This window comes from Sinohyriopsis cumingii, chromosome 3 (assembly GCF_028554795.1).
Source record: "Sinohyriopsis cumingii isolate HCF-2022 chromosome 3, ASM2855479v2, whole genome shotgun sequence".
Taxonomy (NCBI): Eukaryota; Metazoa; Mollusca; class Bivalvia; order Unionida; family Unionidae; genus Sinohyriopsis; species Sinohyriopsis cumingii.
The window spans coordinates 47417038-47489126 of NC_142963.1; the positions used below are offsets into that span (position 1 = coordinate 47417038).

General features: G+C 35.2%; 1 long non-coding RNA gene and 1 pseudogene across 5 annotated transcripts; one reads left to right on the top strand and one right to left on the bottom strand.

Moving 5' to 3' along the window:
- The first annotated feature begins 9044 nt into the window (after positions 1 to 9044).
- On the top strand, positions 9045 to 21808 carry LOC149802801 (uncharacterized). 4 transcript variants are annotated; one of them, XR_016420093.1, is made up of 4 exons: positions 9045 to 9115; positions 15552 to 15701; positions 17806 to 17885; positions 21485 to 21808. It is a non-coding gene; the product is annotated as an uncharacterized LOC149802801 (long non-coding RNA). The 4 variants fall into 4 exon arrangements; XR_016420095.1 differs by having other exon boundaries at positions 9046 to 9078; XR_016420096.1 differs by lacking the exon at positions 9045 to 9115 and adding an exon at positions 9203 to 9242.
- An 11273-nt stretch (positions 21809 to 33081) lies between these two features.
- Positions 33082 to 47361, bottom strand: LOC149802802 (uncharacterized; annotated as a pseudogene). Its single transcript, XR_016420281.1, has 13 exons — positions 47135 to 47361; positions 45618 to 45668; positions 45221 to 45310; positions 41507 to 41591; positions 41106 to 41183; positions 40747 to 40855; positions 40432 to 40466; positions 39791 to 39884; positions 38971 to 39125; positions 37968 to 38138; positions 37071 to 37172; positions 35465 to 36398; positions 33082 to 35335 (listed from the first exon to the last, which is right to left on the bottom strand). The product of XR_016420281.1 is annotated as an uncharacterized LOC149802802 (transcript).
- Positions 47362 to 72089: the final 24728 nt, after the last annotated feature.

A 72089-nucleotide genomic window follows, 5' to 3' on the forward strand; every position in this document is an offset into this window, starting at 1 on the left:
TTGTCGGGGTCGTAATAGTGAGCCTCAGGCAAATGGGTAGAAAGGCATGTTGATTGGCTTCCGTATTGAAAAAGTGTGGAAAGTACCCTTTAGCCATTTCTGTCATTCCAAACGTTTTAGGCATTCGACTCAAAGGCATGGCCAGGTAACTCATCGAATCTTTAAACTGCACTTGTCCCACTTGCATGAAAATGACTTTGGCTCCGTTCAAAGTGACTTTAGGACGTTCGGTGCCATGTTCTGTATATTATCTGAGAAGAAACTGTCCATCGTATCCGAAGAAATTGTGAGCCATCACCGTGGCATGACGATGACAATTACCATAACTTTCGATATCCTCTTGGCTCCACGTCTTGTCGATGGGGTCTAAGACCCATTGAGCGAAATCGGCTAGCGTGTTCGGTCCTCGAAAGATTTTTTCACGTCCTCCAGGAATCTTACTGCAGTGAGGGCAATGGCTGAAAATAGGTTCTTGAATGCACGTCTCACACGCTCGATGAGCCACGCAGAAATTAGGAATGTGAGTGCCGGTCTCTTGCATGCATTCGAAATCGAAAAAGATGAAATTGCTTTCTTCTTGTGACCGTCCTCTTTCTCTGGTTGGGGTTGGTATTTTTGCACGAAGCATTGGTGTTCCAAGTCCACGACGTTGTGACAAATGTGACATTTTTTCTTTCCTCGACATACGTGTGACTTGACATTATTGGTACATAGACCTTGTCCACACGTAGGGTTCTAAATTTTCTAGAGGGACGCTTTTCTGTCTCTCGAATGGAATAGTATTTTTCAGGGCTGACTAAGGGTGGTGAACTTTGTTTGGATTCTGGCTCACTCATGTCCTCTTCAAAATCACTGGCATGAATTTGTGCCAAGACTTCAGCCCTGGTACGAGGCGATAGATCACGTTTCTGCCTCTTACTTTCTTCTTCTTTCTTCTTGAATGAATTGGATCATTTCGTCTTGATAGCAAAACGTCAAATGACTAAAATTTAAATACCATGGGCTACATTATAGTCATGGCAGACCAACCTATATAAAGGGTATGTGTCTTGTCCTTTCACTATTGATTTCACTCTCAAACCGAGCACAACGATGGACGAGACTACACAAATCGAACATTTCATCAGAGCTTTGCGAGGGGTCATCCGAAAATTTTCTTCAGACCAGTCGAGGTACTACTCTCCTTCCTTTCGAGATAAAAGTCAAGATACTTGCTATATCTGTCAGAAGAAAGGGCATTGGTCTTCAGAGTGCCCAGACCGTCAAAAAAGCAAAACAGGGGCTAAAAGAGACAAAAGTCAAGATACCTGTTATCATTGTCAAGAAAAAGGACATTGGTCTCCAGATTGCCCTAAGAAACAACAGGAGCAAGAAGAGGGGAGTGATGGAGAGGAAGAAGAGGAGGAAGAAAACAGACAGGTGAAGAAAAAGAAACAGGAGAAGAAAAGAAGAAGGGAAGAAAGTGAGGAGGAAGAGGAGGAAAAGACTGTGACGGTGAAGAAATTGAAAAAACAGAGAGAGTGAACAATGAGACAGAAGAAGTCTATGAACTTTTTAAAGTGTTATTTTGTGAATTGTGATTGGATTGTAAATATTATAAAAGAATAAATTAGGTATAAAAGGTAAGTGTCTTTGGGTTTTGATTTTAAAATAAGAACCTACACTCAGGCACTCATATACAGACACGTACTATAGGGTAAAATGGGGCTTTTTTGAGTTTGAATGGATGTTGGCAATTGAAAGACTATCTCTTTTCAAGAGACATGGGTGGCCCTGAAAAGGGCCTTTCTTGGTGTAGGGGTGAGGTTAAACAATCAACTTTAACTGCCTTAAGGCTTTGCCACGGCCAAGGCCTACTTCTTAACTGCGTACTGTTGATGATGATGATGATTTGGTTGAAATCACTAAGGGTGGCACGGTAGGTTTAGTCACAGAGTTGGAGTGTTTAGCACGGGAAGGTCGTATTCTCTTCGGTCATAATAAAGAAGTCTGATACATTTGTTTCAGACTTCTTAACTCCGCTAAAATGTCTAACAGTACCGTGACCGTTTGATTTTGACACCCTTGTTTCTTTGCTGCTTCTTCTTCTTCTTCTTGTTTTTTTCTTACCTCTTCTTCCTGCTGCTGTTGCTGTAGGAGAAAAGCTTGTTCTGCTTCCTTTTGCTGTTATATAAATTTCTCCAATTCTTCTTTCTGTCTCTGTCTAAAATTCTCCACGTGCGGTAATGAAGGTGGCGAAGGTTCCGGAACAAATTCTTGCGAGGTAAGAAAATCCACAAAATCCCAATTCACCTCTTCTGAAAGTAAGTCCGCTTTCCCTTGGGTAGTCTCCATGGCTGGTGCACCCCAATTTATCGTTTTCTGAGTTTCCGTCATATTGAAAAACTGTCGCATGGATTGACTGCGCACAGGAGCTAGCGAATCTATATAGGACATGTGACGTCACAGACTGCTCTCTTCGGATTGGACGTGGGCTGACTGAATTTTGTAACGCGTGTTTGGATTGGTCAATGAACTCAATCCGTTTCAATCCTTCCTCTCGCTATAAATAAGCGCAGTTCACTGCATTCCTTCACCTGTTCTCGGCACCCCAAACATGTGGACCGACGTGCAATCATCAACTCTTGTATCTTCCATGATGTTCCGGACGGACATACCGATGTATGTCCGATCCAAGTGGAAAGTTGTCCACAGGACAGACACCAGCCTGTGGATAAGAAGAATATATGTGGAGAGGAAAGGATGCCTAAAAAGGGTTCTCATTTACGGTCCTGCAGTCAGGCGCAGCTTGAGGACAAGAAGAAGACCAATGTGGTGCCCTCTGTGTTAACAATAGGGTATGTTAACATAAACCCAAAGGCCCTTTTCAGGGCCACTCATAGGTCTCGAAAAGATCTTGACTTTCATTGCCTACCCCTTTTTTAAGAAAAAAATGTATGTTGTCTATTGTGTGTGTGTGTGTGTGTGTGTGTGTGTGTGTTCTATCCCTCTCCCCTGTTCCATTTTCATAGACCCATCAGGTCGGGACCGTATTAAAATAGGGTTCCGACCCTGTTTCATTTCCCCTTGACGCTAAACAGGCCCACGATTTATTCCCATGTTCCATTTCCCCTTGACGCTCAACAGACCCACCCTGTTCAATTTCCCTTGACGCTCAACAGGCCCAAGATTATTTTTTTCCCATGTTAAATTCCCTTGACGCTATATAGGCCCACGATTTTTTCCCATATTAAATTTACATAGACGGGGGGGGGGGGTCTGTAATGCTAATTCCCATTGACGCTATATCGCCCCACTTCACTACTTACATTTGCTTCTAGAACTTTCCTTTTTCGTCAAGTTGAATTTTCAATGTTGACTTCTAAATATGGTAAATATATCTTTGAAACTAGTCAAGTTTACACAATTGTTGTTTCTTCTAAGTTTGAGAAATGTTTATATTGTTTGAAAAAGGTCAAAAACAGAGTGGTAAATCCTTCCGTTACGGCCATTAATTTAATGACTAAATCGAAACCCAAACCTATCTGACATTGGCAACAGTGTGTGTGTGTGTGTGTGTGTGTGCAATTTACACATATGTTCGTTCCTAAGCGGGAAATGATCGAGATCAAAGGATATTTTAGTCTGTTCTATATTATATTACGAAGTCATGTATGCTTTTACTGGTATACCGCTATGCTACTTTCATGTACTTTGTATTTGTTTTCTTTATACTGTCGACCGAAAGGCTGTGGGTTCGAAACCGCTCATGAGACACTCCTGGATAAACTATTGTCACGTGTCTTTGGAAAAGGGACATCATTTACACTGACAATATATAATCTACTTGTGTTATTGTGCCGTAAAGTACCAAACCAAACAAAAAATGAAAATAAACAATACTCTCTCTCTCTCTCTCTCTTTTGATTATTTGTTTTTGCTATTCTGATGGAGGAACCCTTGTCATAACATAAACCTAGTCAAGAAACAATTACAATAGTTCCATTTTTCCAGCAAAAGGTATGATGCTACTTAATCGTACATATTAAACCTTTATGACTGATGCGATGGAAATAAATTATTTCTCTATCAATTTGCATAGTCCTTTAATTTTATTGGTCAACATCTTTCGTCATATATATATATATATATATATATATATATATATATATATATATATATATATATATATATATATATATATATATATGTATATATATATACTCTTGACATTTCAGAATATTAGTGGAGGCTTGTGGTTGTTCAGTTAATAGAGGGTCGAACTCGTAGTCCTTTATATTGGAGGTTCAACACTTCCAAGGTAGGCTTTAGTTGACTGCTTCGTTATGTCCTCGACAAAGCACTTAGCCCCCAGTTCCTTTGCATGATACACCTAGTTATAGCTTACAAAATCAGCTAAAACTCACAGATAAAACAAAAAAAGTATGGCACTGTACATATTAGGGGATACCTAACCTGAAGGACAGATCCACTTAACGATCGCATCAAATTCTAGTTTGATGATTGCTAAAATAAAAAGGACCATACACCCAAGCAATCAATTAAGAATGGCGCAATGATGAAAACACAGACCTTTGCAGTCAAGCTAATTGCAAGATTAGAAATAGAATAGACTACTAATAAAAGGAGGGATTTGAGCGATTCATGCAGAATTGACTTTGTTACGGTGATCAAAACGTTATAAATACCATATATATATTCATATATATTTGTATTTGTTTTTCTATATACGTTCAATTTAAATAAACATTACTCATTAATTATCGTATGTTCAATATATTAGTTAGCGAGCATTAGATGAGCAGAAAAGCTGTATTCCGGCAACTTCACAAATATCTTAATATCGCAGTTATTTTATGGCAATCTTTTTGTAACTTGATTAGATCATTGTATAAAATATTTACACATCTGTATACAAGACCGAATATCTGAAAATTCATATTTTCTGCACTTTATCCATGTATAACAACATCATTTTCCTCTTTGAGGAGTAGCAGAAAACGAAATTTATTCAATTCTTCAGATAACTCGAGATCGTGAGAACATTTCTAGAAGATCCAGATTAAAACCAGTACGTGTGATATAGCAAATAACCATTACGTGTGATATAGCAAATTAACCTTTAATGTGAGATAAGGCACACGGGTGGTGGGCAAATAACAATTACGTTAGTCCGAAATAGGTCAAGCATGTCAAATGGTCAAACACTACTAAATAATAGATCTAAAGAAAAAATATCGCTCAGTGCGTTGGAGCCTGTCCTATATAAAATTGTTATATTATGATTAAGCATACTGTTCCATGCTATATTAGCATAGGGATTAACGAGGATTCAGCATAATGAACTTCGGCTCTCTAAATGTTCATGGGTTTCGTTTTCAAGTCATAATGTCAGCTTCGGGATTGAATTACTTATTACACAATACATACCGTCATTTATAAATTCCGAAATCGCATATGAAATGGTTTGCGAAGATCAGCGACAGTAAGATTGGAGGCTTAATATTACTTTAAAATTTGCAGTAAATTAAATGGGAAGGGCTTGAGCTCGGTTATAGATAATTGGTAACACATTTTACAGTCTTTAAAGACCAAAATCCGAATTATATCGGTTGCGACCACGAAGCGGATAGCATATTCTACGCAGGATTTAATATTTGTGATGTAGACATTTCAAACGTTGCCGAATATGAATATCTTTGCTATCCTCGTGGTATACTGACTACTATTAAAAATTACATCCCAATACTGAAAATTATCATCAACACGTGATCAATAAGCTGTTATGTTTTATATGTCAATTAGCATAGCATCTGGTTCCAAAGGTGTAACGATCAACCAAACTAAGATACGGAGCATATTTTCAGAACTGCAGCATTTAGTTGAGACAGAACAGACCGCTACCTGTTATAGTTAGCTTTCACCCTGTAACTACTTACTTAATTTACCACTTGCATATTTTCGTATTTGTATGGTTACTTGTCTACCTGTTTACTTACTTACCGAATCGTATGCCTTTAATTGTGTCTATAAATGTGTAATATATCCCTGATGAAAAAAAATTGCTTGTATAGTGAAAAGCAGTTCATTTGATGGAGCAAATTCATCTTTATTGTGAGATAATGCCATTAAGAGTGGTGGGCAGAAAAAAAGGACGTTAGTCTGAAAGAGGTCATGCATGTCAAACGGTCATACACTACTAAAATATAGAACTATAGAACGAAAATATAGCTGAGCTTGTCCCATATGAAATTGTCACGTTATGATTAAGCATTCTAAATCAAAGCAATTGACTTTAGTCCATTGCTTAATTCTATATTAGGTTTCGGGTTAACGAGGATTCATTATGGATTAACAAGGATTCATTATGGGTTAACAAGGATTCATTTGGGTTAACAAGGATTTATTATGGGTTAACAAGGATTCATTATGATGAATTTGGGTTATCAAAATGTTCATGGTTTTCCATTTCCGGTCAGAATGTTATCGTCGTGATTGAATTACTTATTATACAGTTCTTACCGTCATTTCAAAATTACAAACTCTGATCTGAAGTTGCTTGCGGAGATCATGCGAGAGTATGTTGAGAGGCTTGATATGATTTCAGATATTTTAGTTAGTAGAACGGAAAGCTATCGATTATATATAAAAGATAACACATTTTAGAGTCATTAGATCCCACAATCTCAAACCTGTCAAATGGTATCGAGGAGCGGGTATCATATTCTACACAGGAATTATGATTTGGTATGTAACCACTTCAAACGATGATGAATGAGAAAGCACTCACTGGTTATCCTCGGGGTGAATTGACTATTAATAACAATTGCTGCCCCATACTAGCCTATTAAAATCACCATATGATCAATAAAATTTTACGTTCTGTCAATTAGAGTATCAGGTAGTTCCAAAAGAGTAACGGTCAGTCAGACTACGATACGGAACATTAGTTAACATAACCTACCGCTCCTTGTTATATTTAGTCATTGGCCTTTAAGTACTCACTAAATGTCCTACCAGCGTGCCTTCTTATTTGTATGATTGCTTGTTTACCTGTTTACGTACTGACGAACTCGCATACCGTTTACGTTAATCAGAAATATGTCCTACATCACTGATGAAAAACTAAGTGCTCGTGATCGCCCACACGCAAAATAAAATTTTATAACTAATTTGCTACACATTTTGCTTATAATCTTACCCAGTTATAGAATTAATCTATCAATAGACTTTGATCATAAAGTCTTACCCAAAACAAAATATCAACGAGGATTTTCAAGCTGCTAAGATGGCTTTAGGGCTGCCACATGAACTGTACGGATGCCAAATGGACTTCATGACTGTTATATGGACATAAGCCAGAATATCATATGCCGAGTCCCTGGACTCATCTTTTAATAGTACTGAACAAAAAAAAAATATCCAATGCTTCTTTCAGCACTTACGTTTGTGGTATATCGTACGCGTGAGATATCATCTTGCTAAATACCATTATTGATTTCATTCCCAGCGGTTCATTTCATACTAGAGGTGACTTTATTAAAAGTATTGCTGACGATATCCGCTAAGAAACATTGAGCATTTTTGCTCCATAATGATTGTAAAAAATAGTGTATATATATATATATATATATATATATATATATATATATATATATATATATATATATATATATATATATATATATATATACCTTGAACGCTTTGTCAGATATAAATGCCTAATTACTCGTTTCGAATTCACAATGGGTACGAAGCAAGGTTGGGCTTCGTGCCCTATCATGTCTTCCTTTTTTATTTATGAAGTACACATAGTAAGTTCAAATTCAATAGAGGTGTATCTATCTTATAAGATAGTGCAGCCATTTTTGCAATACTTGACGCTGATGCTAACCGTGCTGATACAGTCGGGCTCTTGCCATCATAAACCAATGTCATTAAATGTTTCTGTCATAAACCTGGTATCATCGACAATCGAGATAAAACAAAGCAGAATTAAATTTGTTTTTAAAATAGGGACGGATTAACTGTGGGTCTTACTGTAAATATGTGGGCGTATTTGTCACCCCAAAATTATGTCCAATGTGTCTAACTACAACTATGTTGGTTTAGTTTTGTACCCAGAAAATTACTACTACGTGGATTTTGAAATATAAAAACGATTGGCTGTTTTAGTGTTTAAGATGTGATAAAGTCAATTGCTTGCAATGGGTCCGAAATTTGGTGAAATGAATTTAGTTCAGATATTGAAATTGTGAAATACAACTTTTGCAAACAGTTTATGTGTTCCTAATCTAGCAGTAATGCGATTGGGTTAGGGAAATGAACCAGAAAGCCACTTTATACCTCTTATTTGTACGATGAATTAACTTTTGGCTAAAGAATTTAAGAGCGCCTTCAACCGGATACCCGAGCCAGTGTTATTTAATTTTGAAATGATTAGATATAGCCAATCGTGCTACCAAAGTTAAAGACGTGTTAGGATTTTTTTCTAATAAAAAGCGATATTAACAATTTACGTGAATGTATTTTCATTATAAAATGAATGAAACCGAACTAGAACCGGAAAAATATATATTACGTGGATTCTCATATTTATTTAGGTTATCCAATGCACGTGCTACAAGTAGCAACAGTTAAACATTGTAACATTGAGATAAAAATTTGATACTGTGACTTATGCCGGAAAATAATATTTATTTGGTAGAAGATGAATTCCATTGCGTTTGTGTTTGTCCAGCTTACGCCCATTTAGGAAATAAATTTATTCATGAAGTTTATTATTGCTATCTGTCTGTAAAAAAAATTGTATCTCTAATGCATTATTACAATATAGTAATTATAAGATGTTTTCTTACTAAATCAATTCGGCGTTTTCTCTGAGATAATTGTGGATAGCTCATACAAATGGCACTTGGGATAATGGAGAAATCCTACCAGTCATTAAATATTCATTTATGCAAATATGCAAATGACTTTGTTGAAACGATGGTTTTCATTGGACATTGTGGTTTATAGAAAATAACATTGACGTTGAGACTTGCGCTGCTGGAAATTTAGTATTATGTTATCAGACCGGTTGTGTATATACTTGAACCGTTACTAATAATGCATTGTACGTTTCATTTCAGCTCTGGTAATTACATTTTATTTTGTTTATTATTACAATTTTTTAAGTTCTATTTGAAATTAGACCGCCATTGGTGGCGTTATCAATTTTCGTGGATTGGTTGAATTGCAAGGTTATTTCGCTAGTAGTTTTATTATTATTATTATTATTATTATTTATTATTATTATTATTATTATTGTTATTATAACCGTATCTATGAATTCTTTGTACGTTTATATTTTTTAATAGACACGTTTTTAAATTAGAACTGAAATTAAACGAAACAGTACGCCTCATACCCATTTATGACCGTTATCAGTTTTCGTGTTTTAGTAATAAGATCGCATTATTTTGTCTACACGGCAGTACTCGTATTAGTATGTATACTGACAGCGTTACTAAGAAATAATTTACATTTTATTTGGGTACTGGCAATTACATTTCTTTCCGATTAAAACACTTCTAAGTTTATTACCCTTATTAATTTTCGAGGACTGGTAAAAAAAATCTTTAAAAAACCCACAGGGGCTCGTATCGTTGTTTACAATGGACCTGTCATGCATGTGCTATATTGTAGTTATTATATAGTACATTAGTCCGAGTTTCCTCTGACCCTTGCCTCCCCATTTTAGATATTTCGACAACATAAATATCGTATAAGTACATGTATGACAGGTCAGTTGTAAGTAACGATACGAGCCCCTGTGGAAAAACCAATATGGTGTGGCCTAGCTTCCGACGATACTGGTTCTGTGGTATCTCGATATTTTTTACCTTTTCGGTATTTGTTTTATCTGTTGCACCACATATTGTGTACTTATATGTACCACATGACCATAGGTTACTAGTTCTAAATCACCAGTTTATTTTGGGAAAATGTCAGGATTGCTGACACGTACACTATTTGATAAATAAACCCATGAATACTACTGTTTCAAAATAATATCCTTAACCTATGTTCTCAGGTAGAATCAATTCTTCTTAAAATTTCTATCACTTTAACAAAATGTTTAGCCAGTTTGTTGTCTGATAATGTTATACAAGAGTTAGATCATATGATTACTGTGATGGTCAATGACTAGGAAATCGAATCTTTGTTAGTAAAAAAGAATCAAAATGTGAAGAATGTTAATGTCGTTTTTTTGGTGGCTTTTGCATTTAACAGGTGTTGACTTGAAAGCTGCATTATATACAATTTATTACTTTTCATTGGAACACCGGTTGTTGTTCAAACAGTCTTAGGTTGATATTTACTTTCATCCTCATATTGATTGTTCATTCTCAGCAACAATCACAGAGCAACTCTAGTCATTGTGGGTGGTTATTTACAAATGCATTTCTTTAATTCTTTCTTATAAGTTTCTCTTGCTGTAGGGCACAGGTGGCATAATGAGTACCATAGAAGCAGCATCCATTTTTCAAGTTGATTACACTTTGTGCAACACAATGATACATTAAATTTCCAACATTAATACAAGTATATGCCATTATCAGATTATATTTTTTGTTGCTGGTCTTACTGCAATATCAGAGTAACTCCCCTTTCACAACTAGGACTTTACATAACGTCTGTTTATTGTTTGTTTCCCACAGCCATCTGATTTATAGTGGAAAATAAATTCATTTTAATACAAATGACAACAACAGACTTAAATTATATCTTGAGGGTCATTGTTTTTATTAACTTACTTGCTGATTGCAGACTTTATGACCTGAAATATCAAAGCACTCATGTATAGTAGACAACGGAAAATCAAAACAAAAGGAAACAAATAATTCGAATTTTAATCATTTTAAATCAAAAACTGAATTGACTGAGTCTCATAAATTTTGTGACATAACTACACAAGTTTTAAGACCCTTTTTGGTCTACTTAAATGATAAATATACATTATACAGCTTCATCACTCAAATGTATGTTACCGTAGTAGTTGTAAAGACTTTGCTGGGTTTATCTACTGGTCCATATCTTCCCATATCCTATACGTACCAAAATCCATCCAAAAATCTCCTAAAACAGACGTTTTACAACCTTTATGGTAATCATATTGATATTTTACAGTCAGCTGATCATTAACATCAGAAGTCTGTTCAGCGGATGCATTAAGTTGAATGATAACTTTGTCAGTGCATATCCATATCTGGTGACAATAACAATCAGTACTGTTCGAGTTTTACGAATAACATGTCCATATAAACGTACATTTGCCTGTATATTACAGTATGTGTTTTAGATTTTTAACATAGCTTTAAAACAATTTAAGTCATATCACTATAATGTCTGCAGTGGCAGCTTATAGTGATGTCTAGCACTGGTTTATCATTCCCCAGACATGCAGCATCATCTTCCACCCAGGCACATTATCCTGACACCAGGCCGACCAGTCCTAACACTAACCTCTTGATACTGAGCACCAAGCAAGGCAGCTGTTATTACCATTTTTTGAAGTCTTTGATATGACTCAGTTGTGGTTTGAATCCACGACCTTCCACATCCGAGCCGGATGCTCTAACCACTAGGCCACCAGAGCGGTCACCTGTATATTATATAATGCATGTACTGGTAAATCTTGTGATAATGATATGATTAGTTAATTCTGTCACTTTATTTTTTCTGTGACACTAATAGGTCGAGCATAAAGTATGTATTCATTGAGTGGAGGTGGGATGTGTTGAAAAAAATTCAAAAAGCAGTAGCCTGTATATGTGGCAGGGTAACAGCTAAGTATGTTCTGCAGCGATAGGGGTCAATATTCCTTGATAACAGTGATGTTTATGAAGACTAGTCAAGTCAGAAACATAACTAGCAGATGAGTTAGATGCAAAGTGGCTGGTATGCCATGTCAGGCAGAGTCAATATCTGATTAGAATTATGAAGTGTGATATGTTGTAGTTTTATTGCACATGGTGCACTTTGCAGAAGACAGTTTTTCCTCTTCATTTTCTGACACGACCAGTTATTTTATCTCATGATTCCGACAGATTATGCATTCCAGACCATGGTGCCTCATGCGAATTTGTGAAGCCATACCTTGCCAGACTGGGACAGTATTGTATTTGGATAGACACATGGATTGCCTTTTAGACACGTATTGTCATTTACTTTTATAAGTGTGAGATTCAGAAGCATGTCTTAAATTAATTACTCATCCTAAGCCATCTTGAAATGTCACATGATCGCACACACCTTACAAAAATTGTCACCTGAGAAAAGAACTGTTATGGTTCATGATTTTGATGATATCACTTGGGATAACGGAGAAATCCTGCCAGTCATTAAATATTCATATATGCAAATATGCAAATGAGTTTGGTACAAACGACGGTTTTCATTCGACATTGTGGTTTTAAAGAAAACAACCTAGTTCCTTTCGCCATTGAGACTTGTTCTGCTCGAAATATAGTATTGTGTTATCTGGCTGGTGGTATATATACTTTAACCATTACTAATAATTCATTTCACGTTTTATTTAAGCGCTGATAATTACATTTTATATTGTTTACTATTACAATATTTAACTACTAATTCAATTGACAACACCATTGTTCGCGTTATCAATTTTCGTGGATTGTCTCAATTTCTCAAATATTATTATTATTATTATTATTATTATATTATATTATTATTGTTTAAAACGTAACTTTGAATTCATTAAACGTTAAAAGTTTATATTTTAATAGATAAGTTTTGAAATTAAAATGGAATTTAAACCATACATTATATACGCCAGACTGTTACCGTTATCAGTTTTCGTGAATTGGTAATACGATCGCATTGTTTTATTGCTATTTAGTACTATTATATATAATGAAACTGTTAGTAAGAATTCATTTACTTTTAGTTTGGTTCTTTCAGTTACATTTCTTCCTACGATATCGCGGGTTTAATATCTCGAAAATTTAAGTTTTTTTGCATAGCACCACCTATCATGTACATATTTTATATGCACTACAGGACCGTAAGATACTAGTTCTTCTTTGCCAGTTGATTTCTGGAAAACGAGTATGTGCGTGTGTGTGTGTTTAACGTAGCTGTAATAATTGTTCAGTCCTATCACTATGATGTCTGCAGTGTGGCAGTTTATAGTGATGTCTAGCACTGGGGCAACATGCTGCAGACATGTAACATCATCTTCCCCCCACCGCTCCGGTGGCCTAGTGTTTAGAGAGTCCATCTCGGATGCGGTAGGTCGTGGGTTCGATCCCCGGTCGAGTCATACCAAAGACTTACAAAAATGGTAATAACAGCTGCCTCGCTTGGCGGTCAGCATTAAGAGGTTAGTGTTAGGAATGGTCAGCCTGGTGTCATGTCAGGATAATGTGACTGCGTGGGACATCATGTTACATGTCTGCGGCATGATGCGCCAGTGCAAGACATCACTATAAACTGTCGCACTTTAGACATCATAGTGATAGGACTGAACAATTATTAAAGCTATGTTAAACACACATACGCACATTTTATCAGTCCAAAGAATGTCTTATTCCAAGCACTTTCATACATTTAGATACTGTGTCATCCGAACTATCAGTTCTAGACTAGGAACTTGAGTACTCTTCTGAATCTCTTTACAGTCTTTGTCAGTTTGCTGTTTAACCCCAAAATACTTATCCAAATTTGCGAATGGTATTTTGTTTAAGTCTCAGCATGTATTGATTCCGAGGTCACATGCACTGCTTATTCTACTTTGCTCAGAAATTAAGACAATAATAAAATATAAATTTATTTATTTGATGTACTCTTATAAATGACCACATTTACATCTCCGGTTCTTTCTGCCTCTGAATTCATTCACAGTAAATATCAATACATTGTCCCACCCAGCCACCAGTTAGAGTCTTTGAAGCTGCCACCCAGCTATTGCATCGTGTTCTTTTTTAATGTACTCTTATAATGGCAACCTGTATATCAATGGGTCTTTCAGCCACTAAATTATGTCAATGTAAATATCAACACAGCTAATGAATCAACACATTTACCCACTAAGCAGGTGGCTGAAGCATGACAGGCAAGTCTTTGATTGTTGCCGCCCACCTATTACATCCAAGATAAAACATTGGCGTCCAAATACGCGTGATTAAGCATTTCCGAGACCTCTGAAATAACATGTCCATATAAATTTACATTTAACATTATTATATAATGATTTATATAAAGCTTGTGATACTGACCTGTCTAATTCATTCTGTCATATATGTTTTTTCCCTTAAACTAATGGGTCATCCATAAAGTATGTATACATGGAGTGAGGGTGAAGTGTTTTGAAAAAGCATTAGCAGCAGGGTGACTGTTAATAAGCATTTTCTGCAGCTGCAGTTGTCAAAATCCCTTGATAACTGATGTTTATTTAGAGATGTTGAGCCAGTCAAGTCAGAATCATAACCAGCAGATCAGTTAGATGCAAAGTGGCTCCTATGCCAAGTCAAGCAGAGCCAGTTACTACTTAAAGTTATGAAGTGTGATTACCTTGTAGTGTTCTTGCCCATGGTGCACATTGTGGAAGACATATTTATTCTTCATTTTCTGACAGGACCGGTTGGGATATCTCATGATCTGACATATTATGCAATCCAAACCCTGATGCCTCATGAGAATTTGTGAAGCGGTACCTTGCCATTTTTTGACAACATATTGCATTTGGATGAACCAAGAGGCACATTGATTACCTTTTTGACACATATTGTCCAATTACTTTTATAATAGTGAGATTCAAAAGCATGTATGTGTTGTGTTTGGAATTTATCACCATTTACAGTTCAGCATGAAATGTCACATGATTATACACAGCTTACAATAGTTCTCACTCATGAAAAGAACTGTTGATGTTCATGCTTTCGATGATGTCAAAGCTGGTGATAAAAATTGAAATCGTTCTTTTTGTCATTCCAAGTGATGACAAGCCTGAAAATATTCCAGTAATCCAGTTCGATTGGTTGAAATCATAAATTTAGTCACTTTCTGATTTTTGACTATTACACTTTTTAGCCTGATAAAATCTACTAAATATTAGTTGCTGTTTAACACTTTCTTATTTTCATTTGTAAAGTTTCATTACTTAGTATTAATTTAAACCTCTGCTTATATTTAATGAATATCCTAATAACTTCATCATTCAAAATTCAATTGTCCCAGCTATTCTTGGAAAAGGGATGGTGACTCACCAATATGTTTACACAGTGGGGTGTACAAAAATATATTCTGTGCAGTCTGTAAAGGGAAAGGTGGTAAAAAATCACAGTTGTTTCATACATACTTTATGGAGAACCCCTAACATCATTATCACCATATTATAATCACCAAACTTACTGTTCTTAGGTTAAATTATTTGATCATTTAAGCATTATTTTTAACATGTTTTTTCTTTAGACCATATTATCTTTACTGTTCCTTTGCGCATAAAATATCATTGTAATTTATGATTATTTCCTTCTTTATTTCAGCTGATAATTATATGGATCTTTACAGAAGGGCTTTGTCACCTTATAGTCAAAAAGATGTTCACATGACATCTTCGCTGTGTTGAAATATTATAGATGAGTCCTATGCTAAAGACAAGCTAACAAGAACATTTCAATTTGTCATAAAAAATGGTACGTTTTCCTTACCTTAAGCTTTGTATGGTCATTTTTTAATTGTCTGTTATTTATTAATATAAACTTAAAATCTTTGTCACAAGTGTTCAATTGCTCCATTTTACAATAAAGTAAATATTTTACCCTGTATCAGCCACAATTATTAATTTTTCCTACAAGCACTAAAGGCAACAAGTGCTATGTATCTGTATTAAAAGCAATAGTTCCATTAAGTCTTATATATTTCACTTTCAATTCATCATGTGTAAGTTATTTCACATTATTATTATTAAGTGCATTATTCAAATTTTCAATGTTTGTTTGTTCACATTGATGATTTCATATCATTTAATTTTCAGATTTACATGCTGGTTATGCAAATGAATTTGAATGTTCGTGATCTGCTCTTTCATTTAGCAGCATACTTTAGCTGCTATGGTACACATATTGATACAACACATGGGGAATCGATACAAAACGATACATCTTGCAAGCTATTTTAGACTTCATCAGTCATGAACCGCTCTGGTGGCCTATTGGTTAGAGAGTCCACCTCAGATGCTGGAGGTCATGGGTTCAATCCTGTGGCCAAGTCATACCAAAGACTTACAAAAATGGTACTAACAGCTGCTTCGCTTGGCGCTCATCATTAAGAGGTTAGTGTTAGGACTGGTCGGCCTGGTGTCAGGTTAATGTGACTGGGTGGGACATCATGCTAAATGTCTGTGGCATGATGCCCCAGTGCTAGACATCACTATAAACAATCACACTGCAGACATCATAGCAATATGAGGGAAATTTTTTTTAAAATTCATTAAAAAATCTAAACCACACACAAACCCATTAGTCATGAATAATTATTATTAGTTTGCTTTGTTATTCTTTACATTATAATTCATCTTAAATAGTATCTACAGTCACAGGCACTTGTTTTTTTTTAGTAAGGATAAAGACTATTGAGAGGGTTATAACTCTACAGTGCTTTGTTTGCCCGGTTTTCAAATATCAGACGAAAAAATATAGGAAAAATGAAAAAAGAAAGATAAAATAAAAACTGTTTTGAAAAGTTGGCAATACCTGTTTTGATTTCTTATTCCACAATTCATCCATTGTCAAGAGATCATTCTGAAAGAAGGAACAAAATGACCAGCGTAATTTGCAGTATTTCTCTTTATGCTTGTTTTCCAGAAGTGTTTCAATATAGAATTCAAATAAACTTTTCTACCAATTTGTTTTTTTTACTCGATATCTCTGCTTCTATTAAAATTTTATGGTTCAGTATGTAATTGATAACATCATGAAATGAACAGAAATTTTTATTTTAAGGGCTGCATAAGGTTTCACATTCATACCCATTATCCATAATACTGATACATCAAATGAGCTTAAAACATGAAGCTCACAATTTTGTGAAGACAATAAAAGAACTGGATATATACTGTGTGTATGTGTGTGTGTCACTGTCATTGACACAGTTATTTTGGTATATTTACATAAACACTCTGTGAAAATATAAGCAAACTTAATTCAAAAATCAATGAAAACAGTGAAATGTAGAGTCACGTTTAAAGTTAAAGAGTTCAAGCAGGTGAAAATTATGAAACTGAATGCTGTCTGCATCAGTTTTTAAGTTTATAGTCAGTATATAAAAGCTGACCTTTTTCTTTTCCTTTTCATGTTACATGTATTTCAAATCAAAATACTTAACACATAGACCATATTTGAAATTGGAATAAGGCAAAGATAAAATCAGAGCACACAATACTGTGATAAAGCTTAATGTGACCACCGATTTTTCATATTGAAAGTTACATTTTCAATTATAACAAAGTGACACTGTTGCAAAGACCAGCTGAAAATCCTTCAGTCACCAGTCCAAAAAATATGATTATGTTGTTGTGCCAGCATGAGGGGTTATTTTTTTAAAGAAATGTAGGGACTTATTTCTGAGTACTGACTTAAAGTGGACTCCGATGTAAATAATATGATCTAATATGTTTCATAAACAATTTTATGTATTATGTGTATGTTGTTATTCCTTTTTGTTTTGACGAATAGTATGCAAGATTTATAGACATCTAATGCAATATATTCTTTTTCTTTCATTTGTTCATTTGAACAGTAATGGCATTGGGCAAATCCAGAACGACTGCATCATCAAAGGCAAAGAGAAATCTACCAGACTAAAGTCTATTTTTTAGGGTATGTTAATCAGAAGAAGGTTCATTCTTACGTTAAGTTTTTGTGTTTCCTTATACTTGCTACTGTACATTTTGCATGAGATAAGAAAAACCATGTTTTCTTATTTGCAAGTGTTTTTATATTTTGTTAATGTTGAATTCTTCAGTGTATCTGCTGAAGAATGTTCTTTTGTTTTGCATACATCGGCCAGTTTTATGTGAATTAGTGTCATTAGGTTTTGTTAAGCCCATTGTGTTGTTGCAGTTACTATTGTCATAATGTGCATCCACTTTGGGTCCCACTAGTGCCATCCATTTAGTATGTATGCAAAAGTCTGGCAAAGCTTCACCCCTACACCCCTCCCTGTACACATGCATACTTTTTTACACACACCCCAACCTGTGTACGTATGCTTGACCACCCCAATTCTGTATAACGGCCTATATTTAATTCATGTATGAACAATCAAGGATTAATAGTATTTATGTTTTTTTTATAAAACAGATCGTCCACCGACACTGAATGTCTGGCTGCATCCAAGAAATAACTGTGTAACTTTAAAAAGTTTGTCTCATGTCCACTAAAATTCAAATGCCAACTGAACCCAGTCGAATAGGTTATGCGTACGTACGTTATCATTATACCACTCCATACGCAAGTGTATGCATTACGGTTAACCCCAGCTCCCTCCATGCGTATGTACTAAATGGACAGCCCCTTTCCAAATCTCCAATTTTTTTAACTACCAAAACTTACTTTCACATTTCAGTCATGAATTTTGCCAATATTTTTTAGTTTCATTATAAAGGCACATTGCCTCAGTCAGTCAGTGCAGTGAGTGACAGTGAATCCTCCTGTTACATTTGACATATACTGCTTCTATGTCATATTTCAGTGTCACATGCCAATTGAGTTAGAAATGTTCCGATAATATTGCATCCATTGATAACCCATTTACTGGTAATAGCAAATGCTTTGAGGACATTAATGTCTATGAGTATGTTATTTTGCCATGTCACTGGAAATGTAGTCGGTAACATTAGCAGACTCCTGTTACCCCTTATTTGAGCATAAGCCATTAAAACCCCAACATCCTCTGTCCGGGGCACTCTGTTGAAGCACTTTCCAAGGTTCTCCTAAGGTGATTTCAACTACATGTATCAGCTATCATGGTTTCATTATGCTATTGGCTCCAGAATTTAAAAAAATTTAAGTTGATCAGCACTTTACCATAATGAAGATGTCTTATGTTTTCAGAAACTTGTATGGGATGATCTTGGTTATACTGGAAATGAAAGTGTTCAATCTACTAACACATTTTTCTTATCTCATACAAGTGAAATAAATTTTCATCGGTTATTTTAATAAGTGATACACTTCTAAGATATCATCCATAAAGAAGTTATACAGGGATTTTATGGGTGAGGGGTCATGCAAAATTGTGCATAATAATAAATTTCATGACAATTTAGAAAATGTGACCTATGAAGGTCGGATTTAATACGTACCTACAGTGTAAAGAACATTAAAGTAAAGTGACAGTGAGACAGATAATCTTTAAATTTCAGTGATGTGTTTGAAATGTATCATTATGCTTTATTATTACAATAATCGATGACATTTTTGTAGGACATTGATAATGAACATTTTGTGGCTACATAATTTTGAGTCATGTTAAAACTATAAATTTATTTATACTACATACACATACATGCCAATCATTACGCTTTTTTTCACTAAATTACGCCTTACACCTAAACGTATATGGATTACGCTTTTTCGGTATATCCACCTTCCAAAAACAATCAATTGTTTGTTTTCTCGCTTTTATTAACATCCCATTAATCCCACATACCATATTTTAGAAAAGATGGCTTCTACATAACTACAGTATAAGAGTAAACTTGTCCATGCTTTTTCTTAACAGTATTATGTTCTATTTATAGCAACTATCCTATTACCCAGAAACATGCTCTACTTTCAAACTTTTGACCTCGTATTCTATACATAGCAGCTTCATGGCTTAGTTTACGAGACAACAGACTGGTTTTCTAATTTTTAATCTTTACTCACAGATTCTTTTTTCTAATTTATATTTAGTACAAAACCAGTCTATAGGTATTTGGTGCTAAAGTGTAATTTATTTTAGTCGATGCGTGTATGAGAGCAAAAATATCTCCTTTCAAATAATTTCACAGATGGATTAGAAAAAGGCCAAAAGTAAACGAAACAAAAAATAACAGAATCCTACAAAGATGAGGACACAAGGGCAGCATCACGTGACATCTATTGCAGGCCATGTGGAAATAATTTTACTATTTGGCTCTAAAAGTCTTCAGATGTATTCTAGTCGATGTTTGTGTTAGAGCACATATTTTTTCAAAAAAATTCACAGGTGGATCAGAAAAAGACAAAAAAGCCCGAATCCTTCAAAGATGAATATATGAATGGCTCGTCTTACGAACTCCAATACTAAGGAAACTTCTTATCTGCAGCAGAACTAAAGTGCGGACATGAATGTTATAAACACAGAGGTGTTATTTACCAAGTTCTTAATAGAAAGATAATGAAGATCTTGCTATTGGTGCAGAAGCAAGAGAATTCATAGAACACAGTTCTACTCTAGCTGTGAACGTGTTTTATGATAATTTTTTGAGATTATTATGCTACAGCCTGTGATTACATGCTCCAGAAATTCCCCTATGGAGATGAAGTGCTTTTAAAGCTTCAGTTGCTGATGTAAATGAGAGACAGTCAAAAAGCTTCCAAAGTGTTAGATTCTTTTTCAAGAGATATCACTTTCTAATACCCTCGTCTGCCTTGGATCATCTGGAAGGAGAATTCCTGAAATATAAAGTTTGGATTCTACCTGACAATATACTGAATGCAGATAGAGTTGATGTGCAGTGGCACCTTATTTCCCAGCTAAAAGATACAATCACTTGAAGATATAAATTTCCTCTTCTTTGTCAGGCTATGAAAGGAATATTGGTTCTTTACCATTCTAATGCTGACAGTGAGAGATTGTTCAGTATTGTTAACAAACATAAAAGTGAATACAGATCCAGGCTCAGTAACCCAGTACTTTGTGCTCTACTGGTGTGCAAAACATTCATGGTCTCAGCTGGTACAAAGTGTATTAAAATGCAACATGAAAATCTGTTGCTTTCTAAAACTAAAAGTGCTACATATGAAAACTTGAAGCAGTAAAGGATGTTAAAAGAATAGAGGGGCAAATAAATCATTGTTTATTGAAACTGTAGCATGTTATATGTGGATTCCTCTTTTTCTGCTTCTATTTCTCTTTTTGTCCACTTGGATTACACTTTTTCCTCGTCAGAGGTTGGTATGTATTCATACATCCTAAAACATGGATTTAAAAGTATCATTATAAAACAATTTGATATACCAGCAAGTCTTGTTTCCTTTTAATGAAAAATGTATGCATCTTGAGGTATATCATTGATACAGCGTACATACTATATATATTTTCTATATATGTATACTTTTTATTTTTCTGCATTAGTTACAGGAACCTATAAGGCACACAGTAAAATATATAAGTATCATAAATATGAAACCCCTTAATTCCTTACTTACTGGAAGTTTTTATCTTTCAGATCCAGTGAAGAATGTCATTCTTATGATGGAGAAGAACTGTGTTATTCTCCACGGAAAGCCATGTACAGTAGCTACTACATACAGCAGATTTACACAGAGAATGTGACCTCTACTAAGTCTTGGAGCACAAGCATAATTCCTCAGTCCTGAACAGCATTAACTTTTTACGGCTCGCTAATTATTAGTACTAGACATATCTGTATTAGCTAATTCATTGTACATTAATATTCAAAATATTGCATTTCTGATCACACTTGCTGATGCTTCCATGCTTTTCCTATTAATAAAGCAATACAGTGTGATCCTGCTGTAACAATGTAGTTTGGCTCCATAGAACCCAGTTGTGTTATAAATCAAACCCTGTTTTAACCAACCAATTAAGTTACCTAAAATATGGTGGGCTGGAGGGGTTAAAAAAGCGTTTGCAAAAAGGGGCACTTTTGATTATATGTAGACTATATGGCTTCAAAAGTCTGGACATTTAGTTTGCGTTTTGTGCCAATGTTTTTAGCAACTGTAAGCATAAGTTTTCATGAAGAAAAAAAGGAAATAGCATTTGTTTGGTCAGTTGTAGCAGTTTCTTATGTTTCATACGTTCAAAAGTTTGTTGACTGTAGCAAATCTCGTTATCATAGATAGACCAACAATTGGATCTCTGTTTTGGTGGGTTGTTTCCCGTTACATTTCTGTTGGCGAAGTAATGCTGCCTTCCATCATACATTTTTTTTTTAGAAGGCCATCATAAAATGAATACACAGGTGTTCCGTTCTGTTGGTAGTGATTACTACAGAAAATACGAGTGTTCTTTAATTTTACAATCCACTTACAGAATTCAGTGAAAATAAAAATATTAATTACTAGCGAGCGGCCAATAAACCAACACTATTTCTTCCAAAACATCCATTATGAGCAAGTTCCTTGTGAGGATGATATCCACTACCAAAAATGATTTAAGAAAAAAAAGTAATGAGATCTCACGGAACATACAGTACTCAGGCCAGATGTCAGGATAAGCAGATTATGATATAACATGCATAGTGGCCAGTATTATTGGTGGAGGAAGAACCAGGGCTAACCCCATGAAGAACCACTGACCCACGAGAAGTTACTGGCAAGCTTTCTCACATACCCACATTGGCCGAATCCTAGACTCGAACCAACGCAAACAGAGGTGAGATGGCAGTGATCCGTAACGGAGAGCACTTTAGACCACTTGACCACTCAGGGCCCCTATGAGAAGAGTATATGTATATTTAATTTCAGAAGCCATGCCATAGCCATGTCATATCCAAATTCGTGTTACATCAAAGCAAGCTATAGCGGGGTCACACTGTTTATTTGATATGGCAATATCTGTACAAGACATTGTGGAAATGTTCAACAATTTCTTCATAAATATCTCCAATAAAAGTATTCAGAACCAGACTAGCATAAAAAAATTGAACTTGATGCTCTTCTGGTATTTATAATAGCTAAAATTCCTGGTGATAATTAATTTTCAGTAGCCAATGTTAGTGAAGCTGATGTTTTTGATATTGTAATTAAGCTGAATATTAATAAATCCTCTGGATTGGATGGTATTGGTCCACGAATTCTTAAAATGGCTGCACAAGTAATAATAAAGCCACTAATGCATATTATAAATTTAATTATAATGATTGGTAATTTTCCATAAACACTGAAATGTGCAAAGGTTACACATATCTTTAAGAAAGGAGAAAAGAAGGATCCAGGAAATTACCGACCAATATCAATTCTATCAGTATTGTAAAAACTATTTGAAAAACATTTAGCCATTCAGGTCTATACATTTTTTGAAACATACTCTCTATTTCATAAAATGCAATCAGGATTTAGAAAATACCAATCGTGCCAAACAGAACTTACCAAATTAATTGATCTTTGGCTGAAGGAAATGGATAAAAATGGATAATGGACATATGACTGGGATTGTTTTCCTTGACTTTAAGAAAGCCTTTGATCTTATTGATCATGAAATTCTGATTCAAAAACTTGAACTGTTACAGGTTCAACAATCCTTCTTTAAACTGGTTTAGATCATACCTAAACCAAAGGTCTCAACAAGTAAGCATTGGCAATATTAGCTCTCAAACTTACACTAGGCATTCAGGGGTCCCTCAAGGCTCAGTTTTGGGCACTCTCCTCTTCCTTATCTATATCAATGATCTGCCATTAAACAATGAATCCACAATTACATATTTGTTTGCAGATGATGCAACCTTGTGTATGTCTAGTTATGATAATGAAGTTAACCAAACAAGATTAAACTCAGGCCTTATTTGACTCCATAACTAGCCACAATAAAATAGGATGGTAGTTAATGAAGATAAAACATAATGTATGATTTTGGGGACATCACTTAAGCTACACAGGTAAGGGAACTCAAAACTGTCTCTTGCAATAAATAATCATCCATTAGAAAATGTCAAACATGAAAGGCTTGTACTGTGTCGATAGATAAAAATTTATAATAGAATGACCATATTGATAAGTTTTGTAAAACACTGTCATCCAAAATTGCCCTTCTCAGCAGAATCAAGAAATATTTACCTACGGAAACTCGCAATTTATACTACAAGTCATATATTCTTCCAAAAAAGGATTATTGTTATAATGTATGGGAAAATTGTGCTAAATCTGAGCTTGACATGATTTATAAACTTCAGAAACGAGCAGCACATGTAATTTTAGATGCATCTGTTGATCATCCTTCAAAAGCATTATTTACATAACTAAAATGTTTCACAATATATGACAGGATAGATTTTCACAAGGCAGTTCTTTTATATAAATGTCTACATGGAACTGCACCAGAGTATCTTCAGGATTTATTCAGGCCATTTTCAACACAATACCAATATTCTGGTTCAGTTATGTGGAATAAGCTTCCACTACATGTAAAATCTGCTGAAAATATTAGACTCTTTAAGAAAAGATATCATGAGCATGTATGTGCTTCTAATAGCTAATCGAATTTAGTATTTTAATACTAAACATGTTAAAATAAACAGCAATTATTGCTATCTTCATATAATGTGCATTGTAATGCTCTCCATAAGAGGGCCTCAAGCAACATTAGTCCTTGACTAATGAGTCACCCTCTAAAAATAAAGCATTATTATTATTATTATTATTATTATAGATGTTATTGTCGGTGATAGATAATTTTATAAAGACAAGGAGCTAAGTTATCTGGGCAACTAAAAAGGAGTTAATTTAATAATAAGTAAAAAATAAAATAAAATCGGTGATTTGCAAAACAAAAATCGCATTTTCTCCTATCTGCATAAAAGTAAAATAATCATTTTCACATAATTAACTAAGTGATTATTTTCAACAGATTAATATCCCTAAAAACATACAAATTATGGACAATTCAGCAGTTCATAATTAATAATAATTATTCAAATAGTTACTGGGTTGATTAGCCGAGTAAAAATGTTGGACTTATTAGAAACGATTTTAGTTGTATAGTTTAGAAATATAAAAGATCTCGTTGAAATATTTTTGCATTAAATATAGATCTGAAATATTATTATGGTAATATCATATCTCTATTTTATGCAACTGTAAATTTTCTTCTTCTCTTTGGTTGCTTAGCTGCGTTAATAAGTTTTTCAAAGATGTGGTCCTAGACCAGGAATTTTATAAGTCACATAATTAAAAAAAGTTTTCTATGTTACTGGTGCTCTCCTATATTTTTCAGTTAAAAGAGACAAAGTATTATTATCTTTGTTGTGCCGAATATACTTCTCATTTAAATTGGGTTTAATTTGATATTAATACCTTTATTGTTAAGAGAGAGAGAGAGAGAGAGAGAGAGAGAGAGCAAGATAAAGAGGATGTAGAGGTATGTTTTTTGTGTGTGCAGTGATATATATCATAATTGCTATAAGTGAAATGATCTATTTTCATTTTATTCAGACATCCTATACATTAAATATTACTTCAAAGGAAAATAAGGAGAGAATTATCATGGTCTAAATAAAGTTGTATTGTTCTTGTACAAAGGGTACCTGTTGACACATTAATGTAATAGTACATTATAAGTGTTACTTTCTGCAACTTAACTTGGCAAATAACAGTTCAGTATATTCCTTGATAAAAAATTATGTGCATGCAGATTAAAACTAATGGGCTATGTTCCTTGTGAGTATATATGATTTTCACATGTCAACAGTATTTATCATAAAATCAATTTATCGACTTTTGCTCTCTTTACAATAATGCAGTGAAAGTTATATTAATAGGGTGCTTGCAAATGAATGTTTGATGAATCAAACTTGACCAAACATTTTGACTCAATCATTCAGAAACTAGAATTTAATTTTTACCGATGAAATTCCCTTCTACAACTTTTTTCAAAGCCACCTATGACAGGCTGTATATCCTTCAGGTTGACAACAGTGATTTATATGACATTAGGCTAAAAGAGCACCAGTTGTGAATCACACCCAGCTTGCTCCATTGACACGTATATGCTCATGTTAGTACCCTGTCCGCTTGGTAAGAGTAAGGTTACTAATATTAGTACTACATTTATATTGTGATTTATAAACACCATTAATTTCAATAAAACCATAACACAATTTATGTACTAAGAGATTGCATTTTTGCTGCTAGCGCTTTGCATTATGATTAAGGCTTTTTTTTCACATGTTAACAGGTCTTGTAATAATTATTAAAAGGAGAGAAATGAAACATATGTAATATTTATGTCCATCTTAGTTATATTTTAACTCTTTTTCATTGTTAAATTCCATAATCTGTTTGTATTTAGATATTGTTATTGTTATTGTTACTGTTTTTCTGTATAAAAAAAAAATATTGAATAAAACATTTATCTTCGTCAAATATTTCTTTAGTACTTGAATATACAGAGGCCAATGTCAATATAATGCGACTGGGTGGGATATCATGTTACATGTCTGCATCACAATTTCCCAGACACAAATAAAAACAGCCTCTGGTGGTTGAATGGTTTAAGACATTGTCATATTCACCCTGGGTTCATAAATCTCATTAATAATGCTACTACATAAAGCCCATGAGGGTGTTTGATAAATGGTATTAACAATATAAAGCTTAGGTTGACTTAAATAAGTCATATATCAGCAGAGGATGCTATGTATCATTATATTAAGGCACACACATTTATATAAAAATGCAAGTCCTTGGTTAATCTAGTTGCAAAAAATGAGCAAACATTTTGTTTCCTCCCTCCTGCTATTTAATACAGAATTTACTGTATGCATGTTTAAAGTTCTCTTTGACATGTCAGAAATTACATCATCATTAGTAAGCAAACAAAAGTTTTCATGCATTATTCAATTCACTAGATGTTCTGCTGGATCACAAAGTTCATACTTCACTCCATAATTCATTACCCTCGGCAGAAACCCAAGTAATTCTGTCATTATATTCAAATGCTATTCAATTCCTATATTTGCATCATACAAATGATAGCAAATTGATGGTCCTCAATTATTGGTGTGAGACTCCTCAGCCGATTTCTATACCACCATGTATATCATTCTACTATTGTACTATTCTATTCTCTACTTCCACCCACCCCCACTACCTCATGGAAAGATTATTAAAAAACATTGCATTATTTTGGCTTGGTGATCGTCAGTCAGGACAATGGAAATTTTTGCACATCATGAATTCACATACAATAGCTGCATTTATTTTCATTTTTCGAATTCAGTACAGTTAACATTTATATAAATGGTTAAAAGAACAGTACTGTCACTTTTTCCCGTTAGTTTAACATTCAAAAATTAACTGTGGAATTGTAGTAGTCATACCGAATACTTCTAACAAAAAATGTTATTAGGAGCTGCCTCTGTTGCTGCTCAACATTAAGAGGTTAGGAATGGTCGACCTGAGGAGTGACCTCCTGAAGAGCCCAACTTGCCCTAAGTTCGACACCTTCTCTAACTATGATGACTTTTTGCGAGAGATGAGGATGATCAAAAAGCAGCTGAACTTGCAGAATGACGCTGGGCCAATTCAAATTTTAAAAAAAAATATATATTATATCTCAAGCCCATTGTAGACCAGACAGAGTTAAACTGAGTAGAAATATGAATAGCAGCCTGTACAACTATCAACGGTACCGAGGAAACGGCAATCGAGGTAACAACAACCGATGGTTTGGCTATGGTAGAGGAGAGCATCGTTTAAAAAGAGTAACCGCATCTTTATATGGCCATAGGGTGGCAGGTAACCACCCTAAAGTCCGTAATAGGGGCCATCTATTTAGTAAGTACGCATGGAGGGGGAGGGTGTTTAACCAAAATGCATAAGCTTGCGTGTCGGGGGGCCAGGGAGTCTACAGATAACGTACGTACGCCTAGGAAACGGTGTGTGTGTGCGCGCGTCGTGAAACCTCAATAATAATTTGTTTAATATGTAACCTGTCTTTGGTATGCCTGGGAGCGAACCCACGACCTCCCGCATCCGAGGCGGACGCTCTAACCACTAAGCCACCGAAACGGTCTCGATGCATAAATGTGGTGGTAATGGTGTTCTGGGGAGAATCAGGTGCGTTATAATCCGCGGGTGATGACCTACGTGTTCAGTCACGACATTACCACTACGGAAGTAAAAGCAACCCGCATTTGTTTGGTTTTCATTTGGTTTTGGTTTATTTTAAACAAAAAAGCTGATTTTATTTTTTTTAAATAGTTTTTATTAGGTTGCTTTTAAATTTTGATATAATGTTTTCATTTATGTGATTTGGATGTGATGTGATTTGGAATTTTAACATAGCTTTAACAATTTTTCAGTCATATCGCTACGATGTCTGCAATGTGGCAGTTTATAGTGATGTCTAGCACTGGGGCATCATGCCGCAGACATGTAGCATGATGTCCCACCCAGTCACATTATCCTGACACCGGGCCGACCAGTCCTAACACTAACCTCTTAATGCTGAGGCAGCTGTTAGTACCGTTTTTGTAAGTCTTTGGTATGACTCGGCCGGTGATCGAACCCACGACCTCCCGCATCCGAGGCGAACGCTCTAACCACTAGGCCACCGGAGCGGTTTCAATTTATGAAGACATGATGTATAATACTGATTGTTTGTTTTTTTTTTTGTTCCTGTAAAAAAATTTTTTATATATGACCTACAACGCTCACTGTAATGTGAAATGAGCTTTTTGCACTGTATCGAGCGGACAGATTATAGTAATTTTACGATACTTGTGTCCCAAGATGAGCGTTGTCAAGAGTAATCCAACGATACATCGTTGATTAAAATCAGTTGAGTCATTTTGGATAAAATTTCATTCTTGTTAATTAGGGTTATGGTTTAGTGTTGTGGTTTTCTGGTAATAACGTACGGACGGACATGATGATTCGGACGGTTTTCACCGCAATCCGTGTCTCATGGAGCCCTATCGATATTTACTTTTTCATCAAAATCAATACAGATGTTTCGATTTGAAAACGGATATTTGTCATTTAGGGTTGCTTTTATGACTTTTTTATGAAATATCTCTGTAATTACTTGGAAATTGGTCATGCGGTTTCCTTTCCTAGATCGACCTTGGCGAGATATTTTGTATATAGTGGTATATAGTGGTTCGTCTGTCTGCAGCACATAGCGCCCCCACATATGTAGGGGTTAGGTTTATGGTTAGGGTTGTAGCTATCGGACAGATCATCCGAATTTTATAACAGTTCTGTCAAAAGATGCGCCTTGACGAGATACATCTTTCAAGAGTTTGGTAATTTTGTCATTTTCCTTGTATTTTTGCTTTATGAAAATCTTCCATTTCTGCAACATAATCTATGTGTAATCTAATAATATGAGATTTCAGAATGCAAATAAAAGTGTATTTAGAATGGAAGGAAGGTATGTGCAAGAGTTAGCACGTGTAGGTTGGCTTTAACGTGTCAGATATTTGTAGGAACCAATTACAGTTAAATTAAAAGTTATACTTTTTAAAACCCAGCTTTAACAATTTTTTGACTTCTAAAACGGGGTTTTCTGGTCGTGGTTATTCTTGAAATAGTTCCCTAACACTTAGTTTCTGATAGGCCATATGTTTAGCCGTCAAAGGGACCGCCCCAGTGGCCTGGTTGTTATAGCTTCCTTCTAGGATGAGGTTGGTCGCCGGTTCGAACCCACGCCGAGCCATACCAAAGATTAATAAAAATGGTATACACAGTTGCCTCGCTAGTTGCTCAGCGTTAAGAGGTTAGTGGTAGGACTGGTCGGCCTGGTGTCAGGATAATGTGACTGGGTGGGACATCATGCTACATGTCTCCGGTATGATTCCCCAATGCTTAAACATTGTTAAAGCTACGTTAAAAATCCAGTTCACACACGCCAAAAAGGAGTATATTTATTGCGCAATGTTATACGATTCGCTCACTATAAATGAACGATGGGCCTTCATGTGGGAATTTTAGAAGTGACTGACCAAGATTGAAATTTCTGAATTTTTAACAAGGTGTAAATGTGCCTATGTCTAACATTGTCGGTGGGCTTAAGTAGCCGGAAATTTTATTTGCAATAAATTTATAATTTATTAATCTTTGCACAATCACATTTATCTCTTTGCGATTTTTCGGGTATATACTGTGATGCCTGCATACAAGTTCGTTCTGTTATTTCCATCACAATGAATCGCAGGAGGCTGAATGTTGCGGGTACCAAGAACTTTATCATTACAAATTATGTTTTCGTTATGTTTTGTTTACCATTTAAAAACTTCATTACCGTGAATTTTCTAGTAAATTCTTTACCTGTTACTGAAATTTTCTATGTAGAAGTTTAGTTGTTGGCTTGAACTTCAAACCCATGTTTAGGAATGCATGTTCTGGTTATGTCTATCTCGGAGAGCTTATGTTCATATTTGCTTTCCCTACCTGTCCTATTAGGGTTTTGTTGGCATTTTCCCGGCCAACAAAAATCCCCATATTTATCACTATAGTTTTCCACCCAACGGCAATGTTGGTCTGAAAGGACATGCGATTTGGTTGCTGTTTTCACTACAGTATTTGTATCTTAGAGCCCTATAGCTTTGTTAATGACAATAAATCAAACGGTTTAGGAGTAAAATGCAGTTGTTTACTTTATGGTTAGGGTTACTGTTATCTGTGAATTAACACACACACACACACACACACACACACACACACACATATATATATATATATATATATATATATATATATATATATATATATATAGCGAGAGAGAGAGGGGGGGGGGTTCGCCCGTAAGTGATGGAAGAAAATTATAACTTAAGTTTTATATAATAATTTTTTAAAAGTTTATTTCCAAATGCCAAGCTCACGATGGTGGTCACCGCACATAAGTCTAAGGGACCTGGCCAAAATGATCCAAATTAGGCCCCTCGTTTGCTCTTGCAGTTACTGCTGATATGCATTGAATCGATATTTATTATCTTAGAACGTTTATTTAATTGAACCAATGTCAATAACTACTTTGGGGCCGTCCATTTAGCACGTACGCATGTAGGGAATTGGGGGTTAACCACCGACCCACGAGAACCTACCGGCAAGCTTTCTCGCATATCAACGTTGGCTTAGAATGAACAGGACACAGCACGCAGTCTCTCAGAATATAGTTAGGAAGGAGAGAGAGAGAGAGAGAGTTGTTGTTTTTGTTTTCATTGTTATAGGATTTAACGCCATTTTTCAACACAATATAGGCTATACATGGCGGCCAGTATTAATGGTGGAGGAAAAAGCCGGGATATCACCGTAAAGAACCACCGACCCACGAGAACCTACCGGCAAGCTTTCTCGCATATCCAAGTTGGCTTAGAATGAACAGGACACAGCACACAGTCTCTCAGAATATACCGGTAGTTAGGAAGGAGAGAGAGAGAGAGAGAGAGTGCAAATGACAGCGATCGAGAGAGCGAGTAAGAGAGATAAAAAAATTGAAATGTTATTTTGGAAACTTTTTTTTATTTATTGACAGCCACAATAATAATACAAAAGTATTTTGAAGAAGAAAACACAATTTAATAACAACAGATACAGCAATATAAGGTTTTATATGAAAATCTTGAAATAACATTATTTAAAAAGTTAAAATAAATGAAGATGTCTGATGCATTTCACTAAAACCCAATAAAATATATGACAACTGATGATATAAAACATAAACATCAGTTGGTCATTATCCTAAGGGGTAATAGCGCCAGTCAATTTCAGCAGTAGATATCACATCATAATGAAAAAAAATTAAGTCCCATGTATTGAATGGAATGAAATATATAAAAGTATTGGGCTAACGAAAGAATTACTTACAATATACCATTAGGAAAAGATGGGAAGTAAAGCTAATACTGTGCCGTCTACCCGCAGTTTAAGGAGCTGAGCAGTGAAAACCACTAACATGTTATTAACATGTCGTTCTGTCCGGCAGGAGTTAACTTGCAGGCACTCTAGCATTAGCACTAGAGTGGAAAAAAAAAAAAAAAAAAAAATTAAAAAAGTAGTACATTAAAGATCGGACAAGATTTATGACTCTGGTGACTGTTATGTGGATAAATATACATTTCTTTGTGACCGTTGACCTTCAAGACAATACTTGGAGACAATAAACTGCTTGTAATTTTTAAGTAGATATTTCTTCAAAATAAATATTATTAATCTTGTTCATAAAACTGTATTTGAAAAAATAATGTGTTGTAACTATTACATACATCCAAACCATATTAATAATAATATTCAAAAGTCAAAACTTAGACCATTATTCTACTCTTGAATATTAACATAAAAACTTGTTTAATATTGAAGGAATGAAGAATATTCGCAGTATAGATCATGACTATCAAAATATGTGAAGATTTATTTAAGTAAGACAAAGATCTGACTTTAATCTTAATATTAGTGTATAAAAAGAAAGTAAAATAAATTAAAACAGCAGGAGGAAAATATTTAAAACATTATTTACATATAAGTTCATATCAAATTCATAGAAAAGGTCATTTTATCATTATTGGTTTCATATTTAAAGAATGAGAAAATCCTATACTTACTCATCATGATGTCAGTCAAATTTAAACTGCTCTTGTCAATTTTACAAGTTGACATAATATCATAATGAAGCAAAATTAAGACCTATGTATTACATGTAACGTAATTTATTAAAAAAAGTATTGGGTTAATGGAAGAATTGCTAACTATATACCGTTATGAAAACATGAGAAGTAAATCTAATACTGTGCCGTCTACCCGCAGTTTAAGGAGCTGAGCAGTGAAAACCACTAACATGTTATTAACATGTTGTTCTGTCTGGCAGGAGTTAACTTGCAGGCACTCTAGCATTAGCATTGGAGTGCAAAAAAAAAAATAATTATTAAAAAAATATTACAATAAATTATTTATCTATCTCTGTCTATCTCCCCAAACAATAATCAATTGTGCAATCAACTTACAATTACAATCTAATACTATGTACTAGTGTTAACCATTATTACACTTGCAGTAATGTGCAATTATAAAGAACAATGAGACAGTCGGTGTAATGAATTCCTGACCCATTACTACCTGGATAAGGTGAATAATACTAAGAAAATAAATTTAAACAAAATTAAATTATCAAATGGGCAAACAAATCTCTTATTTCAGGTGAATATTCACGCATTTCCTGTATTTTTCTATTGAAGAAAAGATCTCCACCATTATTAGCCTTTTCTCCTGTCATATGATCCAAAAGTTCTACAATGCAATCCAAATACGCATGAGGGATCAAGCTAATGATAGGAGCTGTTGTAGACAACATTTTAACAACATTAGCAAATGCAATATTTTCATCTGGTAAAATATTTTCATCCTCTGACATGTGTGCAAGAAATCGTCTGAAAACCGGCTTAACTGAATCACATAACAAAGACAAAAGTAAATTATTTCTGTTAAATTGTTCTTCATGTGGCAGAATCTCCTGCTGTGGTATTTCTTTTAAAATTACACTGCTTATGTAATGCAAATGTTCTCTGGCTTGTTTTAAGCTATCTTTATCAATGCCTGTCCTGTCAGGAAGGAAACATCTTGTCATTCTTCTGTGCAGTGTTGGTAAGATGGTATCAGGGTCATCTGGCTTGCTTATTTCCTCCAAGTTAGCATTGCGAAACCCAACTCCAACTTTCGTTCCATCACATGCAAGCTGATTTGGGGCAAACCCACAAACTGGACAGGGTTTTCTGAAATCTATCTTCATATTTGAAGCCCAGCTGAACCACCATTTCCTAAATACTACATGATCCATGAATGTGCGGAAATCTGGATTTGATTCACGGTAATCTTTAGTTCTAAGGTCACAAAATGATGAAAACGTCAATTTAGAACACAAAACCTGGTTTACAAATGCCCAACCAATCTCATCACCTGCAGCAGTGTCCTTGTAGCAACATGAATGCACAGAGATTGCCCTTCATCCCATTTTATTTTACATGGTGCTTCAGTTTTAACACATATTCGTGTTAAAACTCTACAATGCTCTGGTGCAATTTTTGTGTAAATGGTCAATGTACGATCAAAAACAGTTTTACCATTTAAATGATCTAAATCAGTCCACCCAGCACCGCACTGACATGAAAACTCTGGTATCTCATTCACAAGGTCAGGTCCTTTTACACAACCATTTTCGATATTGCTAAAGTCTGAAGTGATCCAAATGTATCTTTCCCTTATGTTCTTGGCCAATTTTGAATCTTGCTGTTTTCGTGCTGAATGTGTACTTACACAAGGAAAGGACCAAAGTCCATCATTGACATTAAAGTTTGAGTCATTTCCTGTTGAAAACTGGTCTTCAATATTCATTTCAACATCCATACTTTCAGTAAAGGCTTCAGTTTGCAAATCATCTGCAGTATCATTAAATAAACAATTGGAAAACTCCATCCAGTAATGAGGCGCATTTTTTAGTTCCAGCAAATGGCAACATAGGTTTCCTCCTTTAGTGAGCAAATCTACATTTCTTTTGAATCCCTTTCTACTTCTGCAGAAACGATTTGTACATGAAAGTATAAAACGCTGAACACGGTCACTGAACGTTAAATGTACAAATGAAATTTCATCATCATGCAAAACTGAAAATTTCTTTGTATTTGGTCGGCAAGATGACAACTCAACTACCTTCATATCTTTGAATGATAGACTTCTCTGTATCACTGCTTGTATGTTTGTAATTGCTGCATTTTCATCACTTTCAATATTTAGAAAAATATTTTCTTTTAATACTCGACAATGCATGCACTTTATGCCATTTATATCCAAGGCATCATACTGTTCTTCTTCTATATCACTGAAACATTCTAAAAGTGTGCGATAAATTTTACATGTACAAGTGTAGAACATTCCATTTTCAAACTGCTCCCTTGTCGTCACGACATACTCAGACTTCTTGAATTCTCCCGTTTCATCATCATAGTCATTCATGACAGCAATTAATTTGTGCTCATCAAAAACCTGTATAACTAAATCTCCATATTCAAGTAGCTGTTTCTTGAAATTATCATAGATACTTATATCTTTCATTACATTTTCATTCTTTAGGTCAACAGTTTTCAATACCATTTCTGCTGTCACAATCTTTCCACGTGGTGTGAACATTTTCCTACGTACTGGCGCAGGTTCAGCATGATACACAATATTTTCACTGGCACTATTATTGTGATCATTTTCCTGGCAAAGGTCTCTGTAGACTTTGAATAATTCACCAGATTGTTTGTTCTTGTAAAGATAAAGCGCCTTGTTCCTTAATGATTTAGCACTATAACAGATAGAAAAGCGATACAGAAATTTTATTATGTCAATTCCATGGTCATTTCATAATAAATTTAGCATAATACTTTGTTCATATAGAGACTCAACAGAAGCAAAACTTTTTAGAAAGTCTACTGAAGATTTCTTATAACGATCCAAAATTCTGATCTCTGGATAATGACATATGATATCACGAATAGCAGGAGTCTTCAGCATTTCATTGTCACAGGACATGTAATAGGCATCAGATACATCTTTGCCGATTTTAACAGTGAATCCTTTGCGAGTGGTAAGAACAAAACAGGCACATAATTCCAAGTTGGTGAAATTTTCAGCATGCTCTGCAAGTTGTAGTTTTCTTTCCTTCAAATTACTTAAATTATATTTATATACTTTATCTGGTCTACTATGACTTTCATATGAACCTTTCATTTTCCTCTGTGTTATCTTTTTTTTATCTTCATCAGTGGCAATGTTGCACAAGAAAAGTGATTCTTTTGAGATAGTCAATTTCTCACATATTAGATGTGAAAAATTCTCCACCATAAAATTTTGATAATATCCTGATTCAATATATCGCATATAATAAAATGGTGCTTCACTGCTGTCATTTATAATTTTAAGTAAAGTAAATACGAATACTCCCTCAGTACAATTAGGAAAAGTGGCTATATTTATAGCAGCATCCTCAAATTGTTGAAGCTGCTTATTCTTCGAATCCATGAAATGGCACTCTATCAACTGACTGATGATGTCATGCTCTATGTAAATGGCTTTATGGCACTTTTCCAAATTGGTTGTAAACACATTTTTAGCAATGCTAACTTCTGATAAATCTGACTTTCTTTTCCTGGATAAAGTTTTATTGTTAATATCTGTAGGATGTAATGCGGCTTCCTGCTGTAAAGAATTTGACACAGGAGTTATAAGTTCTATAATGTCATCTGTTGTCCACTTTTCTCCTAGAAGCTGCCTCTTGCAAATATATTCTGCAGTTTGCTTTTCAAATTCACGAGCATTGGAACTGTTTAGCATAGATAAGTACTGGCTGTGATCTTCAATAGTGTATGGGTATTTTGGTGGCATTCTGAAATCTTCATCCAGTAAAAGGAGATGCAGTTTGCTTCGCTGTTGACAGAAAAATAAAGTTAACTGTAAATAAAACATCTTGAATATCACTATAAATACTATTTTATAAAGATCTTTGTTATCATCAAAATGTTATCAAATGAGCTTAATTATTAGGAAACTATGCAGATTGTTATGTATGAGAGACATTACACACAGACTGAAAGTTAAATGAGAAAAGAGGGTGAGCTGATTACCTAAAAAAATAAAAAATAATCAAGGTACGCATTAGTAGTAATGTATTACATTATAATTAAACTATTCCTCGAGTGGAATATTGTCTTAATCAGTTCCAATATAACTGCTCATTCTGCATATAGCAATATTTTATATATGTAAGAGGAAAAAAAAATATAGGAACTGAACAAATTAGTTTAGGTAAATAATTCCTTTCAAATCAACAAATGAAATAAAACTTATCATGAAATATCCACTGAAAAATAATTAAAGTTGGAATATTAAGAAACTGTCACAAAATTTCATGTTACAAAATAATAAAGGTAAAACTAGATCACAGAAAATTAAGAAATCCTAAGTTTAACTATACCATACAATATGGATAACTGATATGATAATGAAAGCTATGTGATAAATAGAACTATCAGTGAACCAAAAACATGCATTTTTTAATTTCAAGGCGCATTTCTAATGACAATCATTGTAATATCTCACCAATGGCACTGGACATAAATGCAGATCACTAGTTATTTTTGATAACTGTCCAAGAGGTAAAGCTTGTTGCCATTCTTCAATGGAATGAAAAGAAAACTGTTCCTGCAAATGTGATAAAATATTTTTTTTAAATGTTTAAAATAAGTAATTTTTTTCATTACAACAAAACCTTAAATATCATGTATATTCCAGAGAACAGTACATAAAGAAGCTGAAAACAAAATATATTCTGAACATTCAAATGTTGTCCAAGAATTAACTCATATGATAATCAAGATGGCCTTAAAAACATGACAGTGAATAAAGAACTGGGCTCTCATTCACCAACAGTCAGATTTTCACAACTTAAAGATGAAGAAATTCATAGCAAGTAACCAAAAACATAGTTAGGTCATCAGAAATAATTGTCTTTTATATATGACTAATGCTGTAGCTGGTTTTGAAAGAAAGTTCCTCTTCCAGTTTCACCTGCCACTGCTGAAATACATTTCTTCATTAATGTTACTATGAAGAAGATTATTTTAATATGTTACACAGTATATGGAATATTTAAGCCAAATAAGTGCAATTGTAATAATGAAGCAGTTAATATTGCCATTACAAAGTTACTATAATTATGATTAAGGTCTTCATAAGGACCAAACTAGTGTTACTGGCCACAGCAGATTTTTCTAGGCCAAATAATTTTCATAGCCCAACTTATTTAATTTTGTCTGTGATGTAACCAATTTGTGATGACTGTAGCATGTGATTGACATTTTCAAAAGTTTCAGTGCACTATTATTATGTTTTAAGGACTACATTATTCATGAATGAATGAAAAAAGAAATATATGACAATAACTGAGTCACACTCTACAATGTAGACAAAAAATGCAAAAACTGTAAGATTACATACCAAATAAATGTGTTTTAATACATGTGTTTCCAACTCATTTCCATCGTAACTGGTAAAAGCACAGTCTTTCCATTGACATAACATGCCAGGATGAATATGACCTATTACATGCTGTCCTAAAAGCTGCTCTGTTTGGAATGTTTCTGTGCAAGATTCCCAGGAACATTCGATCTAGAGAGAGATTAGTAGAATAGGGCATGATATGGGGAACTAAAATACTGTAACTATGAGAACTAATTCACGTGTTAAACAAAACTGAACCTGTTTGAAAGTATTTTCCTACCTTTTAAAAGTATAAAAAAAGAGAAAAAGATGACCAGGAAAACAAATAAGTTTAAAATGCTAATCTTGTATATTAAGGAAACACTGGCAGTTAACCAATTCAGCCCCGATCCTGTCTGTAGGCGTGATGAGGCTGTACCCTACTTCAAAGCCCTGAAGCAGAAATTGATGTTTCTACTACAACTAGTCATTATTCTCATGGATAATTTGTTTAAAACAGCTGTATTACGATGTATTCAAAAATAGTACCCCAAATGTCCTTCCTACGCACATTTCAGGCAAAAAAGACAAAAAACCTCTGGGGCCGAATGAGTAAAATTTGGTTTATTATGATCACTCACACTGCATAGAAACTTTCACAGTTCTGACTGTACACACACTGCTAGTTATATTTGCTGATCAGGAATTTCCTAGAACTTATTTCTCATTGATACATATTCTGTTTTAGTGATATACATATCAATTCCTCGTATGATAATTTTTAATATATATATTGTGAACAGAAGGGAGAAAAAAATAAAATGTGTGTACCCAAAAGGTATGTTGTTGTTGTTGTTGTGGGGTTTAACACCATTTTTTAGCACACGATAGGCTATACATGGCAGCCCGTATTAATTGGTTGAGGAAGAACCAGAGAAAACCCCAGGAAAAACAACCAACCCATAAGAAGCTCTGGCAAGCTTTCTCACAAAGGTATAGATGACAATATAGAAATAATTACCACTGGAGGTCCAGGATTTTCTTCAACATCACCAGAAAGGATCAGTTTCATTTTTGCAAAGTTCTTCCAACAAAATGCAGCAATTTTCTTTACAAATGACAAACAGTTTGACAGCACTGTTTGATCTCTTTTGTCTCCTTGTTCACATTTCATGCCTATATATTGATAAAGATGATAAATTTAATAATAAATGAACGAAACATCCATCAACAATATGTAACAACTGTATTCAAGGTGATGTTAAATGTGGCATGGCATCACTTTGTTGACAGGAATTTTGCATGAGTATGCAAGGTATGTGCTTATACAATGGCGAGAAACAGCATAAGAAAGATCTGATAATTTGCTTAATGATATTACTAAAGGCATCAGCGTCTTGAGCCAGAGTAAATATTATATCGTAATACCCTGGTTTTCTTTCTGATAAAAAATGACTATCACGGATGATATATGGCATTAAATCCACAAAGCTGAGTATCGTGTCTGAAAGGAAATTATTCATGCCTTATTGACAAATAAATGTTGAATCATTTATTGTGAAAGACACAAAATAATGTTCAAATTAAATAAAGGGAAAACGATTAAGTCACATTAAAGTTCCACTTTACACATTCTATACCTCAGTCTTAATAAAACGGCACATTAGGATGGCACTATATATATATATATATATATATATATATATATATATATATATATATATATATATATATATATATATATATATATATATATATATATAGACACACACAGCAAGTGAGAGAGATGAAAATAGTAAACAGACCAGATACATAACTGTAATACTGAAATGTATATTTACCAAATAACTGCATTTCAGGAACATCCAATGCAATAAAATCACTATCAGTTATGGAACTTATGTGACTGGATGCTTTACAAGTATATATCTCATCCTGTAAAAGGGTAAATTCATTATAAAGCCAATGATTGAGGGTTGTTGAGCATTTTATAAATAGGACACTAGAAGTATTAAATAGCTATACATACACAGATATCAACAAAGATGAAAATTGTACCCTGATTCTGTTGGAAGATAAATTTTAATTTATGCATGAATTATTATCATCAAAAAGAAAATTGATATCTTTTCAAGATATTATTATAGGAACATTAAAATATAACATGGACTGTATTAAGGTTTCAGAAATAATTTTATTTAAGTCAACTTTATGTGTCATGTTGAAGTAACTATGTGTGTGTGTGTGTGCGCGCGCAAATACCCAATCATGAATCATATGCATTAATTAAAAAATGTACACCATGAATTAGTTATGTAAGTATTTCTGGAACAAACTAAACAAACGAAGTAGTATAAGTTGTCCTCATTCAAAACAAGTGATGGCTGCCTTAACACAAGAAGCCAAAATATAATTTTGGTAAACATAATTAAAATTATTAAGTTCTGAATTGTATTTAAGCAAAAACTAATATATATCATACCTTCATATGGTTTGGTTTGAATGAAGCATCCTTATCTGGAAAGGAATAAATGTTTTAGATTCGATTAAAGAAAAGGCTTACAAAGAGGAAACAAAAAGCTAAGTAATAATTAAGGAATAAAACAATATTTGTGTATCTATGCTGGAAAATGAAAAACAATCAACTTCATATCACAGAATTTACAGGTCAAAAGCACCAAATATATAACACAATATAATTGTAATGCATCTATTTCACCAAGAATAAGCAAATTAACTGGGTTAATTTTTTGAAAATTTAATAATAATTTGGCAATAACTACTTCAAGAAACATACACATGATCTCCTCCATTTTCTTTCTATGAGGAACATGTCTGCTCAAGTAATGGTTCAAAAGAAAGTCTTCCTTAGTGCATTTCACACGGCACTCAGGACAGCAGAATACCTAAAAAAATAAAAATATTTCAACAGTAATAGTGTTTTAGGAAAATAGAAAAGCACTTAAATGTTAACAATGCTGCACTTTTTAATAGCTTAGTATTCATTATTATTAAAGAACAATGATTCAAAAATATATATAAAAAATCTCAAGATCAGAATTCTTCTTTACTGGTCAAATGTGAAAACAGTAGCCACAAAACAGTATTTAGAATGATAAAATAAGAAAAAACAATTGTATAGTATTTTCTACTTACCTTTGCAGGGATGATTTTCTGGATGAATCTTTTCACTTTTGGTTTCTGGTGTGTACAGGCAGCATGAATATGTCGATCCTTAAAAAGTTAAACTTTATATGATGGCACAAAATCAAGCAAATTTGATAACAACAAATGTTGTCATTAACACAGTCATATGCAAAGGTGCCTATATCATCATTTGCTCTGAAATTTATAAATAAATACCTTGTTAATTATATTATCATATATTTTAAAAAAAAGGAAATTTCCAAAGTCATTACTTCCACTGTAGTTTCTATAACAAACTATAATACCGCAAACAGCACCGGTCTTTTATTCATTAACTTTTTTTTTAACTTTCAGACTGAAACATTTATACTTTGATAATTAACATTTATACCTTAATACTAAACAATTACCTTGTATATGTTATGAATAGCTGTTGGTGGCAATATTACAGCAACATCCTCACTGACATGCACTATTATCTCATGCTGCTCTAATCTGCATAAAAAGTATATATCATCAAAAACATTTCAATGGTTATTTTCCTGAGAAAAAAATTAATTGAAACAAACTTATCAAAGTATCAGCAATAACTCTTGACGCATAAAAAAGGACACCTGATACAGTTAAATAAAAGACCTGGCAAATGCGTCACTCGAATTATAAATGTAAAAATACGTACGTGTCTTTCAAGAGAATTTTTTTAAAGAAAAATAAGAATATGCGAACAATATTATAATGATGGCTACACACATTGGCTGTAAGGGGTGTAATCTGATGAAGAATATTCACTCTAATATAAAATATTATTGTGAAATAAAGATGCATAAAAATGTAATTTCAATTATTATTACCATTTACAAATATGCAGTTTATATAAAAAGTTAAGATAGATTCATATTGCTGGCAATGTCAGTTTTCCACAAAAAGAAATGAATAGGCCATTCTTAATCTATGATGGTATATATGTTCAGTACACAAGCACTACCAGTTAACAATTCTCAGATGATTTATTAATCATAATGTAGCAACGCAGCTGTACAGATATCAGTAAATTACTATCATCAAACAATAGCATAACTGATGATTATTTTCCTGCTCAAGTAAAAAAATATCACTTGGAAAAAGGGAAAAGAAAGACAAGAAAAATAACAATATTAAATACTAACAACTATAACAAAGTATGTAAACTGAAGCTGCTTTTACACAGGTTCCAATCGACACACCCATAATGTATGTATTAATGAACACATGCACATTGAATAAACTTGAATCAAATATATAATCAGTGTGAAAATTTTGCTCTTGTATAAGTGAACAGATTCAGTATTATCATCTATAAATAGACATGCAGAATAGGTTAACATATTTTTTAACTAAGCTGCAGGATAGATCATAATCTCTATAATTGGAAAATATAGCAGGCATGACCTTACATAATTGATTAAATGTACAGTACCAATCCTCTATTTCTTAGAATGCCAAATATTGTAATTTTTATGTTTCATATAAATGTATGGCAAAATATAAAACAATTATTAAAGCAGTAAACAACATTGTTTGAATATTTAATGTACAAATGAAGTAAAAACAGATGCATTTAGGTTATAAATTATAACAATAATTGAAAAGTTAACTAATCACTAATTTTGAAACACACTGGCTGTCATAAATACCCACAGGAACCCCAATACGATTTTAATACCTTTTAAAGAAATTGAAAATTCTCATTGCATGAGTGTTGTATATATTCTTTTTAGTGGTTTTATACTTCTCCAGGCCAGGGGAATTTTTTTAAAAATTAAAACAAATATTGTTAGTAGTAACAATATAACAAATTTCATTTCTGAAGTATGTGCATTATTAAAATGAATTGAAAGAAAAAAGAAACCAGTCTGGTCCATAATGAACACATTTTGTCATGACTGAATAATAACTAGTAATTTTATAAAAAATAACAATGTAGAAGGTAGTGAACATACTGAGCTTTTGTACTGTAAATAAAGATATGCCACACTGCATGATTTCATTATGTGCTGATGAAAGGATAATTTAATGGTAAATTAACATGCACATTGTGACAAAGATAATTGTACTGTAAATTAACATCCACATTCAGAGATCGCATTAACTTTATAAGGTGTCATGATTTATGTCATCATTTGTATAGTAACTGATAAAGAGCAACTGGAGTCATCTGAGAAAGATTTTAATTAGTTTTATTGGATTTTTAATGAAGCTTTAACAATTTATCAGTTACATAACTATAAGGTTTCCTTGTCACAGTCTATAGCTAGGGTGTAAAACCGGTTTTGGCCAAAGACCAGATTGCATTTTCTAAGACCAATCGAGGGCTGAAAACAAATTTCTTTAATATTATTACTGTTCACACGCCAGATTAGGCCCACTGGCAAGGGCTTGTGCATCTATGGTATATAGTGATGTCAAAACCATGCCAAAGACATATTGTGTCACACATTATCATGACAGTGGGCTAATATGCATTTACTGAAATGTGATTGCAATACAAATGAGATGCAACATCAGAGGTAAATTTCTGGTCTTTATAACTCAACTAGAATAATGATGGTACTTATTGAATCATAGGATTTTAAGAATAAAACTTGTTATGTAAATAAGAAATCTGTATTTAAATGTGAAATATTTCTGCTTTTCCAACATGATTAATGATATAATATAACCTGACAATTGGCTTACAATTTATCCACCTTTAATCAGTTTAGTTGTAAATGTAAAAAATGAACAGAAATGAAATATCAAAAAGGGAATCAACATAATAAAAACATGAGAAAAACAAACCTTTTCTGAGAACAAACTCTAGTTCTATGAGACTGAAAAGAGTTTCATTTTTATTGAAATTAAAATAAATATAAAGCAGAGATAAAAGTGATGCATGTCAGGATGAGAAAATTGATATCTTTTTCTTGTGAATGATTTATCTGCCTGAGCTGTGAAACCTAACTTATGAAACAAGCGAGCTATGTACATTTTGGAAAATAGACTAACAATAATCATGAAATTTATTTATAAAATCTTTCAGATTTAATAAGAAATAAAAATGTCTCTTCCCACACCCACTTTTTTGATGTTCAAAACGGCAATGGTGTGATGGTGATGGAACTGATGTTTAATGCCATTTTAACACACTGTGAGATGGTTAAGGCTGAAAGTCACATAACTGGAACCAACTATGAGAAACTGACATTCAATTTTTGGAGTGTGAGTGGACTTGACAGCATCGGATTCATATGAACAATTCCTCAAACTATATTTAAAATTTAACAAGACTTTCAAACTCTGAGACAAGACAAAAGCTACATTATGTCTATTTCAACCCTTGAACCATACCTGGATTTTCCAAGCTTTCTGTGTGTGAGTTTATATAACCAACATCACTGTATATGTGAAAAATCAGAATTCTTATAACAATTCCAACCTGTACATGTGGTATAACTGATTCAACCTTTCACCCCCAACACAAAGCAGGTCGACTGAAACAATTCCGCTAAAATATTAGTGCAAAACTATTAGGCATTAGATAGTTATGGCAAAGAAAGTTACTGCGCAGATAAAGCTAGAGTATAAGAGTTTTGATCTATGAACAATAGATGTGTCAATGACTTTCACAATTTATGGGTGGGTGTAGATATGACACATGATCATATGATTCACGTTTCATATGAATAATTCTATGAAATCTTTGTGAAAACCCAGATATCGTTAAAAAGTTGCAGCCTGGATAAGCCTGACGTAGGCCTAACCTAACTTTTGACTCAAAACCATGAAGTGGAACATGTAGTTGAAACTGGTATATGACACCACTAGGACAATATAAATAAATTATATAACATGTAATTCAAGACAGGAGTTATTCAAAAGACGCTGTGGCCGGGTCAAGACGATTAATTGACCCAGATTTTATTGAAAAAATATCAAGCTTTACAGATTTATGGCCATAATGTGAAAATGTGACGAACTGACTCATGAAAATAGGGATAACAATGCGGGGGGGAGGGGGGGCAGGGGAGACTTTAGTATAATTTCTTACTTTAGATGATACATTTTTCAATTTATCTTTATCTCTATCTAATACAATATGCTCATACCTTTTTAACTCGTGTTGAAACAGGTACTCTGTATCGTTTATACCTCCTGAATTTGGGAATAAATGGCTTTTTGCTAAAATTGCAGCTCTCCTTAAATGAAATAATTATAAAACATTAACAATATATGTAAACAAAAATTCTGTACTTTGGTCAGTCCAATTACTCTTAAGTATATAATAAGCACATTAATAATTTTTTACCTGTCATTTTAAAAAGAACAAACATGAAGTTGACATTTTCTAAAAACAAATAGGGGCAGAACATTATGATTTAACATGGACATATTGCTGTAATACCAAAATCATTTACCAAATATAGACTGATGTGAATATGTGACCTTATTCATGTTAAAAGCAAGTTTAGATTTTATGTAAAAACTATAATTTATGTTAGTCACCTTATCCTTGTAATCCATCGACTTAAGTTTATCTCTGGGTGGAAACTGCTTCACTACATCCGCATAAGACATACGGGTATCGACAAGGTCCAAGGATAACAATTTTTCAGCGCTGTTTACCTGCTCCATGTCCAAACTAACAACAAATGACTCCAATACTGTTTTCAATACATATGCACCATTTATATTTACATGGAGTCCATCACGTGCCAAATGCATACTTCGATCAAACAATGGGTTATAGTCAATAAAATGGCACTTATCACATTCTCGGCTTAGGCTCATAATGACATCATTTAGTGCAGCACATCCTCTTTGTAAGTCTGGTAAAACAGTAGAGTTCCAATGAAAAGATTTAAAGTTACTGGTGGTTCGAGGCAGAATTCCACAAACAGTGACCAGCATCGTGGGATTCATTTCCAGCAGCTAACGAATAAAGTCTCTGTAACAACTGAAAGCAAGAAGTGCACAAAAAGAATTAACTAAATGCAAAAAAAACATGACTAATAAAACTGTGAAAATTTCAGAAATTCACCACCATAGTAACTGCTGCCATTTGGGAAATATAAAGAAAATGATACAAAAATTTAAAAACATCTGCTACCAGGGTTATTTTGTTCAACTCTCAAGCTCTAAGCAAAAATAAATATCCCATTTTGACATCATATGGCAAGATTTCGGAACAATCAACACACTTCATTTTTGTTGTAGCGATGTAAAAATTGTATTGTCATAAAGTGCAATATGTATTACCTAATTAATGTTACCCTCCTCCTGATGTTAAGCCTGTTTATTTGTGGCATTTGGTGGATTATTAGTTAATAAATGTAGATTGTTGGAAGCTGAGAATACCAAAATCAGTTAAAATTGTGACAAGAATCTTGAATTAAATGAAGCTACTGAAACACTTTCTTCAATACTTTTATGTTTTTATTCATTTTGTTAAAGAAACATACTTCAACTTAATCTGATTATGGCATTCCCGGCATAAATCACATTTCAGGCAAATGAAATGTAGGCCAACATAACTTGAAATCAGGTCCACATGATTGTGTGAGAATTTTAATTTATTAGAAAAAAGGCATCAGAGTAAGAACAATCTCGCTAAATCATTGTGACTTTAATTTGTAGAAAAGCATAAATACGGGCTGCATAAAGTTTGAGATATTTCTGAAATCTGACTTCTCAATATGATGCTAGGTGACATCAAAACATGCTACACAAGCACAATTAATTAGGTAATAAAACATTGACCCCAAAACATAAATATCAGGGTCAATGTCTTAGACTGTATGACGAGTAGTCAATATGGATGCTAATCATGTAAATTTGTTATTGAAAATTATGCTGGTCATATTATAATTAGAGAGAATATTTGGAATTCATCACTAGCCAGTTGTACTCTGTAAGATCAAGATAATAAATTAAATATACAATAGAAATTTATAATAGTTATGCTGCAAATATTGGGCACAAATGATAAATGTTTTCAAAGTCAAATTTACAAGTAAAAATACCTTGTAAATATGCTAACATCTTTTCCAACATCATTCGAACCTATGTGAAGAATCAGCAGGTCAGGTTTTTGGGCTCGGACAACATCTAACACTTTGGATTTAAAATTGGTGACATCTCCAACCAATTTCGCACCAGGAATAGTCAACAGGAATAAGTTGGGAAGATTCAGAAGACAACTGAGTTGCTTCAAATTGGAATCACCTGCAACGAAAATGCTCCTCGACATTCTGACAAGTATGCGGCAGCTATGCAAAATATACAATGAATATGAAATGAATATCCACTATTTAAAAGAAGTAACTGTCTTTCTAAAAAGAAAATATAAATTACATAAACACTAAATTATGCTTTTCACACCAGATCAAGTGTAATAAAATGGAAGTTAATCATAAACACTTCAGAAAACAAACTACTATCTTGGGGTAAAAACGTATCAAATGAATATAACTAATAAAATATTTTCTAGTATATTCTTCACGCTATCAGTTCCAATACCTTAACTAGTATGTGAATATGCAAACTTCTTACTTAGGTAGTAATCAAATTTAAACACTAATACATACAAATGAACAAAAAAACTTAGCAATGCAAGTACAATATCAAATAAATTCAGCCAATATTCACAACAAATAGAAAATAAAGTCAAACTGATAAAACTTAAAAGGACTGAAACGAAAATTCAAATTGGTCTGGCAGTTGGTAACGTGACTATGGTCTATACAAACTAGTTTGTTAAATTTGCGCACTATGATAAACTGTAAAATAAATCAAAGCGTGATTAATTATAATTACATATATGTCTAACAATTTTTAAATATATATGAATCGAGAATATGGTAACTAAGATGCAGCAATTATTAATCGTTATCGCTCAAATTTGAAAGGCGTTCGCACGAATTTTGGTTCAAGCGGAAGCAGGAAGTAGAATTGGTGGTTTATGGGATTGTTTCTGAGGAATGTATTGTACAACCAATCAAAACCATCGTTTTTAGAGGATACATTTGCATATCTGAATGTACGAATATTTAATGAAGGTAGGATTTCTCCATTATCCCCCCTCATGGTGAATGATACATTTAGTGGTAGTAACACCGTTTTAATACCATACATTGCTTCTTTATAGGAGATTATGTATGTATACGCATGTTGAACACTAATTTTAATTTATATACACAATGACTCACACTGTATGTACTTTTGTAATATAGGTCCATAACGTAAACAACTGAATTAAGTATTCTTCTTATAACTATTCTTTGTCCGAGAGAAAGTAACTTATTATTCACAGTATCATGGAACTGTCATTCAATAACCTCTGAAAGTTATTGTTATCGGTTGAAATTTATACAGTTGACAGAAATTGTATCTGCTCGTGTGGAAGAGGAAGGTGCTGTAAGTACTCCTAATAGATCCCACAATACTGTACCAACCGCAGATCCAAGTGGGCTGGTAACAATCAACCAGGAACCAACCGCAGATCCAAGTGGGCTGGTAACAATCAATCAGGAACCAACCGCAGATCCAAGTGGGTTGGTAACAATCAATCAGGAACCAACCGCAGATCCAAGTGGGCTGGTTACACTCAATCAGGAACCAACACATTCAGTAGCAAAAGCTGTCTGTATACTTCTTCAGCGGCTGCAATCCAGTCTGAACGAGAACAAAATTAAACAGAAACATGGCAAATAATCAAGTTTGCTAGCAATTTTGAAAAATTCACTATTGACGTAAATTTTACATCCGCATGTGCGTTCGTCAGACTTGAAAAACTTCAAAGCAGATTAATAGTGTTTGAAGTGTTATGTATATCTAATATCTATTGTCTGTTTGTTACAGATTTTTATCTTTTAAATTTAATTATATGTTATTGTAATGTAACGATGTTTGTTGGACTTAACCTGGTCCAAAAATAAATTTATTTTCCACTTGACCTGAACAATTTAGTTTTCATTATATAAACAAATAAAACATACAAGAAAATTATGTGCACGGGTTTAGAAACAGGATAATCATTAATAGAAGTAAATATGTTCATTAAGGTTATATATTATAATTTTAGCAACATACATTATGACATTAAAAACATTATTAAAGGTTATTTTCCATAAAGTAAAGATTTTATTTTTGTAAAATGTTCATTGTGATCTGAGTAAAGGACTATATTATATTGTCACTGGAAAGATTATTCATTCGAGATTAAGACCTAGCAGAATCAGTTGGTATTATTGTTGTGTCCAGTAAGTCCTTGGGTTGGAACTTATTTCTTCAAATCGTAAATTCAAGTTAATTTTCTCTGGAAATATGGAATTATCATTGCAAAATGATATTCTTGGACAGAGACATTGACTGGGATTTATAGTGAATTTAAATATGGAATTATGTTACTGTGTGTTAACGAAAGACTGTTGGTACAACAACACAATACTGACCGCCACAGGTATACTGTGTTTTAACGAAAGACTGTTGGTACAGCAACACAATACTGGCCGCCACAGGTACAATACCATCAACATAGGAAATAATTTGGATTTTTACTAAAGTTTATTCAGAACTTTAAATTATTAGGACTTGTGTCTGTAATTCTAGGATTGTTTTGGGATTTAATTCGCAACACCGTACATTTTCTGTGTGTTTTATTTTCCCATTTTCACCCTGTATTCTAGGGAAATAAATCATTTTGTTGAATTTTCCAAAGCTGGCTGCTATTCACACTTTACTGTTACTTATTTTAAAGCATAGACTCGTAACAGAACAATATTCTTGTATTCGTTTATTGTGAATATATGTATCAAACGCAATGACTGTGACACGTGTAATGTTGTTGCGTGTACAAATTTAGACACAAACTGGTAAACGGAAGATGCATTGAGAAATCAGAGTCAAGGCAAGATATATAAATGACGCATTTTCCAGAAAATGAACGAGTATTCATCTCAGAATAGGAAGGCGGGCAAATACATTGTCTCCACTTTACCCCCATTTGTAATCGTAAGGAATACTACACCTCTGTATGTATTTTGTTGTGCCTAGAAACTGTTGCATTACAGTACACCATGCAGATTATGAGGGAAATATAGATTAATGGAAACAAGCAAAAATTTGCTTTATTGTTTTGTTTTAAACATCATATGTAATAGCTGCACTGGATCGCGTTACTCATCGAGATATAGCAGAACGTTTCCAGTACGTAGTCCAACAATGCAACGACAAGGTACAGTTTGTATGATAAGTGTGTGTATGTGTATTATTTCCAGTCTATGCTCTTAAATTAAAAGAGTGAGAGACAACAAGCTTTCTACAATTTAGCAAATAATTTATTTCCCTAGAATACAAAGTGAAAATGAGAAAAAAATCTTATAGTATTCTGAATTAAATCTTAAATTTATCCAAGAATTATAGACACAGCCATAATAATTTAAAGTCCTGCATAAAACTCAGTACAAGTCCCGAAGAAATCCGAACACTGAAGGCAATGACGAGTCTGTTATAGCTTATAAAGTGTTGATGTGTGAACAGAATTTTATTATTATATAATTCCAGGTATGAATTCAATATAAATTCTAGTCAATGTCGTTATCCAAGAATTTTATCAGAGCTTATTTGTATTTCCAGAGAAAATTATCACTTGAATTCAATAATTTGAATATTAAAGATTGCAGCCGAAAACTACTGGTCACAGCATATAATATACAACTTGAAAGCGCTAGATGTTAAAATACGAATGACTAAGTCCTCACAGTTACAAGATAAAATAGTTCTCTACTTAACCTCAGGTGACAATTAGAAATGTTTAAATATAAAACGTTATCTAATGGAAATTAACCTTCTAGAATGATCCTGATGTTGATAAAATCAAAAACAAAACCTGGATTACATTCCTGAAATTCCAAAACGTAGACCCAAATAAATATATGTACTTCTTCCATTAATACGGATCATGATATTAAGACCATACACACAGAGAATAATTTAGCTTTGTATTAGTGCAGTGCTGTCCAACCCGCGGCCCGCGGGTTGATTTTAAATGGCCCGCCAGAGCTCGAGCAGCTATATAGTCGTTGCTTTTCAGTTTCCTGCTGCGGGCCTCGGCTTCAAGAAAAACATTTTTCAGTGGCCCATGGCATCAAAAAGTTTGGACAGCACTGTATTAGTGTTTTACACAAACGATATAAAATAATCACATCAAGCAGACATGAACTCAGTTTTCGACAAGGTCAAATACAGCATACAATGTCGCATTGCAATAGCATTTAATGACATGACAATTTGAAAACTAGCAAAGAAACAATTAAATTAAATATAAATAACAGTATTTACCTGCTTATGTGCGTGCGTCTGTTGTTCGTACTTCTTTACGTTACAGCTGATCAAATTTCGCAGTTTGAATATTGTTCATTGCTTTAAATTATATACAAAACATTCATACTGATATTGAATACTCAGAGCAATATTAAATAATATATTAAAATCTATTTGTAAAAACAGTAGTTTTGTACAAAGCTACTCGATCAAAGAAGCAAAACAATTAGTCAATCGGGGTGAGATGTCAAAGGGTTCGGAAGTAGAAATTAATACAGTAATAAAAGTTTTGAGTACTGAAAATGAATGTAAAGCCCCCTCCATTATGTGGTGGAATACATACAGATTATACTGAAAGAAGCACATATTCAGACACATTTAAAAACGAACGGATCGCGGATATATTTGATTCTGAAATTTTGTTGTATAATGCATGTATAATGCATGTATATTGCATTATAACTCTTCCATAATAACACGTATGGGTACTGAAAGATGATATTATTTGCTTTGTGAATATAACAGATGTGGCTTTGCCTATTAGTGTGGAAACATCCACCACATATGCAGCTAATACTTAATTTAAATATATGACAGGTTTGTTGGAAAATGTTTTAACCTAAATCTAAACCAAATACCATTGGTAATTACATGATGTTAATTTATTGTTTCTTTCATGTTTTGATGATTACAATGAGTTACAACAACATGTCATTCGAACAACAATAAAAAGAGTTATGTAAATTTATTTATCAACTTGTATCTTAAACTTGTAGTACTTAGAGGCAAACAACCAAACATTTACATACTCATTATATGCTAAAGACATTTTAGGGTTCATCTTTACAGTGTGATATAATTTTATATATACCATCTTGAAGACAATAATGATATAATTGGAATAATATATAATGCTAGTTCAATCGAGTACATCTGTAAAACCAAAGCGAAATTGATTAATCATTAAAATATATTTCAAGAAAAATATCCATCAATTTTCAGGAAAGAGTAAATTGTACCATTTTTGTACTGGTCAGTTTATTGGATACATTAATTATACCATTTCCGAATTTATTGATGGAATGGCTCTCACATCGAGAGAGAGAGAGAGAGAGAGAGAGAGAGAGAAAGAGAAAGAGAGAGAGAGAGTGAGAGAAAGACATCATTCTGACCTCTTTTTAGGCGGCGTTGTCACTCTTGTGATGTAAATGTTACATCGCAAGTATTGGCGAGGATGTACTGGGTTATAACTGGAGAAAAGGAAGTAAGGATCTACGTCTGCATTACAGCAATTCTTTATTAAAATTATACAACATATGCTAGATATAGGAGAAAATATACACAAAATCATTTAAAATATATTATATTAATTTTATATTTAATTGGAGCGTCACACAATTATATAACTTCTTAAGAAGCTTAAGAATAAAATATTTCAAAACTAATACCATTGTTTTTCAAATCAAGGTATTCTATTAAATGATTATTCTAAAAACTAAAATATCATAGGTATTTTGTCTTTAAATAAATTATTTTTAACATGAATTTGGTAGCAAAAATGTATTAAAAACACAAACCTAATACTATAAATTAACACAAATTCTAAATAAATTTAAACATTCAGAGACATTTTATATTGAAACATTCATACTGTGTAATACTAGGAACAACAAGTTACAAGATCTTTAGAGGTAGGAGAATCATATTTGAATATGTTACTTCTGAACGCATTAGACAACAAAGAAAAATCTATAACTAAAATTAAATTCCTCTTACGATAGGATCTATATTACAGCAACTCTTGACCAAGCTGTGAGAGCGGGCGTATAAATAGTGCCCCATATTCTGCTAGACGTTTGCTTTGCCAATAACAGGACATGACTTACAAACTCACCCTCGCTTATGTATCTTTGGAGGACGCCTGTCCATCGTGCTTCAAAAGGATAACTAGTAGCCTTTATTCAATTTCCAATGATAATTTGCCTCGTCAAAAATTGCTGAGTCCACAAGTTAGACCCTCATTTAGTTTTAGTCGATGTCTGAAAAGGCTGGCTCGAGAAAGTCTCTACTGAAGATTTGTTTAACAAGATACAGATGTTATTTTACAATGATATATTTATAACACTGATAGACTTTCTTAAGGCACTATAGCATAATTACATAGTACACAAATTCTAACAATCACTTTATTAGAATCGCATAATACAAAAATTCAAACAATCAGTTTCTTTATTAGACGAATGATATTTATTATACAAGTTAAAATTACAATTTTGAAAATCACTCTTTGTAAAAATTACTCAAACAATTACATTTTAACAATCTCAAGAAATTTTGTCGTAACATATGCAACAAAGTTGCTGAAGCAACAAGTATTCTTAGCGAAGTGGTAGCGAAATGTCTAGTACAGGAGAGATCAATGTGTCTGTCAAATCAATTTGTTCCAGTGAGTCGATCTAAAAGTAAAACAAGAAATAAATCATTTAAAATCTATCGTAAGACTTGAACAACAAAACGATCCTTCTCATGCAAGTGCTACTTTACAGCATCCTAATATTTTTATATGTACCATACCTTGGAGGAACATATACTAATTAGAAACTTTGTTAGAAACAGAATCACAATGCCACAAGGAAAATAAAACTGAATAGAAAGGTCATAGTTACAAACATGCTCTGAGCAACATCAAAACAGCAGCAAATTTAGAGTTACAAAGAAAATAAAATATATTGCTTGTGAAAAGACTTTTATAAAGTTATTAAGACCTCTTACAAATGTAGAGGTTAATGATTAATAATTTAGGTAGATTGCTTATGACATCATGTTATAAAAATACACATGCAAAACTTCAAAAGTAGCATAAGGTAGCAAGCGGAGCTATGATTGTCTGTATAAATATGTCTAATAAATGATACAATTAGTTTGGAAACTCTTGCACAATTAGGGAATGAGGCGCACATACGTAGCACCGCTGTCTCCTATGATGACATTGTCACAGAGAGAGCAATTATCGAAAAGCCAGCTAATTAAGAAATCTCACACTTGATTATCTTTAGATACGATTCAGTGGGTGTTGCGATAATAGGTAACAAGTAGGGATAATGATAAGTGTGTGTGTGTGTGTGTGTGTGATTTGGATTTTTAATGTCGATTTAAAAAAATTCAGTCATATCGCTACGATGTCTGCAATGTGGCAATTTACAGTGATGTCTAGCAGTGGGGCGAAATGCCGCAGACACGAACCATCATGTCCCACCCAGTCACATTATCCTGACACCAGGCCGACTCGTCCTAACACTGACCTCTTAACGCGAAGCGCCTAGCGAGGCAGCTGTTAGTACATTGTTTATATGTCTTTGGTATAACTCGGCCGGGGTTCGAACCAGCGATATCCCGTATCCGAGGCAGAAGTTCTAACCAATAGGCCACCGGATCGGTGGATAATGAAGAAGAAAGGTTTAAAAATCAGCGATATACATATTCGCAGTAACCTTGGAACGCTTGATGATCCATTTATTCCCTTGGTATGTATAATATGCAGCAGCAAAAACCAGCAAAAGATATTTAGTCACTGAACCTAAGAGTACAATGATCTAAATGATAGTAACGTCATCGATTTCTAAAGTCATTGTAAATGAATTCATCTGATGCGTACAAATAATAATATAATTGCATTATTGTGACCACAGCAGAGTATTTACATGCAAATAAATTGCTCACAAACTGTGTCTGATGCTCGAAAAGCCCCATTGAAAACAAACTAGTTAAAAATAATCATCTGTGGGGAATAAATGCATGTACCTAGCGAAGAAGAAACGTCTTTGTCTATGCCGACCTGCCAGCATGCTCATTTTGGTGTCCCAGAGAGCAGAATGACTATGTTTCTGCATCTAATTCGAGAGAGACAGAATGATAAAAATGCTTCTTGTAATCATATGTCCAAGCTTCAGTTCAACAAGTCTTACAATTATGGGACAGAGTGTGGTCTGTTCTCGCACGCAAAGGTGATTATAATAGATACTGATGATGTGTTGACAGGTCATAAGTTAATCTTTATCAGTGAACCATTGCTCTGTTTCTGATTGATGACAGGGATAACACTGACGATGTACAAAAGAATAAGGTTTTTAGTGTTAAATATGTTGCAGTATGTGTGAGGGAGATTATAGAAACTAGCACCTCGGTAATAAAAGATTTTATAGCTATGTCCTTGACTGTCAAGAACGAAAGGCCAGTGGAACTCATCTTCAATGTAAATCATTTTATCAAAGAAGATAGGAAAAAGGGGGGGGGGCCTTGTAAATAAGCCAAAGAAAGCAATAGAATAACTCTTCTCATGCGTTCTATTTTCAATTTGATTTTGAGTTCTTTGCTATTTAAGGCACAACGTTTAAACCGTTTAACAAAACAACTCCTGCACCTTTTAGTGACTTTTATGGTATTTATAGTCCAGTAAATATCATTTAACTACGCAATGAACTGTATAGTGTATTTTTGAACTTTAGTTTAACACCTATCTAAATGTACCAACTTGTACAAAGTCATAGCAAACACATTAAAATAATCAGTACAAAAACACGCAGATATATTGGCGCCAGCTTTATTTTTTCTGACTTTCATCCTTTTCTTTCATGTTGCACGACAAACACGGCAAATATGAACAAGATCAATAATCTAAAAGCACATTATAGGGACTAGGAAAGGAATTAGTCCGCGTGTGCGTATGAATGCATGTTCTTATCCCCAAACAAGATACGTTTTTCAAACGGTCCATAGCTCTATAGAAACTATCATTTGAAAGATTGTCAGAAACTGCATCATTTCCAACTGAGAAGCACCATTTTTATACCATTTTGATATGATTTTTACCAGTACACTTTATTGAAATGGGTCAGGGATATTACAAAACTTTCTGTCCTTTACCACATGCCTTCCTAAACCGCTAAATGTGATTTCATGTAACTGTGTAGATATATTGCATGCTTGGTGCCTATCTGCACGATGGTGACATTATTGGTATATGTTATTCATGGGACGGGAATCAGGGCCTTTCTCTATCAAGGAAGCAAGGAGCTCAAAATTCATTCATGTTTGTCACCAATGGCCAAATCCAATGTTTCGACTTACAAAATAACTCAGTCAAAAAGAATGTTGAGATCAACAGTATCTTGTACGAATATTATTTGCATGTTTTGAAAGAAACGGTACTCATTACCTAAATTTACCTAAATTAAGAAACATAATTTAGGATGATCTCGTTTCTTTTGTAAATAAAGATGCCAATCAACCAAAGAAAAAAATGTTCGTTGAGAAAGTGAAATTGCTCTGCATGTTGAGATCAACGTTATTGTGTCGATTAGTTTAGATACAACTGATTTCTGGAACTCTTTCAAAATAATGATCGGATGATGGAGATAAATATAAAAGAAGCATACATTTTTTAAAGACGTCACACTCGTACCCATATAACGTATGGAAAGAAAACAATTGTCTTTAGTTTCATACAATTGATGGAACTTGTTAGTGCGAAACACGGACAAGTAATGAACTACTTCGCATCCTAATCGCACAGAGCTGTCATACTTACAACAAGAATTATAATGATTGATTGATCAAACAAATGTACCATAAGCGAACAAAAGATGGTAATGGCGTGAGCAATAATTGCAACGTATTCAGCTGTTTCATAAAGAGGTTTAACAACATGACTTTGATATAAAAACAAATTACCAGCTGCACCCAAGAGGACTATAGGCACAGTTACGGGAATCATAGCGAAGAAGAATACATTCAAACTTCACTACATAATTTCACTACCTAAAACAGCACACAGGTTGACAAATCCTACTAAAATCGTAATGATGATGTCAACAACATACTGGCTAACGGAATAAAACGAAAGAATTGTAAAACAACTAAGTCAGACAGGAACCGGTTGTCCATGTTCAGAAACGTCTTACTCCTATTTCTATTCCCACACATAAAGCATTAGAATCAACAAAAACATACCAAAGGAAGAAAAAAGCAATGGAAAGTGCGTAATCTAAAGCAGGACATATTTTTGGTTAAAGAATAATCATCATTTTGATTGCATTTGAAGTAATGGGGTAAACATTAAATTCATTATCAACTGCTCCAGCTGTGGAACTTTCTATTCTGGTTTGTAAATTTCGTTTCATGGAATCGTATAATAATTTTCCGACTAGTCTGCCTGTCACGGAATACGGCAAGAAAATAATTCGGTTTTTTCATTAAACGACGACAATGTATATTTGACTTTGTCGACACATACAGCGTTAACTATAGTAGCTTGTTCTTATTACCTTGACATATAGTTACTGAATGAGTACATCTCGCTGTAGGTCGCGCGTGGCGTGATGCCCATGTTTCTCGAGCTGCACGGGTACTTTCCTCTGGGTCTTGAACGTCTTTTTTCTATATAGTATAAATAGTAAGGTTTTACTACAAGGGGTACATCATCGCTTGGATTTTGTCAGAGTGGCGGTGTGGAACCACAAAACTACAGCCATAGGGGTAAGTGACAACTGTTAAAATAATTTTGATTCCATTTTACATTTATGCTTTTCAGTGTTAGTGACATACTTATTTTTTATTATCATAAATTTGATGAAGCTTCGATAGATAAAATAACCACGTGTAACAGACAATTCACTGTTTGAAGTTATTCCTTTTCAACCTTAGGACTCGTTGTATAAACCATTAGGGACATTGATATACTGTAATGGACAATAGGCATTTATAGAGTGGATATTTATTCATTTCATATACATATATTCGAGTATTTTGAGTATTTTGTGTTTTAGCGTATTTCGTATTACACGCTTCCAGTTCTATCTATTTGTAGCTGAAACTGGTGAAGGGGGGGGGGTGATGTAGGTGAACCAGACTGGAACTGGTGGAGGGGAAGGTGTAGGTGAACCAGACAGAAAATGGTGGGAGGCGTTGTTGCGCCAGACTGAAATTGGTGGGCGGTGTAGCTGAGCCAGACTGAAATTGGTGGAGGGTGTAATTCAGCCAGACTGAAATTGGTGGAGGGTGAAGTTGAGTCAGTATCAATCTGGGACCTTGAGCCCAAGTAGAACTGATATTATATGGGGTTTTTTTTAAAGTGGGAAGTTGAACTAGAGTACACCCGGCGTGGGTCGGAACATTGATATTTTGTTTTGTTTCAATTTATATAGCATATCGGTAATATGACTCTTCGTCATCATTATCATCGGTAATTTCAGCACTGTATAGTCACCATCTCAATCCTCGTCATTATCATTGGATATATATATATATATATATATATATATATATATATATATATATATATATATATATATATATATATATATATATATATAATGTACTTCATTCTTTTGTGATTGTTTCATTTATTAATTTGGTGCCATCATCTTGTCGAACAATATACAAGTCTCGTCATTCACACACATTGTGTTATTCATTTAGTCCAAAACTCACTCGGTTTCAATTCTGTTACAATGCCATTTTCAATCTCTTCATCATTGATTCATGAACATTAGAGTCGTGGCTTTGATTGCTACTTACCTTAGCGGTGGGAAAATACCCTGTCACTGAGAAGTTTTCGTTAACCTTTATAGTAAAAACATTAAGCAATCATACCTAATCTACGAACCATTCAAGATTAATGCGAAATTGTATTTTAGAAAATAAGATCGCCATAAATTTGTCTGAACAACTCGGTTTCAATTTTGTAACAACGGTGTCGGAAGTGGGATCTTTGGATTAAGTGAATCATCATCATCATATTGTTTGTGAAAGTCTACACTTATTGTTTATATAGTATAATGTGACCTTCGTGGCAAGATAATATTCAAGTATGTGTTTATTTATTTGATGAGCTTCTTTTAGGTCCGTGGGTCCATCATAAAAGCATTCAAATACATACTGATTTTGGTTTGGTTGCATTTATCAGGAAGATGAGGCTAGTCTGTTCTGTAAAACATCTATTAAGGTTACTATCAGTCATATCACCCCTCAAGAACTTGGTTGCATTAGGCAAAGAATTCAGGTATGAGGGAGAAATTTATACAGGAAGAACCAGCCCGGGAGAGGAATGAAAGGGTAAAGGCAGTGGCATTGGAAATGGAAGAAAAGGAAAGAAAGAGACAATTAGAAAGGGACTGGGAGGAAAGGCGGGTAGAGTTGGAAAAGCGGGCAAGATTGGAAGTCATAGAGGTAGAAGAAAGAATAAGGCAACTAGATCATGAATGTCAGGTAGAGATAGCAATAGCTAGAAAAGAAGAAAACGATTCTGCCCCTAGAAAGTTAAAGGAGCCTAAATTACCCCCTTTTGACGATGAAAAAAATAACATGGATAGTTATCTTCATCGGTTTGAGCGGTACACCGAGAACTAGAAGTGGAGTCGAAATGAATGGGCACTGCAACTCAGTGCTTTATTAAAAGATTAAAGCACTGGATGTGTACTCGCGACTTCCTGGAGCCTATGTGTTCAATTACGTCGTCCTGAAGGAAGCACTTCTAAAAAGGTACGAGCTGACTGAACAAAGTGTCCGTAAAATGTTCAGGTATAGCAAGCCCGACAAGAGAGAAACCTTTTTCAGCGGTGGATTGAATGCGGCAAAGAGGCGAAAACATTTGAAGGGTTGACTGATTTCTTGCTCAGAGATCAATTGTTGAACACAGTTGGTCGGGAACTAAGTCAATTTCTGAAAGAGAAAGTCTTCTCAAATGTACACGATATGCCTAAGCAGGGTAATTGCTTTGTCGGGGCTCATGGGGGAACCCCGAACGTGCTTTCAAAAGTCTGAAAACCAGTCTACGAGACAGATGCCTAGAGTGCTTACGAAATCAGCTGGTGTTCGTAGATCAGTTAGAGACACAAGTCGTCAGCGTGTACAATGTTACTTGTGTAAGGAATTGGATCATATTCAAGCAAAATGTCCTAAAATGAAGGGACTTACACATAAGGTAGTCGTGGCTATGCAGAATAAAGGTACATCTGCAAGTCTTATGCTGGTAGAACCAGGTATTCATTCACTTGGCACGTGTCTTGTCCCGAAGCTCGAGTACCAACTGCGAGAGGTTTCGTGAACAGTCGAGAAGTCGTAGCATTACGTGACACTTGTTGCACGGGTGTAGTGATCAAACGTAGTCTCGGGCAGGATAAACAGGATCGGTCGCATCTCCGTAGCACGGATCACGGTAGAATCACCCTTTCTAACCGGAACTGCTGATGCCCTTTGTATGGAAAACCCTATTTATGATATGACGATCGACAATGATGAAGGTTCCCGTCTTAGAGCCATGGCGGATTTCAGGACACCTTTGGCCCAAGTAGACGAAACGCGAGAACAAACCCGACGAGAGAAAAACGCGTTTCAGAAATTTAAAGTCCGAGTCGATCTCCGGAATTTTGCGTGATGAATTCAAACGTGAACAGGAACGCTACGAATCCATCAAAACTATTGTTGAGAAAATTGCGTTCGGCGCAAGTAAACACTGTAAGGGTGGGTGAAGCTCGAGATTCATTTGGAGGGACGAACTGGAGAGTGAGATGTCTTGGCAAGTAGTCGTACCCCAGACATACAGATCACATGTACTTAGGGTGGGACATGAGCCTAGTATGGCAGGATACCTGGGTAAGGCGCAGACCACCAGCAGTGTAGTCGCTGAATTATACAGGCCTGATGTTAATGGCGATGTCACAGGGTTCTGTCGGTCTTGTGACGTATACCAGACAACCGTATGTAAGGGAAGGGTCACAAAAGTGCCCTTAGGACACATGCCATTAATAGATACGCAGTTAAAGAGGGGCGGTTGATATTGTAGGGCCAATACAAAACGTTACCAAAAGGAAGAACAGGAATATTCTTACTCTCGTGGATTACGCAATCAGATACCACGAAGCCGTAGCGTTACCAACTATTGATACGGAACGGGTGGCTGAAGCATTAATTGCCATCTTTAGTAGGGTAGGGGTGCCAGAAGAAATCCTTACGGATTATAGTGCCCAATTCACCTCTGAACTCATGGGTGAAATAAGTAGGCTGTTGTCTGTCAAACAGCTGAACACTACACCATACCATCCGATGTGCAATGGACTGGTAGAGAAGATTAATGATACTCTGAAACATCTGCTACGAAAAATGTGCGCGGAATATCCGCAAGACTGGGGCCGCTAGTTGTATGCAGTTCTGTTTGCGTACCGTGACGTACCGCAATAAAGTTCAGGGTTTTCACCCGTCGAGTTGATGTACGGAAGAGCAGTTCCAGGCCCGATGCGGATCCTATGCAAACTTTGGCCAGATGACGTCGAGAACGAAGAAATAAAAGCTACCTACCAGTACGTGTTAGATCTGCGAGAAAAACTTGAGAGTATATGCCAGATGGCACGTGATTGTAACATAATTGTAACCGAGTAGGTTTTGATTAAATGAATAACGCGAACAAAATGTGATGGACGATGGAAATTTATGAAATTAATTAATAAAAATATATATATATATTATAAATACAATGATTTTCTCACGCTCTTTAGATACGATTAATCCAATCACTCTACACAAACATTCACAAATTGAAAAACGAAAATATGATTCATGTAATCTTGCGTATGGAAAGTGAGATTCAAATAACCTCATGGACTGAAAATACGTTTCAAATAATAGTATGCAATGTAAGAGAGATTCGCATAATCTCACGTTTGGAATACGATTAAGATTAAAAAAATCTCAAGGAATTCAGATATGTTTCAAATAATAGTATGTACTGTAAGTGAGATTCACATAATATATATTATGCAATTTAAGTGAGATTTCACATAATCTCCTATAATACAAATAAGATTCAAAATAATCGCATGCAATTGAAAATGTACTCAGTTGAAACATCATTTGGAACAAAGATATACCTCTTGACACTTGTAGAGTCGTATGATTCATAAACTGATGAACCTCACAGTTTCACCGAGTCGTTAGGTTGGCCCACACTTGTATCGGCCTCTCACACCCTACACGGATCCACCACATGTACAGACGTACGTATACACATACGTACAGCCAGCATACATCACCCTAGTATTGGTTACGTCTACATTCGTGGCTCCACCACATGTACAGACACGTATGCACATACGTATAGACAGCACGCAGCACTAAACAGCTACAGTCAGCACTAAACAGCTACCGTCAGCCCTACACTTCTTCAGTCAGATCTAAACAGCCCTGAATATCTTCAGACAGCACTACACAGCCCTGAACAGCTACAATTAAACCAAACTGGTCATAATAATGGGTTCTGAAAAATCTTTAGATATATGCTAATAAATTAAACTCTAATAGCAACTTGTAATTCAACGTTCACAACGTTTCAAATCTGCGTCGTAGTAAATGTATCATTACACGATATGACATTAAAACCTGAATAAGATTCACATATCAAATAAAATATGAATTAAAAACTAACCCCTATAGCTGGAGAACTCACTGGAGAACGTTAACTCCTTGACAAGATCCAAAATGACCAGTGTCTGTTAGAAATGGAATCGACCTTAAATCCATAGGAGAGTGAGTAATAGTCAGGGTAAAATACCCGTGCATATCGTGGTTTTAATGTCTCTCGTCGCAAGTAATTTTCGACGAGATGCAATGCTAGTACAGTCGCTTACCTGGAAAAACAATTATTCACTATAGGTAACGTTGTACGCATGGACAATGAAAGATGGTCAAATCGTTCTAAGGCAAAATCAAGTCATTTCTTGCCTTATTTTGTGACAGTGAGGAACTAATGAAATCGGGACGCAGATATGCCAAGTATTATAACCGCAGAGCGCGAAATAGAAAAGCTGTTGTAGGAGATCAGGTGCTACTGCTTTTTCGTACTAGAAAAAACAAGTTGCTAGTTCAGTGGAAAGGTCACTACGAAGTTAAAGAGGCCAAGGGTGACATGGATTATAAAATTGACAGGAATAGTAATTTAAGGACATTCCATGCTAACATGCTTAGGTTGGACATCAAGAGACAGAAGCGATTAGAAACGCACCAAAGCCAGACAACAAGAATCAAGTTCGTTCGTTTCTAGATTTAGTAGGATTTTATAGAAAGTTTTTCCCAAACCTTGCATCCATTGCCAGCCCACTGTCTGGTACGTCCGCAAGAAATCTGTTTAACCAATTCTGCATGTATTCAGTCTCATTGCGACGTTTGCTCTACGGGGTGTATCGAATAGTTTCGTCAAACCGGACACGTGCTCACTCCAAGTATCCGTGTAGACTAATATGTCATCCACAAAGCTATCAACGCTTGCTAAACCCTTTAGCAACTTGGACATCAAGCGACAACGCGTGCATCGGCACCTACTAACCCGAATGGTATTACCTTGAACTCAAATACTCCTTTCTGGGTCGCAAATGCTGTCAATGCACGGGACCCTTGAACAATGGGAACCTGCCAATATCCCTTGGACAGATCCAATTTGGAAATCTATCGACTGACCAAAATCTTCGCAAACAGGCCCTCCATATCTGGCATTGGTTCTGCATCGAACACCGTGATTGTATTTAACTGTCGGAAATCTATACAGAATCGGATCGTCCCGGCTTATTTTCTGACTAGCATTACGGGAGAAGAATACGGCGAGTTGGAGGGTGTCATGGAATTGTGTATGAGTTATATCAATATGTATATCTTGTCAAAAATGTACTCGGGTTTCGTTGCAGCGTACAGCGTCACCCGAGGGTGGTATAATTTTTCGGCTCTAGTTTTTTCGAAATACTCAGCGAAACTCAGACCATGCTGCACGTGCAAATTGCCTGCGGCTGGAAAACCTAAGTACATGGCTGCGCATATCTGTCACAGCTAGTGTGCATATAGAGCAAATTATCTATAACCAAGTTACATTACGACGAGTCTTGTCAGGAGTCTTATCCCTTTACGGGAGCAAATCTCCAGTTGTAGAGGTAATGTAAGTAACGTTTCAGTTTATATTTTTGACACAATTCCGTGTTTTTCTCCAGCTGTAGAGGTAATGAAATTTAAGTATTCTTTATTACTATTCGGTTTATGACAAAATTCTTTCATACTTTAGATGTTTTAGAATTTATTCTAAGTTATACAGAGAGTCAATACTTAGGTTATACAACGCCATATTAGAAATACTGTAGTCTGGTTCGAGTTAGCTATTTGTTGTAACTGAACAGACAAATTTAATTTAATTATACGCTGCATGCATTGAACGATTAATGTAATGGGTAACGAATTCATGTGCGCGCATGCACAACATATATCAATACAGAAGTACTTAACCGTGTCATATGTACTACACGGTTTAGTTGTTATAATTTTAGCTGCCTGCCATGACTTATACATGGTTTGATGTGGAGTCACGGAACTCTGTATGGTTTCGTGTGACGTATACGCTGTGTTATGGTGACGTTGGATCGGAACTGGTTTTCTGGATGCGAGGGACCAAGGCTTCGCGACCATCGGGTCTGTGTTAAATGTGAGGGCTCTCGAGGGATCCTTCAACAGACTGAGAGGGCGGACCATGCGTGGGCGCTTCTCTGACCATTGATTTGAGCGAGTGTAACGGGAGTTTCATCTTGGACGTCAAATGGGCGCCACGATTGTTATATATATATATATATATATATATATATATATATATATATATATATATATATATATATATATATATATATATATATATATATATGTGTGTGTGTGTGTTCCACGTTGTTGTTTTCACTATTGCTATCTGAGCAAATTTTCATTCATTCCTATTGTAATATCGTTATATGAATGATCGATAGGTTCATAATTTCGATAGGTAGGTTCATAATTTCATTCATTCCTATTTCAATATCGTTATGTGAACGATCGATAGGTTCATAATTTCATGCATTTCAATGTCGTTATATGAACGATACATTCAAATTTACTTGCATTTCAAAATCGTTATTTGAACGATACATACAAATTTACATGCATTTCAATATGCCAGAAACACCTGTATCATAACCGCAGTACGAAATAGGAATTTTTTGTAGGTGATCAGTGCTACTTCTTGTTCATACTAGCACAAACAAGTTACTAGTTTAGTGGAAAGGTCCCCACGAAGTTAAAGATGTCAAGGGTGACATGGATTATATAATTGACATGAACAGTAATTTAAGGACATCCCATACTCACATGCTTTAGTTGAACATCAAGAGACAAAGCGACAATGTACAAAAAGGATCTTAAAAGTCGTTTGTACGGCAGTCATCGACGACGACGTAATAGACTCAGAAATCGAGGTTTCCCTTAAGTGTCCCTTGGGTGTTGCGAGGGAAGGGGTAGATCAAGTCAATGTGAGTGCGGAGTTGACCAAAGAGCGGCATCAATAAATTAAGGCGGCCTTGGATAAATACTCAAACGTATTCACCGACAGACCAGGTTGAACAAACTTGGGAGATATCAAAATTCATCTGAATACATCTGACCCCATTAGACGCAAAGTTTATCCGGTACCATACAACGCACGATAAGCTGTGGACAAAGAGGTGAGTAAAATGTTAGATTTAATGATGACTGAACCCTCCAACTCGCAATATTCTCCTCCCGTAATGCTGGTCAGAAAATAAGACGGGACGATCCGATTCTGTATTGACTTCCGACAGTTAAATAGAATCACGGTGTTCGATGCGAAACCAATGCCAGGTATGGAGGGTCTATTTGCGAAGTTGTCGGTCAAACGATGGATTTCCAAACTGGATCTGTCCAAGGGATATTGGCAGGTTCCGATTGTTCAAGAGCTACGTGCATTGACAGCATTTGCGATCCAAAAAGGATTATTCCAGTTCAAGGTAATGCCATTCCGGTTTGTAGGTGCCAGGATCACGTGTTGTCTCTTGATGCGTACGTTTCTGAAGGGTTTAGAAAGCATTGATAGCTTTGTGGATGATATATTAGTCTACACGGATACTTGGAGTGAGCCCGTGTCTGTCTTGACGAAACTATTCGATACACTCCGTAGAGCGAACTTCACAGTGAGACGCACTAAATGCAGTATTGGTTATATATATTTAGATTGTTTGGGTCATATGGTCAGTTGTTTGGGACAGTTGAAACCTCACCCAATGCTAGTAGTAGCGATTAGAAACGCACCAAAGCAGACAGCAAGACGCAAGCTTGTTCGTTTCTTGGCCTAGTAGGATTTTATAGAAAGTTTATCTCAAACGTTGCAGCCATTGCCAGTCCACTGTCAAATCTTACAAAAAAATGTGCGTGTAAACGTCTGCAAGACTGGGTCCGCTATTTGAACGCGAATCTGTTCGCGTACAGTTCAGCATCACGGCCGCTACGGTAAATTCCTGTGGTTGGCGTAACAGCTTGCATCACGTCGACCCCAATCACTCTGAAAACTTTGAACGCTCGGGTCACTCTGGTCATTCTAGACAATCTAAACACCGTAGATACTCAGGACACATCAGACAGCTCTACAGAGCTCTACACACTCCGGACATCCCGGACACTCCTGACACTCCGAACATGCCGAACACTCCGAAAACTCCGAACAGCTGAAGATATGCAAGTCCTGATAGTAGACCAGCTGACTGACAAGACTATCCGTAATGAAAGAGTTTTAACAGTGAGGTATTTATACAGAGATGTCGTCTGTGCACTGAAGTAAGCCGGTTCTTCCCATCGAAAGCACTTCGCACGTGCGGCATAGGATGAACAGAACTCACTATTTCGAAATACAACGCAATGTACATGTTGTTGTTGTTGTTGTTGTAGGGTTTAACGCCATTTTTCAGCACACGATAGGCTATACATGGCGGCCAGTATTAATGGTGGAGGAAGAACCTGAAAAACACCGGAAAGAACCACCGACCCTCAAGAAGCTACTGGCAAGCTTTCTCACATACCCACATTGGCTGAATCCGAGACTCGAACCTACGCAGACAGAGGTGAGATGGCAGTGATCCGTAACGGAGAGCGCTTTAGACCACTCGGCCACTCGCAATATACATAAATCGCCCTCGCGTACCGCTGTACACAAAAAATTAAACCCGAGTTCATGTATTTAATAAATAAAAGAATTTATACAATTCTGTGACATACCACAAGACAGTTTAGTGTTTTCACCCTTCGAATTGCTCTTCGGACGAAAAGATCTAGGCTCGATGTGGATACTAAGCAAGTCTTGGACAGGTGACGTCGCGAATGCAGAAATAAAACTACCTACCAGTACGTGTTAGATCTGCGATCAAAACTTGAGAGTACATGCAAGATGGCACAACTAATGAAATCAGGACGAAGATATGCCAAGTATTATAACCGCAGAGCGCTAAATAGGAAATTTGTTGTAGGAGATCAGGTGCTACTGCTTCTTCCTACTAGCACAAACAAGTTACTAGTTCATTGGAAAGATCCCTACCAAGTTAAAGAGGTCAAAGGTGACATGGATTATAACATTGACATGAACAGTAATTTTAAGACATTCCAAGATTACATGCTTAAGTTGTACAGCAAGAGACACATCGACAATGTAGAAAAAGGGGTCTTAAATGTGAGTGCGGAACTGACCAAAGACCTGCATCAACAAACTAACGCGGCCTTGGATAAATACTCGAACGTATTCACCGACAGGCCAGGTTGAATAAAGTTGGTAGACCTCACAATTCATCTGAATACATCTGACCCTATTAGAATCAAAGGTTATCCGGTACCATGCAACGCACGATAAGCTGTGGACAAACAGGTGAGTAAAATGTTAGATTTAATGATGACTGAATCCTCCAACTTGCCATATTCTCCTCCCGTAATGCTGGTCAGAAAATAAGACGGGACGATCCGATTCTGTATTGACTTCCGACAGTTAAATAAAATCACGGTGTTCGATGCAGAACCAATGCCATATATGGAGGGTTGATTTGCGAAGTTGTCGGTCAAACGATGGATTTCCAAATTGGATCTGTCCAAGGGATATTGGCATGTTCCCATTGTTCTAGAGTACTGTGCATTGACAGCATTTACGACCCAGAAAGGACTATTTCAGTTAAAGGTAATGCCATTCGGGTTAGTATGTGCGAGTGCCACGTGTTGTTGCTTGATGCTCAAGTTGCTAAAGGGTTTAGCAAGCGTTGATAACTTTGTGTATGACATATTCCATTACACATATACTTGGAGTGAGCACGTGTCCGACTTGACGGAACTCTTCGATACACACCTTAGGGTGAACCTCACAATGAGACCCACTAAATTCAGTACTGGTTATACAGATTTCGATTGTTTGGGTCACATGGTCAGTGGTTCGGGACAGTTGAAACCTCACCCTATGCGAGTAGAAGAGATTAGAAACGCACCAAAGCCAGACAACAAGAAACAAGTTCGTTCTTTTTTTTGGTCAAGTAGGATTTTATAAAAATTTTATCCAGACCTTTGCTGCCATTGATAGCCTATTGTCTCATCTCAGAAGAATGTGCGCGGAACGTCCGCAAGACTGGGACGACTATTTCTTAAACGCGCTTCAGTTTGCGTACTGTGAAGTACCACAAGAAAGTTTTGTGTTTTCACCCTTCGAATTGCTGTACGGTAGGACAGTACGAGGCCCGATGCGGATACTAGGCAAACATTGGTCAGGTGACGTGGCGAACGAAGAAATATAACAACCTACCAGTACGTGTTAGATCTGCGAAAAAAACTTGAGAGTATATGCCAGATGGCACGTGATGAACTAATGAAATCAGGACGCAGATATGTCAAGTATTATAACCGCAGCGCGAAATAGGAAATTTGTTGTAGGAGTTCAAGTGCTACTGCTTCTTCCTACTACCACAAATAAGTTACTAGTTCAGTGGAAATGTCCCTACGAAGTTAAAGAGGCCAAGGGTGACATGGATTATATAATTGACATGAACAGTAATTTAAGGACATTCCATACTAACATGCATTGGTTGAACATCAAGAGACAAAGCGACAATGTACAAAAAGGAGTCTTAATGTCGTTGGTACGGCAGTCATCGACGACGACGTAGTAGACTCAGAAATCGAGGTTTCCCTTGAGTGTCCCTTGGGTGTTGCGAGGGAAGGGGTAGATCAAGTCAATGTGGGTGGGGAAATGACCAAAGACAAGCATCAACAAATTAACGCGCCCAAGGATAAATACCCGAACGTATTCACTTACAGGCCAAGTTAAACAAACTTTGTAGACCTCACAATTCATCTGAAAACATCTGACTCTATTAGAATCTAAGGTTATCCGGTACCATACAACTCACGATAAGCTGTGGACTAAGAGGTGATTAAAATGTCAGATTTAGGGGTGATTGAACCCTCCAACTCGCAATATTCTTCTCCCGTAATGCTGGTCAGAAAATAAGACGGGACAATCCGATTCTGTATCGACTTCCGACAGTTAAATAGAATCACGGTGTTCGATGCAGAACCAATGCCATATATGGAGAGCCTATTTCCGAAGATGTCGCGCAAACGACGGATTTCCAAATTGGATCTGTCTAATGGATATTGGCAGGTTCCCTTTGTTCACGAGTCAGGTGCATTGACAGCATTTGCGACCCAGAAAGGATTTTTTCAGTTCAAGGTAATGCCATTCGGGATAGTAGTTGCCAGTGCCACGTGTTGTCGCTTGATGCGCAAGTTGCTAAATGGTTTAACAAGCGTTTATAGCTTTGCGGATGACATATTCTTCTACATATATGCCTGGAGTGAGCCCGTGTCTGTCTTGACGAAACTCTTCGATACACTCCATAGAGCGAACCTCACAGTGAGACCCACTAAATGCAGGATTGGTTATAAAGATTTAGATTGTTTGGGTAATATGGTCAGTGGTTCGGGACAGTTGAAACCTCACCCATGCTAGTAGAAACGATTAGAAACGCACCAAGACTTTATGGAATGTTTATCCCAAACTTTTCATCCATTGTCAGCTCACTGTCTAGTCTCACGAAAAATGTGCGCGGATCATCCGCAAGACTGGGACCGCTATGTGGACGCGGTTCTGTTTGCGTACCGTGAAGTATCGCAAGAAAATTTTGTGTTTTCACCCTTCGAATTGCTGTATGTAAGAACAGTTTGAGGCCCGATGCTGATACTACGCAAACTTTGGTCAGGTGACTTCGCGAACGAGGACATATAAACTATCTACCAGTACGTGTTAGATCTGCGAGAAAAACTTGAGAGTGCATGCCAGATGGCACATGATGAACTAATGAAATCAGGACGCAGATATGCCAAGTATTATAACCGCAGCGCGAAATTGGAAATTTGTTGTAGAAGACCAGGTGCTACTGCTTCTCCCTGCTAGCACAAACAAGTTACTAGTTTAGTGGAAAGGTCCCTGCGAAGTTAAAGAGGTCAAGGATGACATGGATTATATAATTGACATGAAAAGTAATTTAAGGACATTCGATACTAGCATACTTCAGTTGAACATCAAGAGACAAAGCGACAATGTTGAAAAAGAGGTCTTAAATGTCGTTTGTACGGCAGTCATCGACGACGACGTAGTAGACTCAGAAATCGAGGTTTCCCTTGAGTGTCCCTTGGGTGTTGCGAGGGAAGGAGTAGATCAAGTCAATGTGAGTGCGGAGATGACGTAAGACCAGTATCAACAAATTAACGCGGCCTTGAATAAATACTCGAACGTATTCACCGGCAGGCCATGTTAAACAAACTTGGTAGAGCTCACAATTCATCTGAATACATCTGATCCTATTAGAATCAAAGGTTATCCGGTACCGTACAATGCACGATAAGCTGTGGAGGAAGAGGTGAGTAAAATGTTAGATTTAGGGGTGTTTGAACCCACCAACTCTCCATATTCATCTCCCGTTATGCTAGTCAGAAAATAAGACTAGATGAACCGATTCTGTTTCGATTTCCGACAGTTAAATAAAATCACGGTGTTCGATGCAGAACCAATGCCAGATATGGAGGGTCTATTTGCGAAGTTGTTGGGCAAACGATAGATTTATAAATTGGATCTGTCCAAGGGATATTGGCAGGTTTCCATTCTTCAAGAGTATTGTGCATTGCCAGCATTTCCGACCCAGAAAGGATTGTTCAAGTTCAAGGTAATGCCATTCGGGTTAGTAGGTGTCGGTGCCACGTGTTGTCGCTTGATGCGCAAGTTGCTAAAGGGTTTAGGAAGCATTGATATCTTTGTGGATGACATATTCGTTTACACGGATTACTTGGAGTAAGCACGTGTACGTCTTGACGGAACTCTTCGATACACTCCGTAGAGCGAACCTCACAGCGCGATCCACTAAATACAGTATTGGTTATACAGATTTACATTGTTTGGGTCATATGGTCAGTGGTTAGGGACAGTTGAAACCTCGCCCTATGCGAGTAGAAACGATTAGAAACGCACCAAAGCCAGACAACAAGACGCAAGTTCGTTATTTGTTTGGTCTAGTAGGATTTTATAAAAAGTGTATCCCAAACTTTGCAGCCATTGCCAGTCCACTGTCTGATCTCACAACAGAGGGACAACCAAACAGACTAGAGTTGGGCCGCCACGAGATATAGCTTTTTGTGCGCTGAAAGAGAAACTAATCAGGGAACCTATATTAAAATTGCCAGATGTTTTCAAACCCTTTATTTTAAGAATAGATGCCTCTGATAATGGGATGG